The sequence below is a fragment of the Phoca vitulina genome, unplaced genomic scaffold (assembly GCF_004348235.1).
Source record: "Phoca vitulina isolate PV1807 unplaced genomic scaffold, GSC_HSeal_1.0 scaffold15, whole genome shotgun sequence".
Taxonomy (NCBI): domain Eukaryota; kingdom Metazoa; phylum Chordata; class Mammalia; order Carnivora; family Phocidae; genus Phoca; species Phoca vitulina.
The window spans coordinates 24,690,348-24,745,098 of NW_022589718.1; the positions used below are offsets into that span (position 1 = coordinate 24,690,348).

A 54,751-nucleotide genomic window follows, 5' to 3' on the forward strand; every position below is an offset into this window, starting at 1 on the left:
GCCCAATAAATGTACAATTTATTATTTATGTTTTAATTGCCAACAAGCATAACATTCAAACTATTTTACTTATATTTTTAGGCAGCACACTATCTTAAGAAATACATAACTAACATTTTTCAAGATATCTGAGACATCTCAAAATAGGTTTTAAATCATTTTACAGTTTAATTTTCAGGAAATTAGTAATCTGTAGCAGGTCAATTTTCTACCTGGAGAATGGAAATTTTAAAAATGCAAACCAAAGGATTCAACTGTCATATTAATGAGCAGATTTCAACCCATTTCATGCCCTCAGACCACAGCACTGAGACCAGCCAAACACCAAAAGGATATAGGTCCCTAGTTACAGGGAAACTAGATGAGAATATATGTACACAGCAGCAAAAACCCATAACATTGGTAGAAAACTTCCCAAAGTCCATAACCTCTTGACAGGCATTCATTTTTGCATCTAAAGAAAATGTATAATTTATATCTACCTTTTCCAATTTTCTGAGAAGAGAGATGACCCCAAGAACATTGCTACCTTTCACTATCCCAAGAATGAAAACACACACCAGCTTCCTGTCCCCAGATGATTTTTAGGCAATCAGCGCCAAGGAGATATCACTCCATGACTGTAGGAATTCAGAAAACCCTCAGAGAAGACTACAAATTCCAACTGAGTATCAAAACATGGAAGAACTCTAGTTGTCTCACTGGACATATTCTGTAATTTGAATAGTTATATGTGAATTATGGATCCAATCTCGTCCATGATTTAAGCTAACTTTTTTTTTATTGTGGTAAGAACACTGAATATGAGATCCCTCCTCTTAACAAATCCTTAAGCCTACACCATTGTTAAATTAAATGTTGAATAGCAGATCCCTAGAACTTATTCATCTTGCAAAACGAAAATGTTATATCCATTAAAGAACAGTACCTCATTTCTTCCTCCCCACAGCCCCTGGCAATGACCATTCTACTCAACTTCTATGAGTTTGATTATTTTCAATACCTCATGTAAATGGAATTATGCAGTATTTGTCCTTCTATGACTGGTTTATTTCACTTAGCATAATGTCCTCCAGGTTCATCCAAGTTGTCAATATGGCAGGATTTCCATCTTTTTAAAGGCTGAATAGTGTTTTGTTGCATGTACATACCACACTTCCTTTATCCATTCAGCTGTCAATGGACATTTCGATTGTTTCCATAACTTGGCTATTGCAAATAACACTGCAGTGAACATGGAAGTGCATGCACCTCTTTGAGATCCTGATTTCAATTGTTTTAGGCATATATTCAGAAGGCAGATCGTTGGATCATATAGTAGTTCTATTTCTAATTTTTGGAGGAATTACCATACTACTTTCCATAGAGGCTGCACCATCTTACCTTCTCACCAATAGTGCACAATGGTTCCAGTTTCTCCACATTTTCTCCAACACTCATCTTTTTTTTTAATAATGTCAACTATTTGATAGTAAGTCAACTTTTGATAGCAAGGAAGATTTGGAGACTCTCTTACATTCTCTGGCTCTCTTATAAAGAAAGGTGAAGTAGGAACATTAACTTTTCTGCTGAAGCTGTGTATTCAACAAACATTTATTAGCACCTACTATGGGTCAGATCTCATATCAGACATGGGAAATGGAAAGTGATTAAGATGGGCCTCGCCTTTAAGAAGCTTAATGTCTTTAGAAGCCCTGCATTGCAATAGTATGAAATACAATGTGTATTTGGAATGCAGTGGCATTGTCTCTCCCAGAAAGGACACTTGATAAGTGATTGCGGTATGGTTGGTATGTGCTAAACTAGGGGAATGCACATGGTCCTATAGAAAAACAGAAGAGAGGCATAAAACCTATCCTGGAGAGTGGGGATGGTCAGGCACTACTTCCCGGAGAAAGTAATACTCAGATTCGAAGGCTATGTGGAGTAGGCTAAATGAGCCATGAAGATGGAAACAAAAATATCACCCTCATTATGATGAAGCTCATTGGAGAAACAGATTTGGTTTGTAGTCAAGTGAACTTGCTAATACTCTCTGCCCCATACCCCACCCCACCCCAATCTAGGCACTGACAGTGTTCCAGAGGGAATTTGGGGTCTACAGAATAGGAATACCATCTCACACTGGGCATGACAGCAGAGGGAAGAAAAGGCACAGAATCCCCAATCCTTGGAGTTTGTTAATAGAATAACTCCACCTAATTAAGAAATGCGGATCAATGGCTTTCAAATACCAGTAAGGGAAAAGGAAGAGTAAGGAGTGGGGTAGGAAGATGAGAATAATAGAGAATCTCTCCACATGAAAATAAGAAGGGTACAGACTACGTATTCCTTTCTACCATCACCCTAAGATCAAACCATCATCTCTCACTTGGATTACTGTACTAGCTTCTTAACTAGTCTCCCTACTTTCACTAAAATCCAAGCCCCACACGCAATGCTATGGACTGAATTGTGGTCCCCCTCCTCCGCCCCGCCGCCACGCCCCATATTTATATGCTGAAGTGCTAACCCCTAATGTGACCATATTTGAGGTAAGGAAGTAATTAAGGTTAAATGAGGTCATAAAGTTGGGACCCTGATCGGATAGAATTAGTGTCCTTATAAGTGAATACATCAGAAAGCCCATTCACTCTCCCAGGCAACTGAAGAAAGGCCACTTGAGGAAAGGCCATTTTATGTTTCCACCAGCAGTAATTGAAGTTTCCAATTTTTCTACATCCAGCCAACACTTGTTATTTTAGAAATAACATAAAATGGTGCAGCCACTGTGGAAAACAGTTTGACGGTTTCTCAGTAAGTTACTTCGCAGAGTTACCATACGATCCAGCAATTTCACTCCTAAGTATACCCCAAATAATTGAAAACGTGTTCAAGCAAAAACTTGTACATGAATATTCATAGCAGCTCTATTTAAATAGCCAAAAGATAGAAACAACCCAGATGTCCACCAACAAATGAATGAATAAACAAAATATGGTATATCCATACACTACATCAAAAACTAATGATGTAATGTATGGTATTAACATAACATAATAAAAAAATAAAAAAAATAAAAACATGAACCTGATCATATCACTCCTCTGTTTAAAATAAAAATTAGACTCTCCATTACGGCCTACAAAGTCCAACACTATTTTGTGTCTGCCTGCCTCTTCACCCTCATCTCTTACCACTCTCTGCCTCAATCTCTGAACTATAGCCACCTTGGGCTTCTTACTATCCTTTAAAAATGCCAAGGGCATTCTCAACTCAAGGCCTTTACCTATGCTGTCCCCAGACCTGATGGCTGTTCCTGCCCAGCAGAGATCTGTTTTCAAATAGACCTCCTCAGGAGAACCTTCCCAGAGAACCCCATCTAAAGAAGTCCCACACATTCATATATACCTTTCAGTACTTGCTATCTCATTACGTTGGTTCATTGCCTTCATAACCTCCAAAACTATCTGCAATTCATTGTCTGCTTTATACTGTCTTCTCCCAGTAGAATGTGAGTTTCATTAGAGTAGGATCTTTGTCTGTCATGTTCATGTTCACTGCTGTGTCCCCAGTAAGTGTCATGGTTTCTGGTACAGAATAAATACTTAACAAATATTTGTTGAATAAATTACTTAATACATGAATGAATAGATGAATTCTAGGCCAAAGAAGCATCACTGTCAAAGACGTATCAACAGTAAGCAGTTTGGTGAGTTCTGTTAGTCAAGAAGTGTTACGTGGCTGGAGAAAGGGTGTCTGGTCAAGAGTGCGGAATTTGAGGCCAGAGATCTGGTTTGAGGCAGAGCAGCTAGGCCCTGTGGGCTAAGCTAAGGAGTCTGATATTTATCCTGGAAGCTACTGGGGAGTCCCTGAAGAATTTTAAACAGCTAAATAAGGGACATGATTACTCTTCTATTTTAGAAAAGATCACTTCAGCAGCAGTCTGCAGAGTGAATTGGAGGTCATGAAACCAAGGACAAGGAAAGAAGTGAGGAGAGTTTGCTAGTCAGTCCAGGAAGAATGTGAGGTGCCTGAACTAAAGGAACAGACCTAGAGACAAGGGTTTTGATACAAGAGCTAGTAATGTACTGAAGCAATCCATGAGACTGGTAAACAGTCATATATTACAGGTGGTAGTTGAGGGCAGGAGTGGAAGACAACGTTCAGATTTGAGCCTCGAATAACTCCCCTGGTGATGATGCTGCTCTTCATCAGAAGAGGACAGAGGAAGGAAAAGGAGCAAAAGATTTGAATTTTGGACAAGTTGAGTTTGAGTTTCTCTGAGAGAAAGAGTTGAACAGACACTTCAATATCTGGATCTCACGTCCAGTAAAAGAAAAATAGTAGTAATCAGATATAAATTTGATTGAGGGAGGTAGGCTTTAATTTTTAAGCAGAAAAAGCTATGGGTTTTAATGAAAACACTTAATGATATTCCAAAACATTGCATGAGCCTCACTGACATTTAAGAGGTAGTTATAAAAGGGGCTTTTTGAAAGAACTAAGAAGGAACATCCAGTGATCCATGTCAGAGAAAATCCAGAATATTGTGGTATGGCAGGGAGGATGAACAATTTTAACAGAACACCTAGGCCCAGAAACTTCACTGAGTTTGATTTTAATTTGTACCATGAACATCCAAGTCTATGTCTAAATTTAGTGATTTCATTATTCTAGGGGAACAGCAAGTGTATTTTCCTTACAGATGGCTTTCCTGTAGACGGAAGACTTTCCCCCCAACCATTATCACCTGGGCCAGGACTTAGAATCTACAATGTTCATTTCCTTTACGGTGTCACCAAAAAATTTGGGAAAATAGGACAGAAGTACTAATTTGCCTCCACTCCACAATGTGTCTCCCCCATAAAGGAGGCTGAGCCTATTATTTTAGAGTCGGGATAATATTTTCCACGTAATTTAAATATGCACTATATAAATTATTCATTAGTTATTTATCCCCATTTTTCACCTTAAGTTAAAGAATTTTTTAAAAAGAGAAAACCAGACACCATTAAGATGACTATATATGGGACCCAGTTCTCTCAATTGACATGTTGAATACAGAACACACACATTTTATTTGTTAGGAGACGAGCCATGACTCCCAGTGGTGAAACAGGTGGAAATGCTCAAGGAGATGGCCAAGGCGTCTGTGATAGATTACATTCTAGCATTAATGCTTCACTTCAAACCTCCTGAGTGACTAAACCCAGGCCAGGCATTCAGCCATCTCAATCTAGAGCTCCCTGTACAGTCCCCAGGGTTTCCACTGACTCCATTCTCATCTGAAATGTTTTTATAAGGATGATAAACTGACTCCAAATAGAAAAGCCCCAAAACACATGTTCTCTGTTACTCAAGAATAGGTTCAGATGTGTTTTTATTGTAAATATGCATCCTGGCTCTTCTGATTGCTCTCTAGTGTCATTAAAAACATGAAGGTACATCTACAGAGAAACTGAGGGCAGTTAACCCTATCAAGTAAAATACTATTCAACTGAAAATGAGGCCTTTGATTTCCTGAGACACATTTAAGTAGGAATTTCTAGGATCCAGAAAGCAGCATTAACAGGCTGCAGTGAGTGAGACTGACTTCAGCTTTCTGGGAAGTCCATTTCCACCGTGTTTTGTGACGCTACCTAAGTCCCCACAGAAAACGAAACTTCAGTGTGAACAGAGCTGCTGGCCTTTAAGTGACCTCAGACAGTCTGCAGAGGTTGTCAGAAGCACTCTGGGGTCAATAAACCTTAGCAAATGTGCCTTAAAAGGCAACATGGAAGAGCAGAAGATTCAGGAAGAGGCAGAAAGAGGCCGGTCTAGGGTTGAAGCCAGCTCTGCCACTTACTGGATGTAAGATCTCAGGCAGGTTCCTTATCCTCTCACAGAGCTGAGAGCCTAGGATAATAATATCTATTTTGCAGGGTTGTTTTAAGAATTAGAAATAATTAGCATGTTAAATGTTCAGCACAGCGCCTGACCCATCATGGTAGCTCTTCTGATCAAGTTTACTTTCCCAGAATCAAAAACAGGTGACTAGTGCATGAAGAAAGAAGCATCTTACTCAACCGGCCAGTGGCAGGAAGCAACATGCCCTCATTCAGCTTGAAGTCCACCCAGAAGACAATCCAGTAAGGATGAAAATGCTAACGTTAAGCTGCTTCGAAGGGAAACATGTTAAGCTCTTCCCTACTCTGACCAACACACACTCTCTCTCTCTCCTCTCTCTGTCTCCATCTGTCTAAATGATTCTGCAGTTTGCAAAAGCGCTAGCACTAAAATGGCGGCCACCGGCAGTAACAGAGGCGGGTGCCCAGAAGAGGCCTTTATTGGATGCTCAGCCCACACTGCCTGGGTTCATGTTTCCAGCATACTAATGATTCCCTTGATTGTTATTAGTTAATTCAGTGCAAGAAGTGGGAAATCTCAGTGACATTTCAGAGGGGAATACCAAATGAACTTGAGCTGAACCATCACCTCATCCCAAGGAGTGTGACGACGTGGGAATGAAACAATATAGGCTCCTGCCAGCACTGAAGGCGGACACAAAGCATGGAATTCAGTGTGGCTAATTCCCCAGAAGAGATTTCACAAGGGCCCAAATCCTCCAAAGCATGAAAACCACACGGATTCCTACCAAAGAGGAAGTCAGACACAATGTGTGGAAGGGCTTGGGAGCACTGGCTGGCTGCCCAGGCCCTTGGATGCATAGCTTTGCACAGCCAAACCAGCAAGTACATGCAAATACAGCAACAACAAGGTAAAGCTGAGGGAGATGAAACTGTAAACAATGGACATAATGGCAATTGTCAAGGAAGGTGCTTCTGGTAGGACTACTTAGAGGAAAGAATTTATAAGGAAGAGCTAGCTTCCCCAACCAATAGATCTCAAGACCAAAACCTGTTTCTACCTTCCAATAATAACTGACCACTTCCTCAGTGCCCAGCACTGGATGGCAGTGGTGGTAGATTCTAAATAAATATAGCCCGTGTCCTAGAGGAGCCTATTGTCTAGTCGGCAATGCAAAAATAGCTCCATGAGAACGTCACCCGTGTGAGATTATGTGCCTCTCAAAGTTCAGATCCATGCCCTGTTGCTTTGTGTAACCCCCGCACACTGCACTGCCAGGTGCTCAGTTAAATCGGAGAATAGCTAAGTTTAAAACTGCGATATATGGACTAGAAAGAAGTATTAAATAAAAACAAACTTTGATGTAGATGCAGGTGGTCAATCATGTCTTTCCAGAAAATGTGAAAAGGGAATGGGATGTGATAGAGAAAAGAGAACATTTCAGAAAGGAAGAACAGCACATATAAAGATATAGCATTTAATTACTTTTTCTAAATGTGTGGTCCATAGACCACCCACAATGGGTTTGACCCCAGAAACTGAATTCAAATATCTTGTGAGTGGAGCCCAGAATTTGCATTTCTGTTAAGCACCTAGGCTCTTTTAAGGCTCATCAAAATGCAGAACCACTGGCTAAGGTGATCTCAGACTTAACAAAGACACACTCTTCCCTTAAAGACAGGCAGAAAGGAAGAGAGGTAGGGAAGGAAGAGAGGAAAGAAGCAAGGAAGAAAAAGAACAGAAAAACATCGAAATGTAGGAACCAAGATGGGAAGGGGAGTCAGGGTCCACTTGGCCGGGCTCTGCAGTGACTGCTGTGTGATGAGGAAACCAAATCTGAATACAACCACACACACGTCACAGGATAAAAGGCCCTCCAAGCCCTTCATCAGCAGAGTTGGCCTCTATCCTAGGAATAAGAAAGTGCTGTTACAGGTTCCTAACCAAGAGAGTGACAGTATTTCAATCTGGCAGTAGTCTCTGAGGTAGAGAGAATGGGAGAGATTTTTGGCAAGGAGATAATCTCAGAACACTTACCACCATTAAGAGGTGAAAGCACTGAGTGCCTGAAACAGTCAGGCAGCATTTAAAATGAAGACAACTAGATAATTAGTTGGACTGCTCATACACCTTAATTTATGGGAACGCCATCTACTCTAAGAAGAAAAGGGGTCTGTCCTCTTCAAGACTTAGACCTCCACCTCTTGTGTCAATCCCCCAGTGGTGCTTCACCCGCATCCCTCTCCCTCAGTTCTTCCAAATCTTCTTCCCTCTGACTTCAGCAAACATCAGTAAGCTTCCTATTTAAAAAAATAATAACAAAGTTCTTTCTCTTGGCCTGCATTCCTTCCACTGACACCTTTCATTTACCAATTCCTTGAAAAGGTAGTCTGTACTCACACCCTCCTCCCATTATTCTTCAAACCATGCAGCCTGCTTCTGTGTCACCATTTCTGACCCTCCTCTGAGACCCAGAAAATCACAATTACCAGATCTAATAGCACTCACCATAGCTCTACCCTCTACCCTCCACCTACCTGTGATATTTGCTGTCTCTCCTTGAATTCTTCTCATTTGTCTTCCATGTCACCTTTAAATGGTTTCTTTAAACATTTTATAAGAGGAAAACCATCTTCTTCTACTCCTGCCCTTGAACTGTTACTGTTTCTGCTGTTTCTCTAAGTTTAATCATTAATCATCTTCGTGTTGCTTCACACACCTAATTTCCTTGGGTGATTTCATCCTGTATCAGTTACTATTGCTGTGTAACAAATTATCCTTAAGTTTAGAGATTGAAAACAACCATTGTATTACATTTATCACAGAATCTGTGGTCAACAGTTTGGAAAGTATACAAGTGAGGATGACTCCTCTGTGCTCCACAATGTCTACAGCCTGAGCTGGGAGGACTTGGAGGCTGGGGTGACATAAAGGCTGGGGACTAGAAGGAGGAAACTTTTAAAAATCTCCTTTTAATTTGAGTATAGTTGACACACAATGTTACATTAGTTTCGGGTTACAACATGGTGTTTCAACTTCTCTATACATTATGGTAAACTCTCTACAAGTGTAGCTACCATCTGTCCTGATTCATCATTTACAAAATCATTGACTATATTCCCTATGCCATGCCTTTTATTCCCACGGCTTACTCATTCCATAACTGGAAGCCTGTATTTACCACTTCCCTTCACTATTTTGTCCTTCCTCCCTCCCTCCCTCCTGCCCTCCCTCCCTTCTGGCAGTCATCAGTTTATTTTCTATATGTACAGGTCTGATTCTACTTTTTATTTGTTCATCTATTCATTTGGTTTTTTTTTTAGATTCCACATAGCAAAATCATACAGTGTTTGTCTTACACAGTCTGACTTATTTCACTTAGCATGATATCTTCCAGGTCCATCCATGTTGTCACAAATGGCATGATCTCATCCTTTTTAAGGTTGTATAATACTCCATTGTGCACATGTGCCTGTGTGGTGTATGTGTGTATATATATACACACACACACACCATTTTTTTCTTATCCATTTGTCTATCAGTGGACACTTAGATGACTTCCATAATGTGGCTATTTAAATAATGCTACAATAAACATAGGGGTGCATATATCTCTTCAAATCAGTGTTTTTGTTTTCTTTGGGTAAATACCTAGTAGTGAAATTATTGTGCCAGTTTACATTCCCACCAACAGGACACGAGGGTTCCTTTTTCTCTACATCCTCACCAGCACTTTATTTCTTGTCTTTTTGATTTTAGCCATTCTGACAAGTGTAAGGTGATATCTCATTTTGATTTTGATTTGAATTTCCCTGATGATTAGTGATGTTGAGCCATCCTTTCATGTGTCGGTTGGCCATCTGTATGTCTACTTTGGAAAAATGTCCATTCAGGTCTTCTGCTCTTTTTTTTTAATCAAATTATTTGTGGGTTTGTGTTTGTGTTTTTGTTTTTGTTTTTGTTTTTTTGGTGCTGAGTTGTATGTGTTATTTATATATTTGGGTTATTAACCCCTTATCAGATATATCATTTGCAAATATCTTCTCCCATTCAGTAGGTTACCTTTTTGTTTTGTTGATGGTTTCATTTGCTGTGCAGAAGCTTTTTGGCTTGATGTAGTCCCAATAGCTTATTTTGGCTTTTTCTTCCTTTGCCTTAGGAGACATATCTACAAAAATGTTGCTATGGCCAATGTCAGAGAAATGACTGTCTGTGTTCTCTTCTAGGATTTTTATGGTTTCAGATCTCATCATATTTAGGTCTTTATTCCATTTTTAGTTTGTTTTTGTGTATGGTGTTAGAAAGTGATCCAATTTCATTCTTCTGCAAGTAGCTGTCCAGTTTTCCCAGCCCCATTTATTGAAAAGACTGTCTTTCTCTCATTGTATATTCTTGTCTCCTTTGTCATAGATCAACTGACGATTTAAGTGTGGGTTTATTTCTGGGCTCTCTACTCTGTTCCATTGACCAAGTTCCGTTTTGTGTCAGTACCATACTGTTTTGATTACGACAGCTTTGTATTATATCTTGAAATCTTGAATTGAAATACCTCCAGTTTTGTTTTTCTTTCTCAAGATTGACATGGTTATTCAGGGTCTTCTGTGAGTCCATACAAATTTTAGTATTATTTGTTAGTTCTGTGGAAAATGCTGTTGGTGTTTTGATAAGGACTGTATTAAATCCATAGGTTGTTTTGGGTACTATGGATATTTTAACAATATGAATTCTTCCATCCCTGAGCATGGAATATCTTTACATTTGTTTGTGTCATCTTCAATTTCTTCCATCATTGTTTTATGGTTTTCAGAGTACAGGTCTTTTCACCTGTCCTTTTGGTGTACTTTAAATGGAATTGTTTTCTTAATTTCTTTTTCTGCTACTTTGTAAATTAGTGTATAGAAATACTACCAATTTCTGGGTATTAATTTTGTATCCTGCAAATTTACTGAATTCACCTATTAGCTCCAACAGGTTTTTGATGAAGTCTAAGTTTTCTATGTATAGTATCATGGTCATCTGCCAATAGTGACAGTTTAACTTCTTCTTTACCATTATAGAGGTCTCTTATTTCTTTTGTTTGTCTGATTGCTGTGGCTAGGACTTCCAGTACTATGTTGAATAGAGTGGTGAGAGTGGACATCCTTGTCTTGTTCCTGACCTTAGGAGAAAAGTTCTCAGTTTTTCCCCTTGTCTTGTTCCTGACCTTAAGAGAAAAGCTCTCAGTTTTTCCCTGTTAGGTGTTTCATAGATGGCCTTTATTACATTGAGGTATGTTCCCTCTAAGACCACTTTGTTGAGAGGTTTTTTTTTATCATGAATGGATGTTGAATTTTGTCAAATGTTTTTTCTGAATCTATTGAGATGATTAAAGGATTTTTAGCCCTTGTTTTATGTGGTGTATCATGTTGATTGATTTGTGAATATTGAACCATCCTTGCATCCCCAGAATAAATCCCACTTGATGGTGATGAATGATCCTTTTAATTTATTTGCTAATATTTTGTTGCGGATTTTTGCATCTATGTTCATCGAGGATACTGGCCTATAGTTTTCTTGTTTTTGTGGTGTCTTAGTCTGGTTTTGGTATCAGGGTAATGCTGGCCTTGTAGAATGTATTTGGAAGCCTTCCTTCCTCTTCTGTTTTTTGGAATAGTTTGAGGAAAATAGGTATTAGCTTTGTGAGTACATCTGGTCCTGGATTTTTTTTTTTTTTTGTAGTTTTTGATTACTGATTCAATTTCATTACTAGTAATTAGTCTGTTCAGATGTTCTATTTCTTCCTGGTTCAGTTTTGGAAGATTGTGTGTTTCTAGGAATCCATTTTGGAAGAAGGAATCTTTACTCACATATCTGGTGTCTTGTCTGGGGCTACCAATAATAGTACCAACATGTGACTTGTAGCTTGGCCTTTCTCACAGCATGGCACCTCAGAGCCTTCACATGGCAGCTAAAGACTTCTGTCCCAAGTGTTAAAATCAGTAGAAAGACAGCAATTACATCACCTTTCCTGACCTCACATCAGAGGGCACACAATGTTGCTTCCACCATATTTTATTAGAAATAAAAGAGTCACACGTCTGCACAATTCCAAGGGGTTGGGATACAAACTCCACCTCTCAAAATGAAGAATGTCAAAAAAATGTCTGACACTCACAGCAATAGATTCTGCTATCACTCCAAAATACTCATCTCAAGCCCAGATCTCTAGATTTTTATATCCAACTGCTCTATATTTATATATCAAATTGCTTACTGTACTATTATCACTACTAATAATAGCAAACAAAAAAGTAAAGCTCTCATTATTTGCAGATGACATGATATTACATATAGAAAACCCTAAAGACCCCATCAGAAAACTGTTAGAACTAATAAGCAAATTCAGTAAAGTTATAGGATACAAAATCAATACACAGAAATCTGTATTTCTTTATGCTAATAAGGAACTATCAGAAAGAGAAAGTAAGAAAATAATCCCATTTACAATTGCATTAAAAATACCTGGGAATAAATTTAACCAAGGAAGTAAGAGAACTGTATATTGAAAACCACAAGACAATAATGACAGAAATGGAAGAAGACACAAATAACTGGAAAGATATTCCATGCTCATGGATTAGAAGAATTAATACTGTTAAAATGTTCATACTACCCAAAACTATCTAAGGATTCAATGAAATCCCTATCACAATTTCAATGGTATTTTTCACAGAAATAGAACAATCTTTAAATTTGTATGGAACCACAGAAGATCCTGAACAGCCAAATCAGTCTTAAGAAAGGAGAACAAAGCAGGAGGCATCACATTCCTTGATTTCAAACTATATTACAAAGCTGTAATAATTAAAACAATATGGTTTTGGCATAAAAACAGACACAGATCCTTGGAGCAAAATAGAGAGTCCAGAAATAAACCCACATATATATGGCCAATTAATTTATGATATAGGAGCCAAGAATATACAATGAGGAAAGGACATTCTCTTCAATAAACAGCACTGAGAAAACCAGACAGTGACACATAAAAGAACAAAACTGGACCACTACCTTACACCATATACAAAAATTAACTCAAAATGGATTAAAGACTTGAACATAAGACCTAAAACCATAAAACTCCTAGAAGAAAATATAGGCAGTAAGCCCCTTGACCTAGATTTTGGCAATGATTTTTAATCTGACACCAAAAGCCAAAGCAACAAGAGTAAAAATAAACAAGTGGGATTACATCAAACCAAAAAGCTTCTGCACAGTGACGGAAACCATCCACAAAATGAAAAGGCAACCCACTGAATGGGAGAAAATAACTGCAAATTATTTATCTGATTAGAAGCTAATATCCAAAATATATAAGGAATTCAGACAACTCAATAGCAAAAACAAACAAACAAAACCCACAAGTAATCCAATTAAAAGTGGGCAGAAAATCTGAAAAGACATTTTTTCAAAGAAGACATACAGACAGACAACAGTTCCATGAAAAGATGCTCAGTATCAATAATCATCAGGGAAATGCAAATCAAATCCACCGTGAAATATCAACCTCACACCATTCAGAATGGGTAGTATAAAAAGGCAAGAAATAACAAGTATTGGTGAGAATGTGGAGAAAGGAAAGTTTTGTGTACTGTTGGTGGAATGTAAATTGGGACAACTACTCAGTATGGAGGTGCCTCAAAAAGTTGAAAATAAAACTACCTTATGATTTAGAAATTCCACTTCTGGGTATTTATCTGAACAAAACAAAAACACTAATTTGAAAAAATATCTGCTCCCCCATGTTCAGTGCAGCATTATTTACAGTCACCAACTACAGAAGCAACCTAAGTGTCCATCAATGGATGAATGAAAAAAGAAATTTTGATATGCATGTGTGCATATATACATATATGGAATATTATTCAGCCATAAAAAATAATGAAATCTTACCATTTGTGACAACATGGATGGACCTTAAGAGCATTATGCTAAGTGAAGTAAGTCAGACACAGAAAGACAAATACCATATGATCCCTCTTATATTTGGAATTAAAAAACAAAACAAAGTGAAACAAAAAGGAAAGTAAACCAAGCTCAAATTAGTGATTGCCAGAGGCAGGGAGTAGGGAGGTAAGGGAGAACAGATGAACTGGGGTTTTTTTAAGTTTAAACATAATTAAATAAAACAAAAACAAGTGTTAGAGACTGGCGTATGCCTAAACTCCCAACAATCAGGACAAACAAATTAAAGAGATAAAAGGATAAATGCATGAATCTCTTCACCCTGGGCTCCAAATGGGGAGGTTGGGAATTTAGGTGAGCAGGGGAGGCTGTGGGTGTCCTTAATTATCATCAGAGAAGGGCTACCACACATGGTTACATCTGTGACATGATACACATCATACTTCTATGACATTATAGTCAGTTCTCATTATTCACATTAGTTATGTTCTATAAAGCTGCCGCAAACACCAAATTAGCAAATACTGAACCATTGCTCCTAGGGGAAATACAGGGTTAGGTTCCTATGACCTTCTGGTCACAACATTTTCATCAACCAGTCAACACATAACCTTGTAAAGACCTAATAACTGCAAATTCTAAGCATTTTGTACTTGTTAACTCATATAAACCTCATAATAACTCCAGGGGGCAAGTACTATGGTAATCATCGTTTTAATAAAGATGATAGATAATCTGCCCAAGATCATGCAGCAAGGATATCATTCAGGCAGTCTGGTTCCAAATTTTAGTTTTATGATCAGTATACTATATAGCAGATATTCCACAGGTATTTCAAATCCAGCATTACCAAAACTGCTTCAATCTGCCAAACCCTCATTAAAATAAAAATATCTTGCTATACTTCTTATATATTTCCTCCTTGTTAATAACTCAAACATTCACATAATACCCAAATGAAGAAGTCTGAGAGCCACCCAAATGACCTAACCTCACTAATTCCCCATGTGAGATCTGTCCTCAGATTGCATCAATTAACCTTCCTGATTCCCATGTCTGCCCATTCGTTTCCACCCCCACTGCCCAAATTGACATCTTCCTCCGTAAGTTTTAACTGGACTCCCTGCTTCTTATCTCTTGCAACTGTGATTCATCCTCCCAATGTCCAAAATGATGTTTATAAAATGCAAATCTGATTATTATACATGTTGCTTAAAACTCTTCAAAGGATCTCAATAAGATAAAATCAAAATGTCAGTGTAACAGATGACATCCCTCTGATATGGTCCCTGACTACTATGACCCTTTTCTCCTGTCCCTACCCAGAATGATAAGATCTATCCATACCAAGTTACCTGCCATTTCTTAATTTGCCATCTGTTTCTTTCCTCCCTGCCACCGCACATCCTATACAGTCTTTTCTACCTTGAGCGTCCTCCTTCCTTTGCCCCTTTCAATTCCCAGTCACCTGGAAAATTCTTATTTACCCGTCAAAATCCAGCTCTAATACCCCTTCTTCTGGAAACACTGCTTGGTACCTTCCCTAAAAAGAGTTGATTACTTCATTCTTCATCAGTGTATAGAACGTTGTCCCAGCACTTATCCCATAATGCGGTCATGTTTTACATCTCCACCTCCCTTGTTTTATCACTGACTCCTAGAGGACAGAAAGTGGGCCTTATTCATCATTGCATTCCAAGTGCCTGACATGTCAGAGATGCCCAGTGAATGCTTGTTGAATGAACGAACAAATGAATAAACCACAATACATAGTGACATTTGGCATATAGAAAATAAAGAAGAGGAAAAATTTACAGCATCTATTCTACAAACCTGGAACAGTAGTAGAAAAATGAACAGAAATGAGAAAATTGAAAGGCATTGAAAGGGACCAGGAAATCAGCTTGAGGTGACTAAAGAAAATGATGGGGTTGGGTTTGAACAGGTTGGATTGTATATGTACCAGTAGGTGGTTAGAAAAACAAGATCAGAAAATTGATGAGAGCTCAAGGTTAAAATTGTAGGTTTGAGAATTAAACTAAGAAGATGATTTTTTTTTACCAAGAGTTTCCCAGTTATATAAGAGTAGAATGAACAATTTTTATTGACCCTCCTCTAAAAAGAAAATGTTCAAGAACTTTCTAAACCTGGTTTAAAACAATAATCATGAAAGTCATATTTAACAGAATCATAAATTGTTTATCGTAATCCCTTTTTTTTCAGGTGGTCCTTCTGTTTTTATCTCTACTATCCTAATTCTTAAAAAAGGGAAATATAAAAAGAAAATACATGGAAGGGTCATCCAGAAAGCACTTCTTAGAATAGTACCCAAACCAGAGGCAGAAACATCTGAGAGTGATCAGGGTCGGGCCACTGCTTCTTCCTTAGAATTCTCCCTCACAGCTATTCCCACTCCTACTCTGACAATCACCTCTGAACACTTTCCTGCTGACCTCAGGGAACAGTGGGATACAGAAAAACTGCCCATTTCATGTCCCTGATCTCCATTCTCTCTGCAAAGCCCGAAGAACTCATCAGCTATTATATTAATGTTGTACAAATGTTGCTTATATCTAAATGGCACCAAAATGACATGTAAAAAGGCAGAAAACAAAAAGCATATCATCAACTGGTTATATAAGCCAGCTAATGATGTGAGGTGAGGTATAAAAGATTGATTATCGCAATTACACCATGCCAGATATCTTGTCTGGTTTTTTTCTTTCTGACAAAAAGACTTTTCTGACCTTTATACCTACACCAGGCAGACAGGGATGTCAGGCAAACGTGGGTTTGTGATCTTACACAAACTACTCAACTTCTAAGAAATTATTTCCTCACCTGAGGGGGAAAAAATAGGAATAAGAATAGCATTCTAACGGACTTGTCACGAGGATGAGGTAAGGTGACACCCGCACAGCAATCACCACACCACCTGGACCCCAGAGATACTCAGTGAATGCCTGCCCTGCGTTTCCTCCATGTGCTTTCATCTGGTCTGGGGGTCCTCTTGGACCACCTTGCTCCACTCAGCACCCTCCCTCTGTCTGAAGGCCCACACAAGACACTCTCACCTCCTAGGTTTCTGTTACACTCACCTCCCATGTGTCAAAAACTAACTTTAGAGACTGACTTTGAGGGAGGTGACAATTGCTCCAATCAAAATTAAACTATAGATATACTTTTTAAAGATTTATTTATTTATTTGACAGAGACACAGCGAGAGAGGGAACACAAGCAGGGCGAGTGGGAGAGGGAGAAGCAGGCTTCCCACTGAGCAGGGAGCCCGATGCGGGGCTCGATCCCAGGACTCTGGGATCATGACCTGAGCCGAAGGCAGACGCTTAACGACTGAGCCACCCAGGTGCCCAAAATTAAACTATATTTTGAGTATAATGATGAATCATCTTCTCATGTGTACTTTTAGATGGTTCCTTGGATCGAGCATGACATTTTCACTTTTACATTGTTTTGTTTTTAAAAAATAAATTTTGAATATATTCGTATATGTATTAATGTATATTATATATACCCATAACTATACGTGACTGTAGGTACTTACTTGCAGAAACGCTTGATAATTACTGATGCTGTGCCAGGCACCGCGCAGAAGGAGCTCGTTGAATTCTCAAGGTATAAGCCTACGAGAGAAGTACAACGAGTACTCCTGTTTTACAGATGAAGAAACTGAGACTTAAGGACGTTAGGTAACTTCACTAAGGTCACACAGCTAATAAGTAAATATCAGCGCACTCAAAATTGCTAAATAACTGACTGCTTTTGTTTTATTTTAATTGGAAACATAGAAGCTGTGGTTTCACTGCTTTTAACTTTGAATGGAGCGCGCTGCTGAGCTCCGAGTAGAAGACAAACAGGAGGACAGGTGTTACTTTAAGAGACTGCTAGGGGTTGTAACCCGAAGCCTCCTCCAGCGCCCGCCGAAAGGTCTGGGAGGCTGCACCCAGCCGGTGTTGGTCTGTAAACTCCCGCGGGTCTGGCGCGTCTCTTTCTTCCAAAGTTGGAGCTCTCCTTGGTGGGAGGGGGTGGGGAGGAGGGTAGGCCAGTGACGTCACTCGGGAGCGGGGATAAATCTCCCCGGCCGCAATCCGGGCCAGGGCACTTTCTGGGGAGTGGAGTGGCTGTCCGGTTCGGGGACACTTGCCGTGGGCAGGGCCGCCCCTCACTGCGCCCCAGTCCCTGGGAGCCAAGGCGCTCCGGCTCGAGGCCGCGCCAAGAGCACCATGCCCCAGAACGTGGTCCTCCCGGGCCCTGCGCCCTGGGGCTTCAGACTGTCGGGGGGCATAGACTTCAACCAGCCTTTGGTCATCACCAGGGTAGGTGTTTTCCGTTCTTTGGCTGCAGGTGAGGGGCTGGCGTGCGGCGGGTCTCCCCGGATTGGAGAGTGGCCAGTGAGCCCCGGATGCGCTGGGTGGGTCCTCCGCGTCGGGCTCACAGTTGGAGGGGCGGCAGCAACTTGGCAAACTGAAGCTGGGAGGATGCGGAGCAACTTAGAGAGTTTATGAAGTCAGCTCCAGTGGTCTCTGTCTGCATCCTCTCTGTCCCCAGCAACTTTCTAGGAGAGTTGAACTGACAGCGTGATTCCCCTGGGCTCAGAGGGGGCTAGGCTGCGAGGGCTGGGGGGCCTTCTGCCTTCCACCCGCCCCCCCGTTTCCTTTCAGGAACAAAAGAAATGAGGTCCCAGGAAGAAGGGAGGAATGACTGACATTGGTGGTTGTTCCTCGGAGCTAGACGCGCACCTGAGCGCTTTTCTCCTATGGATGAAAATTTCAGCACAGTGCTGATCCCAGGGCACAACCTGGGTCGGCCAAGTTGGAACCGCTCATATCAGCCCAGACGGGGAAAATATTACTAATGTGTTTTCCTAGGTTTCCAGGCATTTTGAAAAAAATATTTTCCAAAGCTGGGAATTTGGCTTAGGGATCATCACCTATAACTCAAACTACAAAGAAAACGCGTCATAGTTTAGTTTACCTGATGGAAAGTCACCAGTCAGCCTAATAACTCTGAAAAACAGTACTTTACTATAAGAGCCAAGTTTTCCTTACTTAATATTCCCTAGAGTATTGTCTAATTAGAAAAAAAGAAAAGAAGAAAAAGGAAATTTTGGGATTTCTGTCCTGTCAGTAAATTTCTAGTTGGTCTAGTTGATTTTTTTTCTAACACAAGTGTTTGTCTTAATAGAAAATTATTGTTATTGCAGTTATCAATAAAAGGCATATTAAACATAATCTAAAAGCATAAACTTTCAGAATATTATACTTTCCTTACGTTTTCTTTTTTTCCTCACTGCTTATATTGTATTTTATAAATGTATGCTTTATAATTTGATTTACTCATACAGATTTCTGAACAAGGCAATACCTTTTAAATTCTGTTCTACTTACATATCTATGAGATTTGGGAACCAATGTCTTTTTAAAATATCTCAAAACATGTACTGTACATGCACATACCATGGAACATTTCATGCTTTGTTTTACATTTTTCAAAAACATATAAACACATCTGACATGTGTTTTTGTATGAGACATGAAAACCTAACATACTCCCAAAATGTTCCTAAGTAAATTAAGGAGAAAATGGTTCAGTGATCTGGGCCAAGCAATGAATGCCTTTTATGGATTTACCAACCCAGTTTCCATTATCTCTACTAAGAAATATTTCTAAAGTTTCTGAAGTATAGTTTTCTTTTGTTTAGACTAAAGGAAAATAAGCTTTTGAATCCTAACAAAGGATAAATCATATTTATAGTAAATCCTAAAAAAATAATTTGGTCACCAAAACCTTTTAAGTGATTTATAAAAGAAATACCTTGCTATTACTATGTAACATGTCAATATGATTAATCTTATGTTTGAAATGTTGAGTTGTTGACATTATAAACAATGTTTATTTTAAAGCAGTACTTACATATTGCAGTTGGACTACAGGAATTATTGGCAAATGTATTTGATATGACAATTATTATTTGGGAAGCCAGTTCTTATTTGAATTTCTAATTCGTTACTAATTTATATCCCTCATTTTGACATAGTTCAATAATAATGCATGAAGATAAGTGATGTATGCCTTTTCTTTTCAATTAATTTAACTCAAGAATAGCAGGTAAAATTCAACTATTTTGTATTCCAAGTGTCCTCCAAACCACTCACATAACAGGTTCATGCTGAATATATGAAAGCCTATTCCCTTGAACTTTTTGTCTTAGTGAACACCTAACTGAGAATGTTTCCACTGAAATTATAAGAACAGTAAAAAATCACTTGTAAAAAGACTAAAAGATCTTTTACAAAACTAATCATCAGTGTTGTAATTAAATAGTAAAATTCTATTACTTTTATAATTGTTGTATTATATTAAAAGGTAGTGAGTAAGATTGTATGTATATTATTGTACTCCTTTGCTTGCCATGAATGTCTCTTAGCCCTTTATATGCACTAACTCACTTAAACCTCACAATAATTCTAAAAGAGTAGCAGTAGTAATATCTCTTTTTGCAGATGAGAGAATGAGGCTTCAAGAATTTCACTAACTTGCTGATGGTCACAAAAGGTGGGACAGAACTTGACACTCGTTCTACCTTCCTCCAAAACCTGCATTCTGAAGTCTACATGTGTAAAACAAAAAAAACCTGTTTATTGTACAGATCTTTCCAAATAGGTGTTTTGTGCCAACCACTTCATCATCATCTGGTCCTATTGATTCTCTATCTTTAGGATCTACCACTTCCTTTTTTTCCTACCACTGTCCCTATTCAAGCTTCTATAGCTTCACACCTAGCTCCTTGTCTCCCCTCTCCGATTCACTCTGCATATTTCTTACCAGCCATCTTTGGGAAATGCTAGGTGGCTTCTATCCTCCCCATTCTTAAAAATCCTTCAATGCCAACACCAGTTTAGAGACAATAAAATGTGTGGTCTCTGAGCACATTCACAGCCTTCACCCTCTTCCCAATTCATGTTTCCAACTTCATTTCCTCCCTCTCTCTTCCTTTTCTCTCCCTTTCTTCCTCTCGCTTTGTAGATAAGCGGTTGTGTCACCACCCCAGACAACTTACGATTTCTCTACCTGTCTACACCCGCTATCATTTTTCTCCAGATTTCTCCTCCCCACCCAACCCACTGTCCTCTGCTAGGAAACTCAATCAAATACCACTCCCCTAGGCTTCTTCTCATAATAAACATTTCATCCGTTTGATTACCATAGCTTTTGCCCTACAGCCTCTCCTTACATCATGTTTTGTATCACAGATGTTATTTGAGTACATCTGTATCCCACAAATTCCATGCTCCCTTAAGGCAGGAATTTTAAATTTAGGGGCTACTCAGTGCTGAGCATCATCTGTGTTACAGAAATATAGACAATATGAATAACTGATTAAATTTTCACTTTTTATATAACTATTATTATCAGAATAGGTGCAGATTATATCCTCAAAGATATTCCACAACAAAAAAAGAGAATTGCTTTATTGTTCATTGATCTGTTTTAGATAAGATCTTAAGTATGCAAAGAATTGAGAAACTAATGCCTGAACTTAATATCACAAAAATTCCTGAGATACATTCCTTAAGTCAAATCAATTTTTGTCTTCTTGCAAACTATCACCTTCCCTCCCTGCCTCACACTTTGCAAATGCAAATGCTCCTAGACAGTGGACCTCTACTCCACCAGAGTTGGGGGAGGGGTTTACAAATGTAACTTTCTCCAGCAATTGAAATTACAATTCACAAAATTAGGACAAAGTGTCCCCACCGTAGAAATAATTTACGATCCAATTAATCAGCCGGGTGAATCTGTATCATAAAAGACACCAGAAGGGGCGCCTGGGTGGCTCAGTCGTTAAGCGTCTGCCTTCGGCTCAGGTCACGATCCCAGGGTCCTGGGATCGAGTCCCGTGTCGGGCTCCTTGCTCAGCGGGGAGCCTGCTTCTCCCTCTGCCGCTCCCTGCCACTCTGCCTACTTGTGATTCCTCTCTCTCTCTCTGTGTCAAATAAATAAATAAAATCTTTAAAAAAAAAAAAAAAAAAAGACACCAGAAGTAAGGTAAACCAAACACCAGACATTCTCAAAAAAATTCAGCAATGGGGTGTGATACACACATTTTGTAGGAAAACGGTTTCTAGGCAATAGGTGTGTGATACTTTGTGCAATATAAATTTGAGTTGTGGATGTGGAAGGGTTGTTACTGCAAACACCATATATAACTGGCCTCCACATTTCACAGAATAAATCTGAGGTTCACATCTCTAAGTGAGCAGCTTTTCTTTTTCTGCCAAGAAGATTCTAAGGAGTCTCTTTCTTTTTTAAGTGTTTGGACCACCCAGAAGGTGGATCTACCATCAGAGCCAAGTTACAGACGGTTTGTTTTCACAAATGGTCCAATTTGGAATAAAGTACAAGTTTCTTTTGTGTATATGATGTAAGATTATTATATACATCTGATGCTGACATGTCCTTTCCTGCTCAATGCCTCTTCTCCCCCTCTTCCTCCTTCTTTCCTATTCAGAGCACACTCAGGGCCAAGGTCACTATAACTGAGAACACTATATGGGTACCAATATAGAAAATGTTACTGTATTCTTAAGTTTTGCAGGCTTGAACATAGAGAAGTATATGACTTTAATATAAACTATATTTGAAATTTGAGCTTTCAGAAAGAAGTGTTTACAGTTGAAAGCAATCCTTCACCAGGATTCAAGTGCAGTAGGAAGGTTGATGGGAAAACCTATTTAATTTTATTCTACCAAAGATGTCTGCATGGAAATGCTGGTTCATATGTTCATAACAGTCCTATATCCCACAAATATCTATTAAGTGCAGAACACCCTGAATGTGGAAGGCACTGTGGGGGATACAATTATAACTTAATAGGTTTCTACTCCCTGAGACACTCAAATATGAGAAGAGAAGGCACATACATGTACATAAACTACCATGACATAACCTGTCCAGGACTCCATGAGAAAAGTATGGCCAAAGAGATAGGAGGAGTCAGGGCAGAGATTACCTGCAGTAGTGGCATTGTAGGATAGTGGAAGAGCTTGAGCTACAGAGCTAGCCCTATGAGGAAATGCAGATTTTTACTGGATGTGTGACCCGAAGCAAGTTTCTTAGACTCTGAGAGCATCCGTTTTCTCATCTTAAAAGAGTGTCTTGAGAATTCTGTGAGATAATAATTCTCAGGAATACAATGCCAATAATAATAACAATACCACAAATGGTTCTCAACCCTGGCTGCGCATTAGATTCACCCAGATAACATAGGAAACTATCAATGCCCGGGTGCTACTTGCAGAGGATCTGAGGTAACCGACATGAGGTATGGCCCTAGCAATGCAGATGACAGCCAGGCACTAGAGGGCTTTAGATGCCAGGTGGAGCATTGGAGTTTATTTGTAGGCAACAGAGAACAACTGAACAATGGGCTTTCTCACTATTTCGATCCATGCCCCAGAGCATAGCCCTTCAGTGTATACTTGTCCATAACTATTTCATTTTTATTCTTAACATAAAAGTCTCACCAGGGGGGCCTGGGTGGCTCAGTCAGTCAAGCATCCGACTCTTGATTTCAGCTCAGGTCATGATCTCAGGGTCATGAGATGGAGCCCCACATCGGGCTCCTCACTCAGCAGGGAGTCTGCTTGAGATTCTGTCTCTCCCTCTCCCTTTTGCGCTCCCCCCTCAAATCAATCAATCTTTAAAAAAAAAGTCTCACCAGGGCCATATCTTGTGCTTCCCTCATGTCTCCCCCAGTAAGTAGAATATTATAGATGCTTTATCTGTGATTTAAATTATTTTTTTCCAAACAGACCCAAATAATAGGTTGATGTGAATAATAGAGATCATCCAAGGTGCTTGTTAAAACACAAATTCCCCAGGTCCTCTCCTAGAGCTTATGATTTGTGATTCCAGGCATCTAGAGTAGAATGGGAGTCTTTATGTCCAGCAAGGGCCCCCATGTGATTTTTCTAATTAGAGAAGTTGAAAACATGTCTAAATGATATGGCAGTACTATTTTCAATGTTTTCTCTAATGCTTTTGATATTTGAGACTCCAATGAGCCTAATAATAAATACTCTATTGAGAAACTCTTTGCCTCATTGTAGCTCTCTCTTCTCCTGATTTGGGGGAAAATGTTAATAATAAACTATGAGCAATAACATAAAGTGATAACATAATAAAGTAATAATATAATGTAATGCTGAGAAATATATCTTTATGTCTAAACAGATAGTTTAACTTACTAAAACCAGACCAATTTAGTGGTCATTTTCTCATTACTAGCCTAGCTGAACTTAAGAACTAGAAGAAATGAGGGGACCATATGTTCTCTTCTCTCTCCATCCTTTTTTTTTTTTTTTTTTCTTATCAACTCCCTCCTTAGAGATCCAAGGACATTAATCACTAGGTTGAAAGCAAAATCAGAAGTGAGTTCTGGCATCACCATCAACCACCTTTCTTTTTTTACTTAAGATTTTATTTATTTATTTGAGACAGAGAAAGAGAGCACAAGGAGGGGCAGAGGGAGAAGCAGACTCCCCGCCAAGCAGGGAGCCCGACTTGGGGCTCGATCCTAGGACCCCAGGACCACACCCGAGCCCAAGGCAGACACTTAACCGACTTAGCCACCAAGACCTCCCCAACTATCTTTCTTATTTGACTTCTGAAACCATTGCTGACATAGCCAAACAGCTGTTCCCATCTTAGTAGGAAGCCACAGGTTACTTGGACATTTACCCTCTTCTGAAAAAACAGTCTTCATCATCCAGCTTGCCTTAAAGTTGTTGCAATGGTCAAAATTATTAGGAAGAGCTTTGCAAATATGATATTTGGAGTAAATATAAGACAGTGTTAATATTTATGTATTAATACTCTTAATGAAACTCAGTATTGAAGTTCAGTATCAAAGTTCAACACACACCAGATGTCTCAGTTTAAAATTGATATAGACAGACACACACACAACCCTACCTTCCACTTATCCCAACCAGAGCTAAAAAATGATGTTAGGTTTTTCTAAATCAAGATTGAGCATTATATAACAAATCTATTTAAGTATATTAGAAAACCTAGGTGAGGTTTTAAAAGCAAACATATTGAGCCATTCTTTCTCATTTTTTAACTCAAAGAAAAGACTTCTGGTCTCCGAAGTTCAAAAATAGATAGTACTGATTTTGACAAACTGTAGCTAGAGGAGATTAAAAGTTTAAGATTATTTCTATCCCTGCAAGTCACAGTGGGGATGGAAACTTTTATTCTAACAGTTCTGGGCTTGGGAGAATTTCCAAATGGAAAACAGCTATGAAATGCCTCCCAAAGGCTGGGATATAATAATCCCCATTGTCTTTTTTTTTTTTAAGATTTTATTTATTTATTTGAGAGAGAGAGAAAAAGAGAGAGAGAGAGTATGAGAGGGGGGAGGGTCAGAGGGAGAAGCAGACTCTCCGCCGAGCAGGGAGACTGATGTGGGACTTGATCCCGGGACTCCAGGATCATGACCCGAGCCGAAGGCAGTTGCTTAACCAACTGAGCCACCCAGGTGCCCAATAATCCCCATTGTCTTCACCAAGCTTCTGTCAACTGTTCCTATTAGAAAATAATCATAATCACTACAGTGAGATGATCACAGAAATGAAGTGAGTACAATATACATTTTGGTGATTAGACTGAAGATCTCAGACATGTGAGAATTTATTACCTTCGCAATTTTATTCATTTAGATGAATCTTGGCTATCCCTTAGAGCCACAAAGTTAAATAGAATCGATAGCTAGATTAATTAAGCAAATAGAGAAAAAAATGAATGAATGACCCTCAAGTAAAATATTAGGAACTATCTAGTTTATTCCTGGAGCAGTTTGAGGTTTAAGTCAAGTCCCATGCATTCTTCTGCTCTAAACAGTAGGAACCTGCAAATGCAACAACGATAGGTTGACATTAATAGCTATAATCTTTGGGTATATAGGAAGTAGCTCTTTTTGTTTCATGAGCTCTGCTTTAAATAACGCTTTCATTCATTTTCAATTATCCATTTATTCCAAATACTGGAATACAAACTGTGACACATTAGAAATATACATAATACTATACATATCCTCAAGAACTTCCAGTCTAGTTGCAAAGACAAGTAAATAAACAAACATTAAAGTACAACTTGTCTTCAGGAAGGAAATGAACAAAATGTAATGGTGGAGAATGATGAGGGGAAGGTCTGGAGAAGTTACTTCAGATGTTTGGGGAAGTCTCTTTGAGAATGTGACATTTAAGCCTAGACCTAAAGGATGAAGAGGAGCAACTGGGTGAAGAGTGGGGGAAATATTTCAGGCAAAAATAACAGTGCATGTAAAACCCTGACAAGGGTACATGCTTGGTGTATTTGAGGAACTGAAAGGAAATTGGAATATAGCACAGTGGGTGGAGGGGAGCAAGAATAGTAGAGAAGTAGGTAGGGTAAGACCAGGTAAGGACTATTAGGCAGTTGTAAATAATTGGGATTTACCCAAAAAAATTAGGAGTATGTATAGCAATCAAAAACTGAATACCCAACATAGTAATTAATAATTTCAAATTTGCTATATTTTAAACATTTAATAACCATGTTTCCCATATCCTTAAGTATTCCTTTCATCCACCTCCACACACACCCTGCCAAAAAGAAAGAAAAAAAAAGAAAAGAAAAGAAAAGAAGAGAAATCCATGTGGGTATAAAATTGGATCCATGTGGCATAAAATTGGATCTTTTTTTACCTACTTTTGACAATCTCTGTTAAAACACAGAATATGATGTGTTAGACCATTTACATTTAATGTAATTTCTGATAAGTTTTAATTAAAACCTAGCATCTTGTTAGTTGCTTTTTATTTGTTCAATCTGTTTTTCATTCATGGAGAAGACACTGTGTATAAATACAAACTTCTCTTGTATCTGCAGTCTCCAGGGGTTCTAGACTCTAAATGTTAACTTTAGTGATTTGTTCATCATTTTAGCTGAACTCTATGACCCAAATGCTGCCCCCATCTTCCTCTGTGCTCTGATGCAAGTGGTACAAGTTGCTTACATCTTGACTTTCCTTGGAGGCACCTGTCTTTCCTTAGATTCCAGGCTTAGTTGGTTGCCCTGCAGCTTTAGCTCTCTGAATAGCTCATGAAAAGTTATAATTTTGTATTATATGGCTTCTTCTTATTACTGCAGGAGTGATTCTCTTTCCAGTTTTCTACATCCTAGATGCCCCTTCATGTGAATTTTAAAGATCATTACTTACAGCAATGCTACAGTAGTTTCAATTCAAATATAAAAGCTCCCTAAATGTGGTGAGGTTGTACTCCCAAATAGGGAGTTACGGATAAAAAAAAAAAAAAAAAAAAAAAACCTAAAGAATTAATTACTTTGTTTAAAACAAAGAAAACAGAGCGTTAAGGAAGATGTTTTAGAAGAGAATAAGAGATGTCATGATAGATGAAATGTGGTTAGTGAGAGACAAAATTATTTAGCATGGTGGAAACATAGAGCTAACACAATTGATCATTTAAGAATTATTTTAAGTTAGATTTAAAATTCCCTGCCCTTGGGGCGCCTGGGTGGCTCAGTCGTTAAGCGTCTGCCTTTGGCTCCGGTCATGATCCCAGGGTCCTGCATTAGGCTCCCTGCATCAGGCTCCCCGCATCGGGCTCCCTGCTCAGCAGAAGCCTGCTTCTCCCTCCTCCACTCCCCCTGCTTGTGCTCCCTCTCTCGCTGTGTCTCTCTCTGTCAAATAAATAAATAAAATCTTTAAATAATAATAATAATAAAATAAAATTCCCTGCCCAGCGAAACATTTAAAATATTACCAAGCTGAATTATAAATGTCAGGCAAAAAACTCAAGATATTGCAGAATGTTGGTTTTTTAAATGATGCCATGATTTCTTCCAGATTACTCCAGGAAGCAAGGCGGCAGCTGCTAACCTATGTCCTGGAGATGTCATCCTGGCTATTGATGGCTTTGGTACAGAGTCCATGACTCATGCTGATGCACAGGACAGGATTAAAGCAGCAACACACCAGCTGTGTCTCAAAATTGACAGGTGCTCTTTAATTAATGGTGTTAAAATGTGATCTGTTTTGCAGGAGAACCCGACCCAGAACTATAAATGATTTCATCCTCCCAATAAGAAAGAGTTTCACAAGACCTAGAATTTTGACAGACTTTTTTTTTTTTAGTATAGCAGCCACTTTGGTCTGTTCTTCACTGATGTCAGTCAATCTAGTAGTTGTTAACAAACTATTTCTGAAAAGAATTCTCTGGAATGTCAGAATAAGGAAAGAGGCTAAAAGAATTCTTTTTCCTCTTAATTGACTATGAAAATAGAACCACTAAAGGTACTGTCTACAGAAACACTGCACAGCACGACTACTGGTACTGCTGTTCTAAATGTGGTAGAGAATGGAATGGAATTTAAAGATTCTCCTAAAAGAATCTCTTGACTTGCCAGAATGTGAGCATATTGAAAACTGGTTGCTAAGAGCCTGTGTGCCTTTGGCTGTTTTGTGCAGAATTCAGCCCAGAAGAATCTGACAAGGTGTAAGCGTGCACATGCAGTGAGAATGTTAGAAATGAGACATTTCTAACCAAAAAAAAAAAAAAAAAAGGAAATTGAACCTGATCTTTTGCCATCATAGGCCTGGTCTGAAGCTGAATTGTGAAAATAATGTTTTGTTATAGTGGTTGTTAGTGTGTGTTTATCCTGTTGCTAGTATATTCCCAACTTTCCCTGCTGTGGTTCAGAAGGCCCAATCAATCAGCCAATCTGCCATTTCAGGGGTGAAATTGACTCTTTCCCTATTTATGCATAACTAATGCTCCTGCCAAGCACACAGTCCCTTAGGAGCACATGGTCCCAAACAGATACATGAGAAGGACATGAGATTAGATAAAGCTCTTTTCCTTGATGCCAACAGCAAATCCCCCTGGCACACCACTCAGTCTCCTGTGGTGGCCTGGGTAGGATGGGAGGAAAGTAGAGGAAACCTAGGGAGTTTGCCCTGTGGTCATGTCTCCAGAATCTTCCTTTCCTGTACTGTTTCCTGCAGGTACTACAGACCTACTCTCCCCAGAAACTGTACAATGTCTTTGCCTTAGTCAGTTGGGGCTCCTATAACAAAAATACATAGACTGGGTGGCTTAAACGAAAGTTTATTTCTCACAGTTCTGGAGGCCGGAAGTCTGAGATCAGGATGCAGCATGGTCAGGTTCCTGATTATTTCCTCACATGGCCTTTCTTGGTGCGTGGACACACAGACTGAGATCGCATGTCTCTTCCTCTTTAAATAAAGACATTAATCCTATCATGACAGCTCTAACCTCATGACCTAAATTAATCCTAATTACTTCCCAAAGACCTCACCTCCAAAAACCATCATATTGGCGGGTAAGGTTGCAACATAGGAACTTGGTGGGCGGGGGGGGCACAAACTTCAGTCTATAGTTGTCCTCCATGCTATTTTTATCCATTCGAGTTTCCCCAAAAGTACCCAAAAAACAAATTAGATGGGAGAATACAGAATAAGGAGCATGGAGTATTGTTTTTGCTTAAATTATCAAGGTTCGACAGTATTTTCATACACGTTATGGTAGATTAAATTATGCTAAAACCAGAAGTACCATTAGAATTTAGAGTTTACAAAATTTCTTTTATTCACAGGGCAGAAGCTCGCTTATGGTCTCCACAGGTATCTGAAGATGGGAAGGCTCACCCTTTCAAAATCAACTTAGAAGCAGAACCACAGGTATGAATTTTAGAATAAATGATATTCACATTATCTTTTCTTTTAAATGATGCGGATGCTTCCAAGAGGAAGAAATGACAAATATAAAAAATCAGAATAAGCCACCTGATGGAGTAATTGTCTATCTTCACCCTGTGAGATTAATTTATATTATCCATGTCTTTTTATATCAAGAGAAAAAAGAAGTATCCCCAGGCAAGTGCCTTGTTAAAAGACAAATATGTTCTCAGGACAAAAATTTGGCTCTATCTACGTACAGTCTACTTATTTTTTCATTCTTTATGATGGACTTCTGCCAAATGACCATGACATAATCCAGGAAGTTTAACATGTTAAAACAAAGCAAAACGAAATTAGTGTCTACCATTTGAAACAGGTGTCTCTAATCTAATAATTATTGTGAACTTTAATTCTTTGAGGTCTTCATCCAGATCTTATTTTACATCCCTTTTTAATTCTCAGTTCTGGCGTTCTATAATTAAGTTTACTCTGCAAAAAGGGTTTTGCATTATGTAATCATGGTGATACTCTACCCATGCAGTAGAATTACAGAAGATAGAGGATTTTTCCCTTGAGGCAGTTCTAATGAGCTAAATTAATCTAATAATCTGATGCTTATCTGATGATGTCTACTTTCAAAAACTCCAAAAAAAAAAAAAAAACCCTGAAATGAAACCAACCCTCAGTTGTGCTGTGTGGGAAAATGTAATTAAGACAAGGATTTTAGAACCTCTCCTTAGCCAGAAGTTTCCCAAGTTTAGAGAGACAGATATATAAATTGGGTATCCCTTTTTAAACAAGTATTCATGCTAAGTGGATTAAATATTCCCAAACTGTAGTTTTCCTATATATCTATTGAAAATGCATTGAGAACATATTTGTAACTTATGCTTCAGCAGCATTTCCCTTATCCAGGATCACCAACTCCTGAATTTGTGCTTCCAGTTTTCCACTTTCTCCATAAATTTACCTCCACTTTCTCCTTGATAAAATACACTTAGAGTAACACGAACCTGTATCTCATAGGGCTTCTCAAAGATTTAAATACAATACTATAGAAAAAGAACCTGGCACATCGAATTGCTCCTAGAGGTACTCAATTTTGTGGGAGCTCTTGGTAATACTGGTATGGTACCTACCCCCTCCCACCAGGCTGGCCTTTCCTGACAGTGAAATGGGAGGCTGCCCATGTGACGGGACTTCCTGGACACCAGGAACGCTTTCCACATTACTACTACAGGGGTCCTTACAAATTGCTTTGGATTAAAACTTTACTTTCAGTTCAGATAACATCCCCCCAGGAGAAGAAACATCCTGAGTGGCTTAACCTTTAGAGGGCATGAGTTTATTAGATCCTTGCCGTAGACTTTTGACTGGAGGAAAGGAGGAGCCTGCGCCTAAAAGTCACCAGAGCAAAGGAGGAGAAAACAGGCCCCAAAGCGAGTGAGCAGGGTACGGAATATCCGTGAAGGTGGGAGCTGCTGTGTCTGTTCTCTTTACTTGGGAGTCTCCCAGCATGGCGCATAGCAAGCGCTCAATAAATAGCTGATGAGTGAAAGGAACTGGAGGTTCTACCGATAAACTGCATTTTCTAACACTGCCCAGGACCACCCTTGGGACCCAGTTCTCAGAATGGTGCTCGGCTGCCACCAGCCCCTGCTGCTGCGTGGTAAGAGTGCAGGTTGAATGGGATTTAGGTCAGGTCAGAGCTCAGCTCTTCAGGAAGAGTGAGTGAAAGATGAAATAGACAAGCCAGATAATAAATGTGGTGAAAGGGGTCTGAATGCTGGTGGTGGCCTACCCCCTGGCATCGAGGTGGATTGGTGAATAATAACACCTCCAATCAACATTATCTTTGATAGAAGAAAAAACTGGAAGGAGAAAAAGCAAAGCTCTCCAGGCAGAGCTATCACTTGCAGATTGTCCTTTGCAGTAATGCCCAAGCCCACCAGCTTCCTCCCACCTTCATTGACTCATCACTTAGAGGCAACACATGAGAAAAAGAGATCATGTGGTGTTTTAAAAAACAACAGGAAGAAGTGAAAGTTTAAGGCTCATACATATGCATTAATTAACCACCCAATCTCTTATTCTCACTAGGACAAAATGGATAAAATTCTGAATTTCCTTGCCATATATAGTATACATCCAAAATTGTACTGCACCCTTTGCAAATTATTCATTCATTCATTCATTCATTCATTCAAAATTTCTCCTAATTTTTAAAATCCAATTTCACCAATATGAGATGCTAAGATATGGGGTCAATGAGACAGATCTGACCAAAGTACCAGATCCCCAGTGATCCCTGACCATGTTGCAGTGTCTGGCATGTGGGTGACTCAGCAAGTATGTATTAAGCACGGGCTGAGCTTAGGCCAAGATGGGAGCTTGTGTTTTGCTAACATCTCTCCAGAACTGGAGTCTAAGCGCCAACTGTTTGAGTTTCGTTCTCGAAGAAGCCCCTTTTATCAATCTACAAGTACTAACGTATGACCATGATTATCCCAAGAACTGGATTTTTAAAAATAGCCCAATTTTAAGTGCTCTGGCCTCTCGTCAATCATGTATTAGCCCACATGTCCTACATTTTGGGGTTAGGCAATATGGACATGTATGATAGTACAAATGGGGAAAAGATAGAGAATGAGATAGGTTTGAAAAAAAAAAAAAAGGTGAAGATTGGGTTAAAGGCTCCAGAAGCCAGTCAGATGGAGCCTTTGAACATTCCTTTAGTTTGAGTCATGACTAATTCTTACTGGCACCTCCTCCAAGAGGCCCGTGTTTGAAGGTAAGAACCCTTTCAATTCTTCCCCTAATGGGCCAAAGGATTCCTGTCCTTCGGATCCTCAGGCCAGATTTCTGCATGATCAGTTCACATAACTTGGCACTTCAGAACGGACATTCCCTACAAACATAGCTAAACTCCAGCATGACCCTTGCTATCCGAAGCGCCAAAGCATAAACTTAACAAAATGCAGTGATTAAAAAAAAATACAAGCAGTGAATTTAACCTGTAGCATGAGAGTGGAGAAAAGCTAAACTGAGGTTATGTTTGTCTTCTTATTTTATCTTTTTGTTAACACAAGCCATGCAAAAAGAGGTCTTGCAAAGAGAGGTCTTCCCCCACCCCCACCCCGAAAATGGGAACTCTGCAAATGAAGCAACTTTCTGGGCAACAAAGATGTGTCCATCTGAGAAACACATGCCATTAATATATCATGCTTTCAGATGCTACTGTAGATGAAGAGAAAAGGCCATTGAGCAATACAGTATTTGAGTTCTTGTTTCTCAACCCAAGTGAAACTTTAACTGCAGGTTTTGTGATCTTTGCTATTGGAATATAATACTCGTCCATTTTAAAAATAATATATATCCACTGGGGAAAAAACTCATTATATCCTACCATTTAAACCCAGCCACAAAACAAAAATGTTAGTGTATTTCTTTCCAGTTTTTTCCCTATGCATAAATTTAGGCTTTGGGGACTTTTTCTTAGACCATTATAGCAATAACTGACATGAAATTTTAATACCCAGTTTTTTTTTCATTTGTCCATGTTTTTATTAAATACTTACATTTTGTTTTTATCAGTTTAGACTTGAATCTTAGGCTTAAATAGAACCTTAGAAGTTATTCCTAGCCATTGAATAAATGTTACTTATTTATTTATAAAAAGTTACATATTTATATATAAAAAGTTGTTCCCAGCCATTGAATAAATGCCTTCTATACAATCCTGAATATGGCCTATGAGCAGACATATGCATTTTCCTATACAAAGCATTATTGCTCTAGACTAAAGGTGTTTTTAGAGCTCTGTGTCCTTCTCCAAATCTGGTATTCTCAAATAAAACATTACCCTCCTCTTTGTTTAATGATAGTTAACTTAAAATTATAATGTAGCTATCCCATACAGGAAAGATGCTTTTCAGAAACAAAATCATTCTTTCCTAAAAGAGAAGATAGCTGTGTCTATTTCCATAAAAGGACTGCATCCTTGCCATAGAAGATTTAATAATAAAGATGTATAGGAACAACACACAAAATCAAGTGAGATATGGGTTAAAGTTGTTTATATTTTCAAAATATACCTTTATCCTACAATTTGTTGATAACTGGAAGGTGGATTACAGAAAACAAGGTTTCTTAAACCCCATTTCCCCAAACTCTCCCCCTATTATATATGGGAAACACTTGAAACAGATTGTTGGGGGAAAAAGTTATAAGGGCGACTTTATTTTTCATTTGAGGGGTGAGCAAGAGGTAAGGGTGGTGATTGTTCATAAATTCCAAACATGATAAAATACTGTCAGTTACTCAGTGTGGCTTGGTCAAGTATATGATCACTTGATATAGTTTGTTTACCTTATTTCCCCACCACTGTTTTTTATAAATAAATAAATAAATACATATACGCACATTATCGAACATGTTGTTTCTGTTGGAGCTGGTAATTACCTCAGTTCTTGGACTGAATCTCTATCTCTGGACAACTTCTTCCAGTAAGAAGTTGAAAGGTGGATGTGTCTGTGAATGCTGTCATTGCTGAGGTTATTCTAAGGGCTTGGGAGATGGTTGTCAAGACCTGCATTCTCCCCGATATCAGGGAATCTCTATCCAGTTACCTAGCTTTGACTCTGGCAGCTCGAGGATTTTATGAATTCAAAATATTATTCCTTAATATAAGCTCCTAACATTTAAAAAATACTATTGAAAATGCATTAATTAGGTGTAGTGATTACTTATTGAATTCCTAAAAGATGAGAATCATTTGGATGCTATTGTCTGGGAAAAATAAACACAAGAGCTGGACTACATTGACTGGTATATAATTTTTTTTTTACTGGTATTTTCTGATACTAATGATTTTCCTGAAAAAGTAAAAAGGAATTAAAGTGGAATAGCAAACTTCTCATCAGTTTTGTCTCTTGATTCAGTTTGACCATCAACAATGATGTAAGATTTGGATAGAATGTTGCCTCTCCGTGCCATACTTAAATGTTTACCTTTGATGTATACACTTCATTATGCTTTTTTTTGGAATGACTCTAGCAGCCCATAAACTAATGCTTTGCAAAGCCTAAATACAAATGTTTGAAGGCTATCTTAGAAACACTTCCTTTTATGATCCTTTTATGATTATGTGCAGAAAAAAGAAGGTGTTTTTTTTTAACAAATTACCATTTGCAACTTCTGCAATATATAACCCAAAATGAAAACAGCAAAGAAAAAGCTTGGAGCTCATTAACTCATATGCTGTTTTTTGGAAGCACTACTAGAGATTACCAGTGCATAAATATTTCCAGAGAAGTTGCCTCATTTATATGACAGTCACCATCCATGTTTATTTATCATTTTAAGACTAAGAAGTAATAAGGGCAGAGACATTTTCCCCATAAAACCATCATATGGCATTAACTAATTTTTATAATTTTAATTCTATTTACCAAGATCTTTAAGGTATACTTAAATTAAAAGAAAAACATTTTTTTAATTCCACAAAGCTTGAGTCCTTCAGTTCTGCCTGATTCATTTAATTAGCCTAAGAAATTTAAAATACACCAAAACTAAATGAGACAATTAGCCTTCTGTCTTCTTTCATACCAAAAAGAGTAACAAAGGCTTGAATCATGGCCACTGTCATTACTTACAATTATTTCCATTTCAATTTTTCATACCATAATAATGGCTAATCAGAATGGTTAATCATAAAAACCCAATCAAAATTCATTATTAAGTCAGCCAAAACAATCAGATGGTACCACTACATCAATGTTTGACTACACACGTTTTCACAGGTTGTGGGATTCAGCGTTTTTCTAAAGCCAAATTTGGTTGTTTCGGTCATTCTGCCACCTAATAACGGCAGCTATCTTGTCACCCAACCAACTCGTAGGCAGTGAGCCACTCTTCTGGAGGTAAAAATAATGAATCAGTAAGATATTAGTCAAGCCAACAATACTCTAGGATCACAGGCTATTGTATTCAACTCAGACCTTTTCAAGTTCAAGAGGCTGTTATACTATGCTGTCTGAGGTTGATGAGAGAAAAGCTGCTCTCTACCACCTCACTGATTTTCACGTTCCATGAGATTTGGGGCAGCTGGAGTCAAAGACTCCGCTAGTATTTGAAGCTGCACCTCACTTCCTTTTATAACTGCCAACAGACCTGGATGGAGGAACAGGAACTATCTGTGATGACTGCCTGCTCAGAACCAAAACGAAGCATTCTGTGGCATGGGTCCCTCCAGGAAGTTGTTGGTGTTCTCAAGCACGAATCTCTGTGCAAAACTCTGATTCCACCCCCTAAGAAAGGAAGACAGTCTCTTTTTCTAACAAAAAAGCACCATCCCACAACTTATTCATTTGTAATGACAAGGAGGGAAAAAAATGACATGAGTAAGAATATCACAAGGCCTTTTTATTTTTTAATAAAAACAGCCTCTTTTCAGTAACACTTCAAAGAATCATAAATGTTTGTACTTAGTTGAAATCTGTGTGAAAAACTGGTGGCACATTCACAAAAGTAAATGAAGTCGATGTGAGTGTGTGAGTGAAAATATTGGAAAGATTTATCTTACTGATCCTGCCAAATGAAAAGATTTGGAAAGAGAATCAGCTTGTGTGTATTTTAGCCTTCCCTTTTGGTTTTCTTCTGTTCCTTAGAAGAAAAACATATTTAATGACTTTACAAAATTATAAATCTATATAAAAATTGGAAAACCTGCTCTCATAGGGAAAAATCATCTTTTAATTCTTATTATTTGTTCTAAATTTAAGGTTAGACCTTAATGCAAATTAAGAATTTTGTTTTTTACTAATGATGTACTATATGTTGGCTAACTGAAATTTAAATTTTGAAAAAAAAATTTTGTTTTTTGTGGTAGGTATTAAGAAAAAAGAAAATTTTACTTGGATTAGTTAAAGTGATTCAGTATAGTCATTCACAAATGCTCCCTCTCTTTCTGATTGTTTCCCTCCTCCATTTCCTAAAATGGAGTAACTTTTATTAAGATAAAAGCTCTCTATTAATAGAAGAGAAAGCAAACGTAAGTTCTACTTGAGGAAATGTGAAGTATAATAATTATTCTAAGCCCCAAATCTCATTTCTGACACGGAATTTCTGTCTTCAAAGGAGTCATATGAGAATTTCTTAAAAGCTATAGATGTAAAAAGTCAGTAGGGCCAGACAAAAGGTATAATGTTCGAATTATTTTATAATATTTAAGTAAGATCAATTCCTTTGCACCATTTTGTGGCTGAGTACAGCACATGTAAAGTTCACAGAAAACATAGAAAGTTTTATATTCACCTCCTCCTTTAACCTTGCCATGAATCTTGCAATGGGGTAAAGAAGCCTTGATTAACAATAGCGATGCTGTTGGTTTGCTCATTAACGGCTTTCTTGTGCATTCTGTGGCTCTGTGTATTTTGTCTGCCATTGTACAGGAGTTCAAACCTATTGGTACCGCGCACAACAGAAGGGCCCAGCCTTTTGTTGCAGCAGCAAACATTGATGACAAAAGACAGGTAGTGAGCGCTTCCTATAACTCACCAATTGGGCTCTATTCAACTAGCAATATACAAGATGCACTTCACGGACAGCTGCGAGGTCTCATTCCTAGTTCGCCTCAAAAGTAAGTATCTGACTGGGTTTCCGGCCACCATGCTCTTAACAGTGATAGTACGGTTTCTTTTCCTTTCAAAAGTTCAGCTCTTGCTGTTTTATTTTTACTTTCCTGAAGGCACGATCAGATTTTTAGCTTAAAGACAAGCATCTAGAACATGGTTCTGATGTTCTGGAGTCCAATCTGCCAGTTCCTGAACATTTCTAGTGAACAGATGCTTAAAACGAAGAAATCACTCTGGTTCCATTGTCACCCTTCTTAGTCATGTCACTATTTGGTGGTAAATAATCCTCTCTGTACAATTATCATTCATTTACTTTTATCTTAAAAAAAAAAAAAACTATCTTCCACTGAGGAACTTTTTAACCCTTTGTTTTTACAGGATGTGAACTACTTTGAACACAAGCACAATATTCGGCCCAAACCTTTCATAATCCCAGGCCGAAGCAGGTCATAAGCTCTGAGATTTTGATGTCTGGAGTGCATGTTTCTTTAATAAATCCTTACTAATCACTAAGAAGAGTAACGCATAGGTGTTTGGAGTGACTCTGTTCATCCTGAAGCTTATTTCAAAAGCAAAAGAAACAAACTCACTTCACAGAGCAGAGGAGGCCACTAACCTCCATTTCTGAGAATAAATACTGACAAGATTATAGAGCTGTGAAAAGTTAGGCAATCACCACGTATATTTATAACTAATACCCCTGCTGTTCTGAGGAGCCCATCCAGGACACAGTGACCTTTGAGGCAGGCAGGTGTACCCCATTCCCAGGTCAGGAAGGCCCAGCCAGCAGAAACAAACCTGGCAACCAGCCCCAAGTCAGGAGTAAGGAAGCAGGTGGGGCCCAGTGGGAGTCCTGGTGCAGCTTTCTATGTTGGACATTCTCTGAAGAGGCCACCTCAACACCTGCTTCTCACTGCAACTTCAGCCCGCTGGGTAATCCCACTCGTTCTAGCTCTTACATAAAAATAACTCTGCATTCTTATGGATCCTTACAAAGAAAGAGGCCACTTGAAAAGGAACTTTTCCACACGGGGGAATATAAGTATAAGGAAAGAGTTGGGAGAGAGGGAGATATGTTGGTTACCCCTCATGGAGAACTGTGTGCACACAGCAATAAGAATGAGCAAGCTCTTCATGGCTGTCAATCAGAGAAATAGATCATCTTCAGATGATCCTTTTCAAATAAATATCTTCTCTAGAAATTGTACTTCAACCTAAGGGGGGAAATTAATGCCCTGTGTTAGCACTTTGGGAAAGAGTGACTTTAGGAAACCGCAAACCCATTCCTCTGACCTCAGCCACATTAGTCAGCCCCGAGGAAGGAAGTTGGTGGTTAGGATTATTGACTAATGATCTATATCCAGTGTCCCAAACTAGTGGCCCATCTGATTAGTTGACAGTGTTTTACATAATCCTCCTGTTGTTAAAAAAAAAAAATGAACTTAGTAAATGCCTTAAGATGGAACATCTTCTCTCCATCCTGTCAAAATGCCCATCATTCCTGATACCTGGCCCATTTTCATACATGTGTAACCCTGCTAGCCCTTGGGGGTATCCAAGTTTATGATACGTGCTCTGGGTGGTCAGTCATCAATTGATATATGATCTCCTTATGCAGGCCTTTCCATAAACTGGAGTCAGGGCCAGAGGATTATCTCAAAATAAGCTGGACAATTTTGTGATATCAGACTCAGACAGAAGCAATAGAGTGGAAAATCAGGAGACGATGCTAAAAAGGCAGTGACTACCAAGTACATCTCCCCCCACTAGAATAGAGCACCTTCCATCTTCCCAGCACCTAGAAACAAGGCTGGGACAGACCAAATGCTCCATAAATGTTCATTAGATAAAGGAACAAAATCCTAAGAGTACCTGATAATATTTTCTGATGGCAAGAAGAAACAAAACTATCACCCCTCTCTCATACATGCAATTCTGCACAAGCCTTTTTTACTTCTCTTTTTCATTCTCTGGTTCCCATTCCATTTTCCTCTGAATCGTCTCCCGATTTCTCCACATTCAATAGCTTCCCAGCCCCACCCTGATACCATAACACTAGATTAAGAGTAAAAATGCTATGTTACTATTGAATAAATATATATACAACTTTCTAAAGAAGCATCGTAAAATTAATACACTTGCATTCTTTTGACGTTGGTTTAACTATAAGTTCACTAATCTGAACTATAGGACTTCAGGAGGGCATTAGGGTGACACAGATCTTGCCTTTGCTAAAGACCAGTAACACATTTAATTTTATAAAAATTCAGGGAAAGTCAGAGAGATTTAGGTAGCTAATGGCCTTTTTTTATATTTGCATTTTAATTCAAAAATGGTAATAGTGACAAGCCCCTCATACTTTTGTCATTGTAAGGTGCCTTTCAATATAGCTGAATTTGGGAGAGGAGAGAGGAGGAACAGGGATGAAAGACAGGCACCAGCATTTAATCTTAAAGAATTGTAAAAATGCCTCTACTACCTTTCCTTTCTTCCTGTGTCCTCTCACTATTTGCTCTAGCTTCTGAATTCCTTGTTCTTACCAAATGATTCTTTTGTCATGGTGGAATTTGAGGTGGCTATCCACCAAGCTACAACTACACATCAATGAACAATTTTTTAATCAGAAGTAAGTGGGAGATGCTAGATTGCTAATATGTTAATCTCCCTAGGGCCTTACTGATAGTTATGGTTCTTTTAAGTATTTCATAATTGAATCATATTAGAAAGTCAGTATTTTCATATGCAAATATGTAAATTTAAAAATTTTATTTTATGATCCAAATGATAAAATAGAATCTTGTGAGTGGTTTTTGGACAGGTCACGTCAAGAAGTTCCTCCCAAAAAGCCTGTATACAGGCCAGGGAAATCAGTTCTCTGTCTGATGATCTACAGAGACAAGAAGTAGTTGAGTGTATCACCAAGCTTACAAGTGGTCTTGCCAAGTCATTAAGTCAAAGTCAAAGAAATCTCATTAGTACCTACATTTTCAGTCACAGGAATAGGTAGGTCATGGTGACCCATGATACTACCCACAGGGACCGGAGTCCATGAAAACTATTTATTTAAATCATCAGTTCAAGAGATCTTGTAAAACTGCCCCAGAAATTTATAAAAGGTCATTCGTGTTTGCTTAGGGTTTACTTCCTATCTCTTCAATAACTATGGGCCCCTAAATAGAATGAGAAAGAAGCAAGGCAATAGAAGACACAATCCTTGCTTAAATAAAATTATATACACAAACATGCTATATACAAGATTACTAATTACAACTACAAGACAAGGTCTATCTGTAAGTTCTGACTGCTCATAGTTTATCTATCTACTCTATGTCTAGCTCTATGCCTGGCACCCAGTAGGGTCAAAGTAGCTATAAATGCTTGCTGACAAGGTTCACTATTTTAAGCCCAACTCTCCCAAGATTTAACTCAGTGTTTCAAATCCCAAAATTACAATTTAATATGCTTCATTGCACTTAACTTAAATCAATATAATCCTGAGTAAACTGCACTATAACTGAAAATTTACTTTTATTTTTTACCAACTGAGGTCGACTTCAGGAGCTAGCACAGTGTGGAGCTTACAAAAATGGTAAATAAGCCACTGGGCATTTTGTATGTGATTAACCAATTTAGAGATTGGGTTTTAAATAGGCTCTCAACAGCCAGGAAGTGAAGGAGCACACCCATATGTACTTGCCTCATTTAGGTCATGCAGGTGGTTGCAATGGATAGCACAAGACAAAAAAATTTAAAAATCCATTTTGTGACATGGGTTGTCCAGACTAAGCAGGCTACAACATTGATGAAGTCAACAAAGTCAATGTCCAATATCCTTTTGGTTTTTGCTGTCTATATGGGGCTAAGGTTAGCATTAGTAGCCCTAGAGAGTAAATGCAAGAGTCATACTTAAGCCCTAAGAGAAAATGGGCTTTGAGATAAACACATCACATAAATTGTTCTCTGTCTGGAGTTTATAGCAACACTAACCTGCAAGCATGATAGAAGTTTACAAATACTAACGTTTCTTTTGGCTTAGTCTTAAATGACTGTGCTTTAAAAAAATGTCAGTATATTCCATTTTCTTGTAAAATGCATTTCTCACGCTGCACTTAAAATGCATGTAGAAAAATGACTTTAGTCATTGGTGCGTGAGCTGTTAACTAGCCTCTTATCCAGATTCATAGAGAATATGAAATCTTCCTAGCTGTTCTCGAAATTGCATGACTGGCCTTTCTCATATTTTAATAACAAGTCTCCTCAATTGATCTTTAAAAGGAAATGAGAAATATGCATGGAAATACATGTGTGCCTCCAAAATTGTTACATGAAATAGCTATGTATGAAAGAAATATAGCTTAGCCCTACGTAGTATCCAAAGAGTCTAAGACCACCTTATTTGCCCTCTAATCAATTAATTTCAAGGTGACAAGCATTTATTGGCTGTTTCTAGAGCCTGTCTTAAATCACTGAACAGTTTATTAACGTGTATTCTTCACAAAATTAAAGAATAAAAGTAGAAAAAGTTAAAATCTTAACTGTAAGACATTTACAAAATAGCTTTAAAACATAATCTTTATCACAGAACCTTCAAGTTCCCAGTTACTATTCAGTGGAAGCCTAAGTGCATTTCGGAAACATACTTCTCATGAAATGTTTAGCCTAAGTATCTGATTGGATCTTCGTGCTGCGTAGTCCCTTACTAATTGTGAAGGATCATTCAGGAATATTTTGATTTTACATACTGCAGCTCACAAATGTAAAAGGACATCCAGCCAATGTCATTTCCCTGCACCACTTGTTTGTGATGTGGGCCAGTTTAAAATCATTCGGCCTATTTTTAAAAAGTAAAGATAGCTGCATCTTTTCTACCTCACATACAACTCTGTGTGTAACCCTCAACATGTTGCCCTAGCAGAACAGAGCCAAAAAATGCAATATCACCTGTAGTTTTTAATTTTCTTGCACTTTTTTCAATCAGGAATTTTGAAATGTCTTCCCTTTGTAAAACACACCCTAGCCAGAAGTAACCGTTTCATTTGAATTTGATTTAATGCACATCTTACTCTCTGTCTTCAATTCCTTTTAACCTCTCTGTCCTTGTTCTCTGTGTTCTGTCTGGGTTTTCTGATTCCTGTGTCACCTCTGTGTCACACGGTCATTAAAACAGTGGATGCAGTACTCCGTCCGGCATTGATGGTGGCAGCGGACGTAGCACCCCTTCTTCTGTCAGTACTCTTAGTACTATTTGCCCAGGTGACTTGAAAGTTGCTGCTAAGATGGCCCCTAACGTTCCTTTGGAAATGGAACTTCCCGGTGTGAAGATTGTACATGCTCAGTTTAATACACCTATGCAGTTGTACTCAGATGACAATATTATGGAAACACTTCAGGGTCAGGTTTCAACAGCTCTAGGGGAAGCACCCTCAATGAGGTAATGCGAGTCTTTTTGAACCATGGGCATATTAACTAAACACGTGGGCGATGTCAACCTTACGGGTGTCTTTTAACATTGTCGTAATTCAAAGAAAGCTATGTGGAAAGCTTTAAAGAAAAAAATACTAGGGGTGTATTGCAAATATCTAGACCTAAAGATAAAAGTGAGTTCAAGAATTAACTAAGTAGAACTTTACGCAACAGAGCACAGAACAATGAAATCAGGGAAGGAACAAATGTCCATCTCCTTTAGAAAGCCACAGTGTTCTTTACAAATGTCTGGTACAGTACTTCTCAAAAGTAACTTACAATCTAGTATACTCTATGCTTCTTCTTTGGGGGTCAAAAATTGGGAAAGGAATGGGAGGTTCAGAGGAATTTTAAGAGATGACACCTCTTGTCTCTTTTAGTGGTAGCTTGTGGAGAGGTAATCATTTTTCCATTTAGATTTTTTACCATGAATAAAGTTTTATAAGCTCAAGCTATTAATGTAAATATTTAATTTCCATCGGTCCCTATTTTGGCTATTTCTTCTTTATTATGAATATTTCCTCAAAGTGCTTTTGCCATCAAGTTTTTTCAAATAAAGACTTACAAGATAAAAACTTATTACTTCTTTCAGTATTATATAACCACTTTTTATAAATCAAAATTTTATAATGTTTTAGAGTACTATGTAACTATATCCCAAAATAGCTCTAGGGATGAATACAATGAGATAATAAAGCTGTAATGTATCTCAAAGCCTTTTTGCGAAGAATTTCAGATATATAAGATGATGATTTTAAGATATGATATAGGTAGTAAAAATATGTGCAGATAGCAACTACCTTTTCTAGATAATGCAATTAAATGCCATTAAATAATAAAGCATTTAGTGCCTGACATGTAGTATTATTGAGGCATTTTCTTATTGTTCATCATGAATTATATTTGTAGAATATTAAAATAAAGCTGCTAATCATTGTTGTAAGTGAATTATAATGTGCTTATTAAAAAACAATGTAATCAATATAACTGACAGATCTATGAAAGTTTCTACATTATGTATTTTCACATAAAAGCTGAATTTCTTCCATTTATAAGCAAAACGATAACTTTGTTGTTTTCAGGAGTTAACAAATTAACCCTAAAAACAAAATTAAGCCATACCTTTCAGCTTAATATCAGAAATGAATCTGAACTTTACTGACAATTTTATGACTGAGAATAATCAAACTGGGCTCACTCTTGCACTTCCTACCATCTGTATATTGTCTCTTTTCTGAGAAAAGTTAATTTTGTTCACATTATAATTATATATCCATCAGACATGAGTGTTATTTTTTTTATCACTATTCCCTAACAGTCACATTGTACTTGCCCTCTAAAGTATTCTGCCAGATGGAGAAGTGCTGATGTGACTCCCAGGTTAATGAATGACATCATGAAAGTGACCCATGTGAATTCATACCATATTTTTAACTGTATAGAGATTAACTTGAAAATCCTGAATCTTTGCTCAGGAGTTACTGCAAATATAGTGATTATTGCTGATCCATGTCTTGTGGCTTCTTGCACATTCCATGCCTCACAACGCTCCTGACACTGCTTCACATGCCATCCTGTGTTTCAGTGAACCCACAGCCTTGGTGCCCCCCCAGTCAGATGTGTACCGGATGCTCCATGACAATCGGAATGAGCCTACTCAGCCTCGCCAGTCGGGCTCCTTCAGAGTGCTCCAGGAATTAGTGAATGATGGCCCTGGTGAGCAGCCATGAATACCTGCTGGAACAGTATTGATGGAGGAGAGGATAGCAAACATACTGGGAATGAAAGACTAAAAATTGATTTAGTTCAGTGATCAATGAATCTTTCCTCAGAAAGATTTGGATGGCACTTGGTTTAGAAAAGGAGCTTCCAGAATGTATCCAAGTAGCCACCAACCCGGTGATAAAAGGACACCAAAGACAAATTCCATCCATAGTAGTCAAGGGGCTAGTTTGGCTCAAAAATCATTAGTTAGAATTTTAAATGGATATTGCAAAATTTCTCAGCCTCCCCCTGCTCCACGGTGTCATCATCATCAAAATTTTAAAATAACACTGAAATGAACCCTTACTATGTTCCAAACCCTGTGCTAAGTATCTTGCATACTTGATCCCTTAATCCTCCCAATAACCTGTGAGACAGGAACTATTATTTTTCCCTTTTAACAAACGAGAAACTGACACACAGAGAGAGTGGATTTGTACAGAGACACAGCCAGTAAGAAGCAAGGCTGAATCTCTAGCCCACTACTGCTGTCCTCAGGGCTCATAATCTTATCAATGTTTTTCTACGCCCAAAAAGATATACACAGTCTTTTAAAAGTTGCACAAAAATGGGGCGCCTGGGTGGCTCAGTCGTTAAGCGTCTGCCTTTGGCTCAGGTGGGATCGAGCCCCGCATCGGGCTCCCTGCTCAGTGGGAAGCCTGCTTCTCCCTCTCCCTCTCCCCCGTTTGTATTCCCTCTCTCGCTGTGTCTCTCTCTGTCAGATAAATAAATAAATAAAAACTTCAAAAAAAAAAAAGTTGCACAAAAATGCAAAATGCCCTACTAAGTTGGCTATTTAAAAAAAAAGAAAGAAACTTACAAGTGTTGGTGAGCATGTGGAAAAACTGGAACCCTTGTCCATGGCTGATGGGAATGCAAAATGGTGCAGCCACTGTGAAAACCAGTATGGTATTTCCTCAAAAAGTTAAACACAGAAATTACTGTATTATCCAACAATTGCACTCCTGGCTATATATCCAAAGAATTGAAAGCAGGAACTCAAAGAGATACTCATACACCGGTATTCATAGCAGCTTTATCCACAACAGCCAGAAAGTGAAAACAACACATATGCCTATCAACTGATCAAGGGATACACAAAATATGGTCTACCCATCCAACAGAACATTAATCAGCCTCAAAAATGAATCAAATTCTGATACATGCTGCAATATGGATGAACCCTGAAAACATGCTGGGGGAAATAGGCCAGACAAGAAAGATAAATCTTGCACGCACCCACCCCTATGAGGTACCTGGAATAGGCAAGTCATAAAGACAGAGAGTAGAGGTTACCGGGATCTGGGAGGAAGGGGGGATGGGAAGTTACTGCTTAATGGGTACAGAGTTTTTGTTTGGGACGATGAAAGAGTTCTGGAAAGAACTGTTGGTGATGGTTGCACAACCTTGTCAATGTACTTATTGCTACTGAATCACATGTTGAAAAGTGGTCATTATGATCCATTGTATGTTCTGTATATTTTACCACAATAAGAAAAAGAAAAAAAATGCCAAATGTTCTCTGATCCTTTTCGGCATTTTATAACAGCTCCCTCCAACAACAATGACAACTTTTAACAAATCTTTTTTGGAAAGGCCCTACTTCAGAACAAGTGATGCTTGAAGCTGTCCTCCTCCTTTTGAGATACTAGTTCTGGCGCAAATTAGGAATTCCTTAGGTTAAAGTGAACACCTTAAAATAGAAGTGAAGTACAAACTGTAGCCAGCTGTCCGCTTGCCATAAATGGAAACACTTTGTTTTTCAGATGACCGTCCTGCTGGAACTCGGAGTGTGAGAGCTCCAGTTACCAAAGCCCACGGCAGTGCTGGCAGCGTTCAGAAGATGCCAATCTGTGACAAATGTGGGAGTGGCATCGTGTAAGTTCCAGTTTTAACCCAGGCATTCACTCTAAATCTCAGTATCCGCTCTCGGTTTCTAGTCAGTGACTTGAACTATGTCCACAACATTTAGCACATTTTGACCAGAACTCCTTCAACATGCCCTAAAATTGGCATATAATGTGAGTCAGCAACAATCTGGACTTATAATTTCAGATATATTCCCATTAAAAAAAAAAAAAACTGTCCTCAAAGCATATTTTAAAAATTGCTTCCGAGAAGCATAGCTTCACTTCAAAAAGCCCTCCCTTGGTTAATGTGTAGTCTTTAAATACTTCCTCTTTTGTATAAACTGAAGAAACCAAATATGAGGGTCATCAGGTTGTTCATGAAAATACATTATCTTTACTCGGTTTCTTAGGTTGCACATATATTGAAGTATAACTTTTAAAAATACAGTCAGCTTCCATGTCAAGGGCCCTTGTGTTTGCATAGCCACACTTGCTAATTCAAATCTCCAAGTGAACCAGATCACTTCAATCTCCCCACTGCAAACGCCCCACATGGTCCCTTCTCCCAGCCCTTTACTCTGTGCCTCTATATTAGCTCACACACTGAGGCACCATCTGTCCAATGATCCAGGATTCATCCCAGGAGGACAGTGGGCGAGAAGCCTGGTTAGAGCAATGAGGGGAATGTGACAAAGAAAGAAAGAAAAAGAAAGAAAGAGAGAAAGGAAGGAAGGAAGGAAGGAAGGAAGAAAGGAAGGAAGGGAAAGAGAAAGAGAGAGGGAGGGAGCAAGGGAGGGAGGGAGGGGAGAGAGGAAAAGAAAGAAAGGAAGAAAGAAAGAAAGAAAGAAAGAAAGAAAGAAAGAAAGAAAGAAAGAAAGAAAGAAGAAAGAAAAAGAAAGAAAGAAAGGAAGGAAGGAAGAGAGAAAGGAAGAAAGAAAGAGAAAGAAAGACAGGAAGAGAGAAAGGAAGGAAGGAAGAGAAAGAAAGAAAGAGAGAGAGAGAAAGGAAGGAAGGAAGGAAAGAAGCAGGACCGGCAGCTCAGGAGCAAAGAGGATCTCATAAAACACAATAGTTTATGATGGTACCAAAAGCAATTACTGCTCCCGAGTTGGAGTAAACCGTTTTGACAGCCGAGGTGAGCCTACCCACCCGTGGAAGTTCCGTCTCTGCCCTTTGCCCTGTTTTCCCCGTGCTCCATAGAGTAGAGCCCGCAGCGCCAAGACAGAAAGCCATCAGAGGGACTTCTAGATGTGTAGGCAAGCTCGGCCAAAATCAGAATCCTTTGCAGAGGTATTTGCCGCATCTGTATCATGTGTTCCTCTATCGGCGTAGATCATGAGGGAAGATCCTATAACTTTTATAGAAGCGACTTGTTTGAAAAATGGGGAGAAGAGTCGCACGTCAACACCCGAGACAACCCCGTGACGTGTCATTATGGTTGTCTCGGATCCCCCTGGGGATGACATCAGCCTCACGGCTGTGCGGGCCTTCCCGCTGGAAGGGCTGGCTGGAGGCTGTTTCCTGCGCGTGAAACAGACAGCACCCGCCTATCTGCCGCGCTGCTTCCCTTTGCATCAGGTTTTCGGCCTTGTGTTTGTCACCCCGTCTTGTCTTTTCCTCACCAGCGGCGCCGTTGTGAAGGCGCGGGACAAGCACCGGCATCCGGAGTGCTTCGTGTGCGCCGACTGTAACCTCAACCTTAAACAGAAGGGCTACTTCTTCGTGGAGGGGGAGCTGTACTGCGAAACCCACGCAAGGGCTCGCACGAGGCCCCCCCAGGGCTACGACACAGTTACTCTCTATCCCAAAGCTTAAGTAAGCCTTACACAGACCCGAGCACGCACACACTCACGCGCACTTACACACGAAGACATCGGCGGCTTTGGGCAGAAGTATAGCAAACGGTTGGCTCCAAATCTAAAACCAAGGCTTTTAGACGTTTTTCTTCCTGTTACTGAAGAACAGGAAGCAGGAGACAAATGCCTGTTATAAATGTACTCGGAAACATACACTTAGCTATGTGTTTTTTCTCTCTCGGGCTAGTAATAACTTAAGGACATTGAAGGCAGTAATTTTTTTATATGTCATACCCCACAATTTATATTTATATTGTGACATCAAGAGATTCGGGGGAGTCTAATTATCTTTCCTTAACAAGCTGATTTTGCAATTGTAGTAAATACCAAATGACGATCTTGTATTCTAACACAACCTGCAATTGTCTGTTACCTGTTTTAACTATTATAGTGCATGTCAGAAAGAAATTCCCTAGATTTCTCTAGTTTCGTATTCAAACAATTATACCACCAGATGCAACATACATAATAAATACATAAAATATTTTTAAAATACCTAATGAAGTGGCATTCAATGAATTCAAATAAAATCAACATTCCAACAAGAGGGTCCAATCATATCTTGACATGTACACTAACAACTCGGGTATTTTAAGAAAAATGTGGCTTCTTCAGTTTCCTATACTGTTTCTTATAAGCCCACAATTTCTGCTGATAGGAGGGACATTTAAATTTGCTAAAGGTAATTCAGTCCCTTTCCCATAAAAAACAGTTTCTTGTGCTTTGAAATGGTCTCTTTCATTTTATAAATGTTCCTTTCAGACGAAATAGTCAGTGACTTCAAGGCTCAGACCTCCCTCAAGGCTGTTTCTTTATGCTCAAAATTTCACCACTGCTGCCGCCTCCTTCCCAAGATGTCATCTCCAAGAGGAGACAGTTTCAGGGCCCTCCTGAGGAAGGGAGGGGGCTGCTAGTCTCCTGGGATCCTATTGCATCCACTGCTAAAATCCATGGTTTCATTTGTGGTCTGTTTTCTCCACATGGTTGGGAGCAGGCAACAAACCCACCTCCAGCATCATCTCCAGAAGTCTCAGCTCTTCCCTGGAGGCTTGGATCCTTGTATCTCAGTGAACTCCATCTAGCCCCTGGCTCTGTCTTATCACCTTGCCTCTCACTTTGGTGGTCACATAGCAATGCCCCTAACATGCGTGTCTTACCTACTTCCCATGCTCTCACTGGGGATATATGGGAAACTTCTGAAAATGTCCCCTCCACATAAAACCATGGGAAACTGGCAGGATGTGGAGAGGGGGAGGTAGGGACTGTCTTGGGCCCTTTGTCTCACCCCCTGGTCACAAATTCATCTCTACCCTATTATCCTACCCTCTACATCTATACCCTACCCTGTGGGTCTGGAGCAGGTAATCTCCTATTGTCCCAAATGGAAAATAGGGCACACGTTGTATTGCTCTGGAATTCCCCCAAACTTAACTAATTATTTCTGACCCTGACCTAAGGTTTGGATCCAGTGAGAGGAACCACAACACATACCTGGACCCTTAGGCATTTGCGATTGCAACTGGAGCCCCTTGCAGCAAAACAAATTCATTAACAGAGGCATTAAAATAAAATAAATAAGAAACTTAGAGATCAAAGAAATGAATGTATCCAAATAGACTATATTTTTTGTTCAGATGTTATTTTAAAATATTTTGTTCTGGGAAGGACATAAACTTAAAAGCTTGGAAGCTAGGGAGAAAATAAATAGTAACTGACTTAGAAAACTCAAGAAAGCTGAAATCCAAAGCAGCAGTGGAGAAAACTGAAAACCAACCCAATACACCCTCCAGAATCTTGCAAAGGTGTGGAAATTAACAGCACTGGTATTTCTGGACTAGAAGATAAAGGTGGAATGCCTATCAGGAGCAGCAAGTAGAATCTGTTTGAGAAGTATTTAATCCCCAGAGCTGTTTCCTCTCTTACCCCTCATGGCCCTTCCCAGTGGTAGTCTGCTAGGTATTATTGATAGAAGGTTAAGCAACATCTCAACTGGAGTCAGGAAGCAAAGCTGAGGATATGTGTACTGTACTAAAAAGAGGTTAAATTAAGAATGAAAGATTCATGATAAAAGTGTACATTATATTGTATATTAATGTACATCGTATATTAGTATATGGTAGAATAATAATGAACGGCTTAAGTTCACATGTTTAATAATGAGTTAAAAAAAATGGTAGTGTAGGGACGCCTGGGTGGCTCAGTCAATTAAGGATCTGCCTTTAGCTCAGATCATGATCTGGGGGTCCTGGGATCGAGCCCCACATCAGGCCCCCTGCTCATTGGGGAGTCTGCTTCTGCCTCTATCCCTCCCCCCCCCCGCCCCCGCTCATGCATGCTCTCTCTCTCTCTCAAATAAATAAATAAAATCTTTTAAAAATAAGGTAGTGTAGTTTTTTAAAAAAATAGTATAGTTCTAATCTGAAATTTGAGAGAGATATGGCTTAAATCTGGTAATTCAGACCACGTGACCAAGGCTTGTGAAGCATGCCCTGAAGTTGCATGTTTATTATAGTTAATAAAAATTATTCTTTCAACAATTAAATCTAGAAATTTTAACATGTAGAGAATTAATAAATAGAAATGAATGCAATAATATATATATAGAAAACCCTAAAGACTCCACCAAAAAACTACCAAAACTGATAAATGAACGCAGTGAAGTCAAAGGATACAAAATCAACACACATAAACCTGTTGTATTTTTTTTTTTAAGATTTTATTTATTTATTTGACAGAGAGAGACAGCGAGAGAGGGAACACAAGCAGGAGGGAGTGGGAGAGGGAGAAGTAGGCTTCCCACCGAGCAAGGAGCCGGATGCAGGGCTCCATCCCAGGACCCTGGGATGATGACCTGAGCCGAAGGCAGACGCTTAATGACTGAGCCACCCAGGTGCCCCAACCTGTTGCATTTCTATACACCAATAATGAAGCAACAGAAAGAGAAATTCAGGAATCAATCCCATTTACAACTGTACCAAAAATAATAAGATACCTAGGAATAAACCTAACCAAAGAGATAAAAGACCTGTTCTCTGAAACCTATAAAATACTGATGAAAGAAACTGAAGATGACACAAAGAAATGGAAAAACATTCCATGCTCATGGATGAGAAAAACAAATATTGTTAAAATGTCTATACTACTCAAAGCAATCTACACATTTAATGCAATCCTTATCAAAATACCAACAGCATTTTTCACAGAGCTAGAACAGGCAAACCTAAAATTTGTATGGAACCACAAAGGACCCCGAATAGCCAAAGCAATCTTGAAAAAGAAAAGCAAAGCTGGAGGCATCACAATTCCAGTCTTCAAGTTTTATTACAAAGCTGTAATAAAACAGTGTGATACTGGCACATAGATCAATAGAACAGAATAGAAAACTCAGAAATAAACCCACAATTATGCGGTCAATTAATCTTTGACCAAGCAGGAAAGAATATCCCATGGGAAAAAAGACAGTCTCTTCAACAAATGGTGTTGGGAAAACTTGACAGCAACATGCAAAAGAATGAAACTGGACCACTTCCTTACACCATATACAATAATAAACTCAAAATGGATGAAAGACCTAAATGTGAAATCTGAAACCATCAAAATCCTAGAGGAGAACAAAGCAGTAACTTCTTTGACATTAGCCATAGCAACTTCTTACTAGATATGTCTCCTGAGGCAAGGGAAACAAAAGCAAAAATAAATTATTGGGACTACATCAAAATAAAAAGCTTCTGCACAGCGAAGGAAACGATCAACATAAATAAATGGCAACCTACAGAATGGTAGAGGATATTTACAAATGACATATCTGATAAAGGATTAGTATCCAAAATACATAAAGAATTTATAAAACTCAACACCCAAAAAAACAAATAATCCAGTTAAGAAATGGGCAGAAGACATGAATAGACATTTTTCCAAAGAAGACATCCAGATGGCCAACAGACACATGAAAAGATGCTCAACATCACTCATCATCAAGGAAATACAAATCAAAACTACAATGAGATATCACCTCACACCAGTCAGAATGGCTAAAATAAACAGATGTTGGCGAGGATGCAGAGAAAGGGGAACCCACTTACACTGTTGGTGGGAATGCAAGCTGGTGCAGCCACTCTGGAAAACAGTATAGAGGTTCCTCAAAAAGTTAAAAATAGATTTGTATTTCCCTGATGCCAATGTTAATTTTTAAAAAAAAGTTAAAAATAGAACTACCCTACAACCCAGCAATTACACTTTGTATAAATAGGTATTTATCCAAAGGATACAAAAATACTGATTTGAAGGGATACATGCCCTCCAAGGTTTATAGCAGAGTTATCAACAATACCCAAATTATGGAAAGAACCCAAATGTCCATAGACTGATGAATGCATAAAGAAGATGTGTGTGTGTGTGTGTGTGAGAGAGAGAGAGAGAGAGAGAGAGAGAGATAATGGAATACTATTCAGCCATAAAAAAGAATGAAATCTTGCCATTTGCAATGACATAGATGAACTAGAGAGTATAATGCTAGGCAAAATAAGTCAGTCAGAGAAAGACAAATACCATATGATTTCACACATATGTGGAACTTAAGAAACAAAACAAGCAAAGGGAAAAAATAGAAAGAGAGAAACTAAGAAATAGACTCCTAATTATAGAGAACAATCTGAGGGGAGGGGGTGGGATGGATTAAATAGATGATGGGAATTAAGGAGTGCATTTGCTGTGATGAGCACCAGGCGATGTATGGAAGTGTTGAATCACTATATTGTACACTTGAAACTAATATAACACTATACGTTAACTAACTGAAATTAAAATAAAAACCTAAATAAAAAAAGAAATGAATGCAATATGAAAATTATTTTTAAATATATAAAGTACAAAATAAAAATAGCACTGTTAAAATGAAAAGGAATTAAAACTTTAAAAAAATGAGAAAACATTCTGTCCCTCATAATAGTATTTTGTCTCTTAGTAAGTTCACACCAGATTCTACATAGGAATTCATGCCATGAAAAAGAATACCAACCAGTTTTGATTTAGCTCACAGAATAACATATTTTCTTAGTAAACAGACTAGTCACTGTGTTTATATTTACAAGCTTATTAAAGCTAACAATGATCAATGAAACTATCCATTAAGATTAAGAACTGGGCTTCTATGAACTTTGGACTCACGATTAACTAAATTACAGGTTTTTTTCAGAGTAAACACAGGATAGAGTTGCTACGCTCTCTACCAATAGGATGAATGATTGAATAAAAAAACAGTCCTAGTTATCACATGTGCTTGCACCTATGTAAGCAGAGTAAAACATAATGGTTAATGTGACACACAGTTTACCCATCTCTCCATAGGATAATCTCCAGTTTGTCCAACATGGGAACATCCCAAGATAAACAGAATGCAACTCTCGGTCTCTTCTATTAACAACTTGAGTTACAAAAGTTTGTCAAGTTGACCTTTGAACAGATTTTATTTCCATCCTAGAAAACTGCTACTATAAGCATTACTCTTTATTATCATGTCATCAGAACCTGATGTTCTTTTACTATTTATGCTGTGCCATCTGAATCATGAGTGTAAAAAAGGCGATTCAAAAAAAGAATGAGATGTTTAGATAATTCAAGTAAATAAACCATTTACCTCCTCTAAATGACCATTTCAAGACAATCCTCTCAAGTCTATTCATTTTGGAAAGCACTCAATAAATATTTATTTGAAAACCTACCAAGTAAGAGATGTTAAATATGAGGCATAACAATATGGACTTTTGAATACTTTGTGTACATTTACAAATGGACATTTTTAAGCTAATTAGAATGTTTCATGGGCTTAATTTTAAAACAAAGCACCTATAAGAAGTGGTGGCTTATAATTATTTCCTTTTAAATTTTCTAGTAATATTATCAAACATTCATTTCAGAAGAATCAGGTATCAACATTACCTTTTTAATTACCTGAAAACTTTGTCTAAATATGCACAGAATGTCCAACAACATGTTTTCCTTTCTCTAGGAATAAGGCGTGTCAGCATGTTTTAATTTATGAAAACCCAAAGCACAATTCCATTGTCCACTATTCAAATCTAATACAATATCTGCTCTTAAATCCTAATTGCTACCCCTATCATAAGTATCAAGCATAAATGGATTCTAAATTTAGATTATATGAAATGCCAAATATTTGGGGATGAAAATTATTCCACTCATTTATTTATTCAATTTTTCACCTGGTGAAGGAGTATATGCAAGTTATTATTTCTGCACCAAAAGCAAAACTATGTTGTGAGTTTGAGAACGACCTCTCATAAGGCCAAATTCCCATTGTCTCCTTGTCTGAAGTATGGGGTTTGAAAAACGCAGGTATGTGGATTAGCCATCACATGTATATGTGCCAAGGTGTGCACATATCTCTGGTTCACAAAAGCACCGAGGTTATGCAACCAATGTCGCATGGATGAAGAGCCTGCTTTAGGCTCAATCATGCCCATAGGTGAACTGGTTGCTCAGCCTGCCTGTTCATGCATCTGGGCTCCAGCTGCTGCTATCTGAGCTCCCAAAGCTCCCAACCATGACCCTTCCAGAACAGTACTTCATGTTACAAAGCTTTTCATTCCTCAAAGTATGTGACCCCCT

General features: G+C 38.5%; 1 protein-coding gene across 2 annotated transcripts; it reads left to right on the forward strand.

The window, feature by feature from the left end:
* The first annotated feature begins 17,757 nt into the window (after positions 1–17,757).
* PDLIM3 (PDZ and LIM domain 3) lies at positions 17,758–48,619 on the forward strand. 2 transcript variants are annotated; one of them, XM_032413633.1, is made up of 8 exons: positions 17,872–18,104; positions 27,704–27,855; positions 29,473–29,557; positions 37,570–37,637; positions 42,359–42,622; positions 44,240–44,370; positions 46,185–46,296; positions 47,894–48,619. In XM_032413633.1, the coding sequence occupies exons 1-8, from the start codon at positions 18,012–18,014 to the stop codon at positions 48,081–48,083; spliced, it is 1,095 nt and encodes a 364-aa protein (XP_032269524.1). In that variant the 5' UTR covers positions 17,872–18,011; the 3' UTR covers positions 48,084–48,619. The 2 variants fall into 2 exon arrangements, with proteins under 2 accessions (XP_032269523.1, XP_032269524.1); XM_032413632.1 differs by lacking the exons at positions 37,570–37,637; positions 42,359–42,622 and adding an exon at positions 37,009–37,196 and having other exon boundaries at positions 17,758–18,104.
* The last annotated feature ends 6,132 nt before the right edge of the window (positions 48,620–54,751 follow it).

Bases quoted from the DNA above. Each gene is read 5' to 3' on its own strand.
- PDLIM3 (XM_032413633.1), top strand. From the start codon at position 18,012: ATGCCCCAGAACGTGGTCCTCCCGGGCCCTGCGCCCTGGGGCTTCAGA. The intron at 37,638-42,358 runs GTCATAAGCTCT...TCATTAAAACAG, and splicing joins ATAATCCCAGGCCGAAGCAG to TGGATGCAGTACTCCGTCCG. The intron at 44,371-46,184 runs GTGAGCAGCCAT...TTTGTTTTTCAG, and splicing joins ATTAGTGAATGATGGCCCTG to ATGACCGTCCTGCTGGAACT.